The sequence below is a fragment of the Calliphora vicina genome, chromosome 4, assembly GCF_958450345.1.
Source record: "Calliphora vicina chromosome 4, idCalVici1.1, whole genome shotgun sequence".
Taxonomy (NCBI): Eukaryota; Metazoa; Arthropoda; class Insecta; order Diptera; family Calliphoridae; genus Calliphora; species Calliphora vicina.
The window spans coordinates 104,815,112-104,887,200 of NC_088783.1; the positions used below are offsets into that span (position 1 = coordinate 104,815,112).

A 72,089-nucleotide genomic window follows, 5' to 3' on the forward strand; every position below is an offset into this window, starting at 1 on the left:
AGAAACCTACCGAGTGTGGCAATAATTGTGCTGTCTACAATATTTAATGCGATCTTTAAACATGGAGTTTTTCCGACAAATTGGAAAACTTCTCAGATAATAATGATACCAAAGCCAGGTAAGGACTTGACCGTACCATCCTCCTATAGACCAATAAGCTTGCTTCCTTGCTTATCGAAACTGTTCGAAAAAGTGTTCCAAAAGAAAATCATACCATTTTTAAATGAGAAAAATATAATCCCAGTTCATCAATTTGGTTTCCGGGAACGCCACGGAACAATCGAACAAGTTAATCGTATAACCGGAGAGATAAGAAAATCCTTTGAATTAGCTATATTTTTGGATGTCGCTCAAGCCATCGACAAAGTATAGCACAAAGGCCTGGTATATAAAATAAAATGTTTGCTGCCACCATCTACTCATAAACTATTGGAATCTTATCTATCGAACCGTATATTTACAGTTAAGTACAATGATTACGTGACAAGAGAATATAGGATTGGAGCAGGAGTACCACAAGGAAGTGTTCTTGGACCTACCCTCTATTTGATTTACACCTCTGATTTGCCTACGAGCGATGAATTGACTATTTCTACATTTGCTGATGACACCGCAATTATTAGCTCGCATGAAAACAAATATATATCATCTAGTATACTAGATGGCTACTTAAGATGTGTGGAAACATGGTTAAACAAATGGAGAATACGTGTAAATGAGTTAAAAAGCAAACATGTTACGTTCACACTGAGGAGGGGATGCTGTCCACCTGTCACACTTAACAATGTAAATATACCTCAGTCCGATTATGTTACATACCTTGGTATTCACTTAGATAGAAGACTTACATGGCGCCGTCATATAGAAACCAAGAGACTTCACATGAAGTTAAAAGCATCTAGCCTTCACTGGTTAATAAGTGACCAATCAAAGTTAAGCCTGGACTATAAAGTCACCCTGTATAAAATCATTTTAAAACCAATTTGGACATATGGAATCCAATTGTGGGGAACGGCCAGTAATTCCAGTATTGAGCTTATACAGAGGGCCCAGTCGAAAATTCTTAGGACCATGACGGGTGCACCATGGTACATAAGAAATGAAAACATCCACAGGGACTTGGAAGTGCCACTAGTGAAGGATGAGTTTAAGAAAGTCCGCGATAAATATATACTGAAACTGCAATCACACCCAAATCCGCTTGCTCGGCTTCTCGCACAGAGCCAAACCAGATCAAGGCTTTGTAGAGGAGATCTACCACCCCGCTAAGATGAGGTCCATCCATCAAACAATGCTCTCTTTAGAGAGCAATTAGTTTTAATTTTAGTTATAAGATTTAATCACTTATTGTTAGGCCTAATGATATAGGCAGATTCATTAAAAAAACATGTCATATTTTTCGAATAAGTCGCGATAAGTTGCGATTTTCGAGAAAAACTAATTTTTTGACCATATTTTGGCGAATGAGCCCAATTGCCTTACTGTTATTAATTTTAAGTAAAATCTGTTCAGAATATTATAGTCCAGGTAATTTTCAATATAGTCTAAAAGTTTTTCTAAAATCGGAAAACGTTAATCCTTAAATCGTGAAGGTCAAAGGTCAAATTTTTCAATATTTGGAATTTCTCTTGGAAAGATAGCGAAATGTTATATATTTTTGGGCCGATTTTGATGAAACTTAAGAAAAATATAACATGAAGTCTAGTATTTACAATAACAGTACAAAAATGCAAACTAACCTTAATAGCACTTGGGGTCCAAATGACCCTGAACTTTTAAAATCACTAAAAACACAATCATTCTGACCCCAAGTTCTATTAAGGGTTAATTTCCATTTTAGTACCCCAAATATTTAAGTAATGGAAACTTTTGGGTTAATTTTCAAAATGTCTTTGCTGAAATAGATAAATAATGGCACTATTGTAATATTAAATACTCTAAAGTTGTTGACTTTAAAATTCAGAGAAATTTTATACAGAATTTTATAGTCATGGTGAAAATATTGGCTTAAAAATTTTCATTTTATTTCAATTAGCATTTTTACAAAAGTTGTAATTAATATAATTTTTGAAAGTTAATAAGCATTTCAAATAGCTAATTATGACATCATCACGATTTTTACTATCATATCGTTTTTCAGTGCATTACAAATCAGTATTCATATAGTTAATGTTTTAATAATATTAATTAAAATATTAATAGTTCAAATATTATCACATATTATTAGTAAATCAAATCAATATGTATTTAGATATTTATTGAATATTTTATGGATGTTGAGCTACACTAATTGTTATTCAAAGTTAAAATGCATTAAAAATATTAATTTTTTCTGTTTTCAACCATAAATGGGAGTGTGTTTTATTTTTAAATTTAAATTATAACAAATGACTAACAACTGTTTGAGTACTATTCAAAAACAAACCAATTAAACCTTTGCAAAACAATTGTAACAAATTTTGATCATTATCGCTCTCATGCCCGATTAGTTGAGCCAGACATTGAAAATGTATAACTTTACAGTTGTTTATAAATACAGTTATTATGTTGTATGGCCAATAAAATTCCCGTCAACATATTTTGTTTGCTGCAAAAACAAAACCTGACCTTCTTTATGTCTTGCTGTCCAACTAAACTCATTTTCAAATTGAACGTAATAATTACATCATGACTGGTTAATGGATGTTGCCATAAACGTCAGCTCTACTTCTTACATTTACTGTGGCGTATGAGAAAATAAAAAACTTAATAAAAAATAAATAAAAATAAAAAACATTTGTAAATTAAATATTCCAAACCATATGCCTCGATGCCGTTTAAAATATTCATTCATCCATCCATCCACCCAGTCGTGTATTTGCCCATCCATACATTGATTTTAACTTTAATATTTAAAAACAAACTCAATCGTTTGTTATTCGATTAATTCGTCCATCTTATTTTGCAGATAATCGAATAATTTTGCAATAAAAATGTTTTGTCTACTGGTTTGCCGTTGTTACACTTACATTTTCATTAATAATGTAAGAAAATTAGAGTTGGTTGAGGTCGATCGAGATGATACGCTATAATTGTTGCCGCTGGCAATAAGTTCATTGTAAGAAAGTCCAAGACGTCTTGCATGATGTGCCCCAAATCTACAGTTTCCAGCGATCAAGTCACTGAGATGAATGTAGTGTAATCGTGTAGAAGATCCTTCTAACCTGATCAATTTCATAACAGTTTTTTGTGATGACGTGTCCCCTCGCTGATTGCTGACCGACTTGAACTAGCTGTTGGTTGATCTCCTAGTTAAACGGCTGGCTATGAACATATTAGCGAGGGGACAAACAACTACTTCTTTGCCTTTATGGAACACGAGGAAGGAAGTTTGGAAACTGAATTTGTGTTTTAATTGTTGGATCAAAATACGGATTAGAGGGGTTTTGTAATTATAATTTATTTATGTCTCTTGACGGTTGTAAAATACTTCTTCGGTACGGTACCATCTAGCAGTTGTATACAAACTTGTTCGGGAATACTGAATGCTTTTCAACGAGATGGATATAATCGACGATGGACAGTATCGTTATTTAGATCTTGCGGATGATCACTTCCTTGATGAGTGACCCTATATTATGAAGATAATATAATAAAATATGATCTAATGATCATATTCGAGAGTTAGTTCCCTACAAAATCATCGATTCAGACAGAGGCTGACAGAGAAGCCAAAGAAAATATATAAAAAACTACACTACTCCTGTTATAGACCCAACAGGGAAAACACATAGGCCAGTACTAGTTTGTGAAGAAGGGAAGGAGTTTACTAAGACCTCCATTAGTCTGACGTGTATCCGCGCTGTAGTGTTCGTAGCATTCAACTTGTGCAGTGTCCCTTATATCTAATTTGGATATAACTGTGTCACCTAGTGAATGTCAAATGATTATACAAGATAGTAAATTTCCAATTATCAATCGGTCAAGGCCCAGTTCAGACAAAGGTTGGAAGATACAGTCTGGCTCAAAAGTATTGTTACGAAATTGCACTATCAATTTGAATTTAACGGTCTATAACGACTGCTTGTAACATTCATCATGTTTATAAACATTTCCAGTGCTCGAAACTTCTTCTTATCAACAATGTTGATAAAACGCTGTTATTAACATTGTTTGTAAGTATAACAACATTAAATGTTAAAGTTATTAACATACCTGCTAAAAGCTCTAGAAATAGAACATACTAGTTTTGTCCGTTAGATAATTCATGAAACTACTAGAATGGCACTGTGTATATAAATAGTAACAGCAAGTTGAGAGAGTTAATTTTATTGTAGAAGCTGTTAGAATTAACTATAAATTATATTACCAATGTGTTTTTAAAGTGTGTGTATTAAAAGAGATTGACTGTTATCTAATGTTTAAATTTAAATAAATAGTTGTTAAAAATTTTAAACTACTGATCGCTTTTTCTTTGCAATTAAAAGAATACGGTTTATTTAAAGGCAATAAACCATCGTTTTTAAAAGGTAAAAACTTAACAATATTTAATTTATTTTTGAATTCGAATGAAATATTGATTCGTAGATTGATGGAAAAGCGCATTTTCTAAACAAAAGAGTTAATTTTTAGTGGAAGTGGGAGTAAAATTGTCTTCGTTATTTAAAAAAATTGTGATATTTAAACAAACATTTTTAAACTTGAAAAATTGTTTTGTTTAAAAAATGACGAATTTTGCGGGAAGTTTTGCTTGAAAAAACGTGCCGCTGAAGCACATCGATTGCTCACCGTAGCTTATATTGAATGTGTTCCATCATTTTCAACGTGCGAGAGATGGTTTGTGCGGTTCAGAAGTGCTGATTTTGACATGGAAGACAAATTTCTCCCAGGCCAGCCCAAAAAGTTTGAAGACCAAGAATTAAAGGCATTACTCAGTGAAGATTGTTGTAAAACTCAACAATAGCTGCAGGATTCATTCAAAATCAGGGAAATTGGCTACCGTACGAATTGAAGCCAATAGACCTTGAAAGACGATTTTGTATGTCTAAAATGCTGCTTGAACGCTATAAAAGGAATTTTTTTTTTGCACTGAATCATTACTTGTAATGAAAAATGTATGCATTAAGATAACCCGAAGCATAAGAGATCGTATGTGAACCCCGGCCAACCAGCCTAATCGACACCAAAGCCTAATATTCATGGAGCTAATGTAATGCTCTGTATTTGGTGGGACTAAAAGGGTCTTACCATTTAATATCTGTTTAAATCTGTCCAGACCATCACGGGGAACCTGTACCGAATGCAACTGATTCGTTTGAAGAGAGCATTAATCGAAAAATGCACATTATATGCGGCCAGACATGAAACCGTAATATTCCACCATGACAACGCTCGTTGCAAAACCTTTTAAAAACTATGTAGATAGAAGTGGTTGGGAAGTTTTCCCTCCTGCCTTATAGCCCAGACCGAATACTATTTGTTTCGATCGATGCAGAACGATCTCTCTGGGATACGCTTCATTATGGAACAGAGTATCCGAAATTGGCTTGATTCGTTCTTGGCCTCAAAAGATGAGCAGTTCTTTTGGCGTGGAATCCGTATGTTGCCAAAAAGATGGAAAATGGTCATAGCTAAGCTTTAGGATAAAAAATAAGATAGGGCGTATCTATTAGCATATTTTAGACGTTTTCTATTTTAAAGCCACCCTTGTTGAGATACCTTTCAAATAACTATAAAAACATTATAAGTTCCTTAATAAATTTGTTTTCTAAGAAGAAAAGAGTAATAGCGGTTTTTCGTCAAAAAAAAAGAAAAGAAAATTCAATATTTAAGAATTTATAAAAACCTTCGTAAATGAACGAACCACAACAAATGTTTTAGAGTTTACGACAGTTTGCATGACCGAGGTGTCCTATTTTAAGAACGCACAGTGCCGCTCCAAAGATGTCTTTGGGCTCCTCTGCTACTTATATGTCTAATTTCATGCCAATTAGAATATACAGTTTTCTTCCAAAATATTTTGATTCTTACCCCCTGCGCAGGGTTTAATCTATGGTTTGAGATCCTATCACTTCTTACAACTACCATATGACTCTCAGCATTTCATTGCCAAGGGAGCCTAGAGTTCAAAATGTTAACAAAATATTTCGATTCCTTCGGAAGTAGCAGATGAGTACCATTCAATAGTGGTGGTCTAAGTTTTTGTTGGATCAGATCATGAGCACCCAACTTAGACTTTCTTTTACTGAATCCGTTAGTTCCTATTTGAATGGTTATAATGTAGAAAAGCTGTAGTTAAAATTTGAAATGTTTGTCTTAATCCGGTGGACCCTATATAACATTTTTATTGGATTGGATCTTGCGCCCCCAATATAGTAGTCAATGGATATATTATTTTATTGAATCCGTTGGTCTCTATTTCAAAAGTAATAATGGGAAATAGCTTCCTTGTAAAATAGGAAAGCTTGTCTTTTATTCAATTTGTCCCTAATGAAAATGATGTGAAAAAACTGTTGTTTAAATTAGGAAAGCATGCCTTTCAAATAATAAGTATAAGTATAATAGTAGGGAAGTGGGTTTAGCAAAGACAAATATCATATACAAAAGGGTGTAAGTGAAAGGAATCACTTTTGTTTGATAAATAGCAAAGTGGTTGAACTAGTTTGAGGAGATTTCATGCGTACATGTTTTACAAATAACAAAATATTGTGATTAACATATTCTACATAAGACCAGGAAGCATTTAGTCTTGATAAATGATGATGGATGTCATCATCGAACCTCAATAATTGGCTGCCAACAGTAGATTTTCTAAAAATGAAGTAAATTTATGTCATTTTAAATTTCCGCGTAGATACTTTAAAGTTCTAAATATAGCAACTCCGCTCATAAAATGCTATAGAAAAAAAACAGTTCTGTTATTTATATAAGGAATATAGGGAATTCCACTTAATTAAGTCAAAAGCGTGCATGACCAAAATGTTTATATTTTAAAAAGTCTGTCAGTCATAGTGTTCTATTCAATTAATTTGTATAAAAAAGTGATAAATAGGCCTGGTTTTAAGAGCCTAAACAAATTACCATTAAATTTTGTAGCACTGTTATTATAAGTAGGGTACAGAGAATGAAAAACACTTATTGAGGAAGCCAGATTGTTTTGTGGCCAGCTCTTTTTAAGATTCCATAGACAAACAGAAGTTTTTGGACGTTTCTTTCCATTTGTATTTACATTAAGTATTAAAATCTTTTTCATTTTAAAATGTACTCAAACACACTCACATTTATTTATCATATCAAATCCAACGTAAACAGAAACACTTGTTGTCGCCAAAATATCCAAAACGTTTTTAAACTATTTAAAATTCTGAAAACGTATCAAACTACGCGTTCATTTAGTTTTTTTTTACGACTGGGAGTTTAACACACACTTTGGAGCAGAAATTCAAAACAAAAAAAAAACAAAAACACAATTTTAATTAAATTAAAAAACATAAACAATAGTTTAACAATTTAATAAGGGTTTATTGTTGTAGTTTTGTTTGAGTAGACAAAAGCAAACTTGTTTGGACTTTATAAAGGTTACCCTATAGCAGGGTCTAGCAGTTAATTTGAAATAAATTCTCCCGAATTTAAACTGTCCAGTTTTTAAGACTATTATTGTAGTCGTACTTAAATAACGTTACGGTTTATTTTTAGCGGTAGCGATAATATTATCTCCCCAGTTTTTTAAGAATATTTTTATCTTCTTCTTCGGTTGCCTATTCGATTTGGAATGTTGGTTATTATGCAAATGCAATAATTTTATGTTGTTTATCATTTCCTTTAGCTTCTCATAGTAGTTGACCTATGTTGTGAATACCGGTCTAGTGGCGAATATTACGAAGCCCTCGATTTTTCCTTGCAGAATAATTTGGAGTTTCACGTATTTTTCGTTATACATAATATGATGGAAATATGTTGTTTTCCTATTTTGATGATAGAAAGTAGTAGTGATCTACCCATAAGATTTTCATAACGAATAGAATTTTACGAATCAGATTCTTAGATTCAGATTAAATGTGCGATATGTGATAGTATTTTTATATTTCAGGAACGTTGATCTTGCTGCTTCTATTCTCATTCTGATTTATTTTGAGAGATCGCATTGTTCATTGATCCAGCTTCCTAGGTATTTGAAATATTGGACTCTGTCAAATGGTATATTTTCTACAGTAAGTGTGATGTTAGTATATGTATTATTTCTGATTAGTATCATGTATTTAGTCTATTTATACCCACCATCGAAAAATTTGTCGTAGAACCAAAAGAACCGGGGTCCTAATAGGATTCTAAGACGATCTAGCTATGTCCGTCTGTTTGTCTGTTGAAAGCAAGATAGGGCCCAAACGAAACGAGCTAGCTGGAATTTTCCACGAATACTCTCATGATTTCAACTAGCCTCCTACAACCTCTATTTGTAGCCCATCTAGACTGGCTGCTAGTAATGTAGTGTCATCCGCATATCTTATATTATTGATGTAAACGCCATAATTTGAAGCGTATACCAGAATACCGAATAGAGGGTGCCCCGATAGACTAGACGATAGTGTGCTGGACTATCAATCCAAGGGTTGCGGGTTCGATTCCCGCCAGAGACTCTGGGTGTTTCTGCAGACAAGCAAAACGCTTCGCAGTTTGTGTTCGTTTTATAAAAAAAAAAAAAAAGATAGTATTCGATCGAAACAAATAGTAGTCGGACGGGTCACGGTCTGGACTAAAAAGCGGGCGAGGCAAAACTTACCAACCACTTCATTTTAAATATTTTTTAACAGGTATTGCAGCATGTGGCAGAGCATTGTCATAATGTAATATTACGGTTTAATGTCTGGCCGCATATTCTGGTCTCGCTTCAAACGAATCAGTTGTGTTCGGTACAGGTTAACTCTGATGGTCTGGTCAGATTTCAGCAGCTCCTAAATTGATTGGACCACCAAAAACATAGCATTACCTTAGCGCAATGGATATTTTACCCAATTTCCCTGCTTTTGGATTAATCCTGCTGCTCACAAACGTTTTTGAATTGCTGCTTGAGTAGCTTCTTCAATCTTTTTTGGTTGACCTGTCTTCCGTGTCAAAATCACCACTTCTGAACAACACAAAACATCTCTCGCAAGTTAAAACCGATGAAACACATTCACCATAAGCTTTGACGAGCAATCGGTGCCCTTTCATCTTGCCGCATATGAAGATTCGTCAAAAGCATTTTCATTGCTTACAGTTCTCAGAATCTCTAAATCCAAATTGAGATTTCTCATTTACATTTACATCGTTTACATTTTTAGAAGATTTTATTGTGAATTGCTATTAAAAATATATGATCGCAACATTTTTTTTGCCTAATATTTTGGGGAGGTTTGTAAAGGTGGGTTTAAGCCAATCATGGGGATATTGACCATAAAATTAAAAAAATAAAACAATTTTGCACCACATTTTTGAGCATACCCGGTCTTATTCCGTCAATAGTGCGTCGAATGTTAACTTCTAAATCATCAATCGTTGATGGTTTATCAGCATAGATTTGCCGTACCCCCACAAAAAGTAGTTGAAAGGTGTCAAATCACACGAACGACATGGCCAATTCACAGGACCATTTCTTGAGATAACTTGATCACCAAACGTTTTGCTCAACAAAGTGAATGTTTCACGTGCTGTATGGAATGTTGGTACAGTCTTGTTGGTACCATTTCTCCTTCAAATGATTTGCAATGACATGAGGAATAAAAACTGACGAATCATTTGCCTGCAGCGTTCGCCATTCCCGATAATGTTGGCACCGGTTTCGGATTTAAAGACAAATAGACCGATGACGCCTTCGTCGTGTAAACCTTACCAAACAGTGATTTTTTCCTAATGTAATGGAATCTTATGAGGATTGTGCTCTGCTTCAGTTTGTGTACATAACCATTAAGCCGGAAAAAGAGTCTGATCGCTGAAGATGATTTGACTTGACGAAGTGCTCTATAAGTATGGTGAACAGAGCTTGAATTGCCAAAGAAATTTCGACGATTCGCAAATGTTGTTCTGGTGTAAATCTTTACGTGGTGATTTGTCAAAGAATACTGAAAAAAAGTATACTTACATTTATGGTCTGTTTAGGATTGAATGTTAGATAGATAGATTTGGAGGGGTATGTCCTGTAAGAAGTACTCTTCCACTCGGACATCCGTAAGATTCATTGTGCTACCCTTTAGAAATATAACTAAGGGTTAACTAGATGTGAAGAGAAGAACTGAAATCGGAGAGAAAAAGAAAGAAGTCAGGTAAAATAAAGTGAAAAGAATCCTGTCCAAAGAAATGGACAGGATAGAAATATATATTGGAATTCTTAGAGTCCCGTTAACTAATATAGCGAGTCTATTCCCCTGATAAAGCCTTAACGATTTCCTAGATCATATCTAGCTATATCTCACAGTTAATCATTGGACCCTGTAGTCTAGGACAGTTATATTTCTAGTTCCTCAATATCCTCGCACACCAATGAAGGCTCCATTTGGTTGGTTTACGTGGTAATTCACTTCGTGCGAACAATCAAGTAGAGTCGAAGAGACCCCGTTTTTAGGCTCCATTTTAGTAGTGCCCGTTTATCACTCCTACTAAAGACCTGTGACTTTTCCTACTCAACCCAATTAGTATTCTAGTTGTCTTTGCATCCAACTTTTGACAAATAGCCCTGGAGATACTGCAATACATCCAACTACATCAAGATTGATTCGTAGAGTCCCGGAATCTTTCGCAGATCAATCTATAATAGTGGTATATAGGAGATTTAACCTCCCATACCTGAACCCTGTCATCTTTTATCTCATTTCCCTGTATGTTACAGTACCCTAGTGCCCAACACAATCTGTGGCTTTCCAGATCACTAGGATCTCTGCCTGAAAGACGCTGAATTCGTCTGGGAGTCTGAATGACACTTTAATGTCTTTATCTACTATAGTACATAAACTCCGGCTGCCGATCTTACCAAAGTCTAAGATTATGGTCCGATGTTTAGATGTCAGTTTTATAGATATTTTGTCCATTAGGTGGTTGTGGTCGGATGGAACATTTGAAACAGGGTATGTTGATGGATGTATTTTCAGGATGAAGTCAATTTGGTTACGTACGATATTTTGACTGTTGTCTTGTGGAGATCTCTATGTATAGAGGCATTTACCAATTATAACTATAAAATAGTTTCTACCTTGATCTACTTTGGTATTAAAGTCGCCTTAATAAAGTCGTCTAATCGCTATTTCAAGCGGTTTTGTAAACTGCGAAAGATCTTCTAGTTCAACATAAAACTCTTCCACTACGTTATCATCTTTATGGGCTGTACTTGAATAATATTAATAGGTTTTAAGGTTATTTTTAGAGGCATTATCCGATCCGATTTGGGAATGAAACCCACTACAGATTTAGCTATTGCGTTTTTAGTTCAGTACTAACGCCATTTCGATGTTCTATGGTCAGATTTCCCGATTAGAATTTTGTTTTTGTCATCTGTAACCACACATTTGATCATTAACATTATGATCAAAACGTCTCGCAAACTCCCAAACTTCCAATATTAAGATGTTGAATTTTACCTCCGGAGATTCTTAGCACCCTCTTGTTGCCGGCTACTGAGTGTCGTTGGTTGTTTTCATGGAAATATAATGAAGTGATTTTCCATTGGCTTCCTCATCGCAGTATCTTCGCCGCTTCACCAATATGAGCTTCACGCCTCTAACTTATTATATTTTCACTTTAGCTTCCACCTAAAAATATTACGGTGGAAACTGTTGCCTTTATATTGGAGTTCCTGTTAACGTTTTCTCACTTAGTTTTATGAGCTTCATTAGGCCTATTGATTGCCCTCATTAGGAGAAGATGACCATCCGTCGAGGACGAATATTGTTATAGTCATATTTTAGCTGTTATTTCTGTGACGGTATTTTATTCCAAATGAAAATGTATTGTTACGTTTTAACCTTTTTAAAACGTTTGTTTATTTTCTTTAAATAAACCGGATACTTTTGATTGCAAATAAAAGCCGTAAAAATTGTAACAACTCTTTATTTATTTAAAATGTACAACAACAGAATTAAATAGTCACTTAATGTTTTTTTTATACACGTTTATAAATTCGCAGAAATACAGACACACTTTATAATGTACACGAATTCACTTGAAAATTACAACACACTTTAAGGCACTCAGTTGATGTTTATTCGAAAAGCGTCTCTAATAAACTCACTAACGACTGCAAGCTCTGCTACTATTTATAACACTGCCATCTGCACTCTAGATTGCTCTTTAACTGTCTAGAGCTTTCTAATACATACGCCATATGTGGTGTACTTTCTACAATGTTCTTTAACTGAATATTCGAATTCGAATATACGGTCGCTTTTATTCAATGTTAATAATGCCCACAGATATTTTTGGGCACTGCTATTTGAAAGCATTAGGCAACTTTAAATCAGCCGTTAAAATCGTTTTATTTGAATTCAAGTACAATTTCGTAATAGTATTTTAGGAATACCGGTATTTTAGCGGTAACGGTAGAGAAAATAAATATTGTTTTCGAAGACACGACATACATTCTGTTGAGACTTTCAAAATCGATGAAATTTAGCTAAGAGGTTTTATAAAAAACAGTAACTTGAAGTTTTCGAGAATGATTTATTTAAAATTAGAGAATCTTGTTTCTGAAAAGTAAGCATGGGAATTTTGATACCGATTTCCAGTGATATATTAACACAATTTCAAGTCATGTAGTACTATTATCCCGAAAGTACTTAGTACATAACCCAACAGTCGTTCTCTGCCTATCATTTACAATTTTCTTTACATATTAAATATTTCAAATGTTGTCTGCATTACGGTAGATTTTCAATTTTATATTAAAATCGAAAATTTAAATAATTGTAATGAATTTATAATGTGTCAGGCAGTCAGTGAAAGTCTTTTTTTTTTATAAAGTGTTCAATTAAATTCCATATTTGGGGACTAGCAGTGCAAGTATGTATTTGACTCGTTGTCGTAGCTGGTTGGTTCACGCACATATTTGTTAGCTTTTACCAAATTTAAAAGAAAATAATTGTTATGTAATTGCAATTTTGGTAACAATGTTTTGCGGACGTGATACAATTAGATTGAATCATTGAATTAGAAAATATTTACAGATGGCTGGCGGACTTTGCTTGACCTTCATATTGAAGAAATGTTTTTTTTTTTTTTGAAGTAAGTGCTGATGATTTGAGTACAAATTGTTGAAAATATTTACAGGCGTTTAATGGTTTAGGTTTGGTTGTTAGCTGTTTCTAGGGGGAATTTCAATATATTTAGGTAATTTTAAAAGATTTGTGAAAAATCTTCCTCATTGCGTTAGATCAATGATTTTCAACTGTCTTTATTTCCCAATTCTTTTGGAATCGTTACAAAAAATGTACATGAGTTTTGTCACTTGAAGACTGAGAATTTCAGAATATTCTAGGTCTTGCCCCAGACGGTAATAATGTTAGAAGACGAGGTACGAGGAAGTAGAAGGAATCGGTGCAAACATATCCCAGGTCTTTCTGATCTCATTACGTGATAGAGCTGTAGTTTTAGTTATTATTCGGGGAACCAAATAACTAAAACTTAGGATTAAGAAGTATTTATCTTTGTAGAGTATAGATCTGTCGTAGGAGATGTATGTCATCATAAAATCTTCACAGTTATTGGTTTCCAACAGCATTTGACCATCGTATTGCTTTGGACTTGAATTGCTTTGGGCAGACATAGATACTGATTTGTTAGCCGAAACATGATCCTTTTCGGGTTTCATCAAGGGATCAAATTATAGTTCCAAGTGAACTGGCCAGTGGTCAGTTTGCTCTCTGGCTTCTTCCGATATTTCCCTAATAAATTTTTGTTAGCAAGGGTACTTGACTATCTGTAAAAATTCGGGCAGTATCACTGTTATAAAGTCTTATCAAACACATAATATTCTTAACCTCAGTGGCTCTGATGGAAAAATCGTTTCCCAAATGATGTTTCTTTTCGTTCATCATTAAATCGAATCCCGCTACTCTCAGCATTGTTCGAGTTATTAGTGTACAATCTGGTTTCCAAGTTAAACAAGGTATTTGTAACCCTTTCGCACACTGCTCATAATCAATATTAAGTCAGCTTAAGACCCTTCGAGTTCTTTTCGAAAAGATTCTCATTGCTGAATTATTGTTGTATTTTTGAAGAGGTTTAACGTTTAATTTTTTCTCTAAAAATGGATCATAAACAATCTCTATCTCTCCATGTTATTCTTCAAATCTGAGATATGGCAAATTGTGATAATTGGATGCCGGTATCTTTATAATGGCCTTAAAGAACAATCTCTTACATTTTTATACCCTACACCACCATAGTGGGGAGGGTATTATGCGTTTGTGCAGATGTTTGTAACGCCCAAAAATATTAGTCTAACACCCACCTTAAAGTATACCGATCGACTTAGAATCACTTTCTGAGTCGATTAAGCGATGTCCGTCCGTCCGTCCGTCTGGTTGGCTGGCTGGCTGTCCATGTAAACCTTGTGCGCAGAGTACAGGTCGCAATTTTGAAGATCTTTCGATCAAATTTGGTACATATTATTTTTTCGGCTCAAGGACAAAGCCTATTGAAACTGTCTGAAATCGGTCCATTATTTCACCTAGCCCCCATACAAATTGGACTTTATCGGTCATAAATGTTTAATTTATAAATGTATCTCCACAAATTGCGCTCCAAATAAGTTTTATATACACAAAATTTATGTCACCAAATTTTGTTACGATCGGTCCATAATTAGTCATAGCTCCCATATAGACCCGCTTCCGAAAATCACTTTAACGTGCATAAATCGCTTAAAAATGTTGGTAAGCACACAAAATTCAACATAGTTAATTTTAATATAGACATAAATCACACGACCGAATTTCATGGTGATCGGTCCATAATTGGTCATAGCCCCCATATAAGGCCCACTTCCAAAAATCATTCAAAAATATAAATTATTGAAATTTTAAAAGAAAAATCTAAAATCCCAAAGCTGGGATCAGAAAACAAAAAGCAGCTTTTGAAATCTCGATGTATCCCTATTTATCGCCAAAGTATTTTCCCAGCCCCGAAGGAAATGTGGACCCTATAGACAAAATTGTAAAAAATACCATTTTTGGGATTTTCGCTCCAGTTTTTAAGAATTGCGGGATTCCATTTGACCTTTTGACAAGTTTTTTTACACCTTGTTATTTAGAATAAGAAACTTAAAAAACGCTGAAAATTTCATTGAGTTTCGTTAATAAATAAAGATTTTATTACATATTCATTGAGTTTCTAAAACTAAAATTTATATCAAAATTTTAATAGGATTGCAAATATTAGGAACAATTTGATCCATATTTTTTCCGAGCTATATTTTTTTGTTTAGATAAGTTAATTTTTGGTCTTACAAAAAAAATTTCAAGTCAATATCGCAATTAGATTCAAAAATATGCCACTTTAAAACTCCGTCCTTCAAAAATATTGCACTTTTTCATACTAAATTTTTTTTATAAATTTTCTTAATATTTTATTCAACACAAATCATTGGTTCTGACTCAGCCAACTCAAATTGTATCCCGATCGGACCAGCCGTTTAGAAATGCTAGATTTATTTCCTAAAAATTTCGATTCTGCCCCACTGTGCAGTGTCGAAATAATATATGATTTAAAAAGATAGTTGTATTTGGACCACATTGCATACTGGCTGCCTGCAAGCCCTGAAGTTCCCATTAGTTCTTCTTTTGCAAGTTCAGAAAAATATAAATTTTAAATATTCTGTGGATCCTGTTAAGGATGTAACTCTTTGGAATGTCCTTCGGTTCCATTGATTTTTACCATAAGAATTTCTTCAGGGAGATTATATCTTCATCGATTGCGTGTGTACCTCTGTGAAACATTTCTCCGGTGTGCGGTCTAGGAATTGGGCATTGATTAGAAATTTTAATGATTGCTGTGAAGGCCAGCAGTCAATAATCCTTTTTATTGGCGAGTACATGATTCATTAAACGCTTTGGCAATCTGAATTCAGTAGATCCCAATTCCGTCTCAAATATCCATAATATTGTAATTTTATTCTTTGTCAGAACCTCTTAGGAGATGATCTTTAAGTATTTCGTTAAAGGTTGATCTTGTGAATAATAATGTATCTGGATACTTTGGAATTTAACTCTTTCTGTCTGAGAGCGGTTTCATTTTAAACTGACACTCTGTTGAATTGTTGCCTGATATGTTCTGGATACGAAATCATTTCCTGGCCTTGGTAACTCCGGTGCAACTGTATAGCTCATGAATTGGTCAATTGATGGAACTGCTGTTTGCACCATGGGTAAGGGAATGGGATCATATAGGGATGGATACGAGTGGGGTATCTGCTTGAAGGTAATATAAAAGTCTCAGCTAAATTACTATTAAACTAGATCATGATAATTTATTTGGTCTCAATATTTCAAAGTTAATTGCATAGATTGAATGATTTGAAAAAAACCATTAATTTTTCCCATTTTGACTCATTATTACCCAACAGCTAATGCCTGATGATGATAATGATGATCATGACATCTTTATGAGTGTTAACCAACAACACCTCCATCAAAGTGCCGATTTGCAATAAACTCGTAACCATACTTGTAATATTTTATGATTCCATCTAACTATAGTATATCTAATCAAATACAACTTCTCACGATATTCATTGCCAATTATTTGATTTGACATATGGCCAAAATAAAATAAAACACAACCTACCACAAACATAAATAAATTTAACGAATAATTGATATATGAAATACTACATAATTGGAATTATACGCTATAAAATTTTGGTTGAAAATTTAAACATAAAACCAATTAAAAATCATAAAATATTAAACTTGCTAGATGAATATTAATGACGAAGAAGACATAAATTGTGAGGAAAGAAAGAGAGAGAGAAATAGACAACTACAGTGCGTAAGTGAAGCATACAGCCACTAAATAAATACATTTGTTAATAACGTGAGCAGAATTCTAATTAAGGTTTGCTTGTGTTTCTTAAAAATAAAATATAAATATTTTCTGGTATTTAATTATTCAAAGAGAGCGAAACCGAACAAAAATTTTAGTTTCGGTTATTATTTATGCAAAAAAATGCATTTAAACATAAACAGCAGCGGCTTAGTAGTGAATAAATTTGGAATTAAATATGCGCGCCCAATAGCTGGAAAACAAAAAATAATTGCAAAATAGTTGTATCACACAGTTTAACTGTGTCTTAAATGCCAGTGGGGGAGTATTGTTCAAAGAGAATGTGATCAAAAACAGAGAAGGAGAGTCAAAATTTAGCTACTGTTAGGATAGATCATCATAGAGCTGTCAGCAAAAAATTGTTGGTCAAACTGTGGCTTACGAAAGACATCCGCTTTATAAATACACCAGAGACCAAGGAAGTCCATTTCATTGTGCAAACAACAATTGACTGGTTGACATTAAACTCGCTACCCAGTTTTGTCAGCCAACTACGGTTTTGAACTACGATTACATAAGTTGGATTAAATACAAAAAAAAGAAAGAAAAAAGAAAAACTGTTGAAAGAAATACAAAATAACGAAAAATAAAATAAAATGAAAGTGTTTACCTTGACTTTGGTGGCCGTGTTATTGATTGGAGCCTCGAGTGCGGCTAAAATCAGACGTGGCGAAAAACGTGCTGCTGTAGAAGCAACTAAAGCCACTGAAACTGAAGATGCTGCTAAAGCAGAAATAACAGAAGCTGATAGCGACAAAAAGGAGAAAGAAGTGCACAAGAGAGGCATCTTTCATTATGGCGGTGCTTTAGCTTCTCAAGGCAGCTTGTGGCCCAAAACTTATGCCTCTCATTATGGCTATGGTTTACATTTGCCTGCCGCCTCTGGCTTTTCGGTGGCTCCTGTGGCTGCCAGCCACTTGCATGCTCCCTCTGTTTTGAAATACAACAATGGTTTCCACTATAAAACCTTTGCTGGTCCTTCAGTTTTATCGGGTGTTTCCGCTTACGGTGGAGTTTCTGGTTTAAGTGGTGTTTCTGCTTTAAGCGGCGTTTCTGGTTTAAGTGCTGCTTATCCCACTTATGCCAGCCTCAGTCCAGCTGTATCGCATGTTCATCAAGCTGCCGCCGCCCAACCTTTCATCATCAGACCCGGTAATGCCGTTGTACAGTCATACAGTGTTACCTATCCTCACCGTAAACCTGCTGTAGCTCTTAAACCTGTGCATGCCTATGCTTCGGTAGCCCCAGTACAACATTTACATCCAGTTCAAGCTGTACAACCTGTAGCTACTGTACAACCCGTTGCTGCCGTACAACCTGTACAGCCCGTTCACACTTTCCAAACCGTACAACACTTACATCCCGTTCAGCCTGTACAACCCGTCCAACATTTGCAACCCGTACAGCCCGTTCATCATTTGCAGCCTGTTCAGCCCGTCCAACATTTGCAACCCGTACAGCCCGTTCATCATTTGCAGCCAGTTCAGCCCGTCCAACATTTGCAACCCGTACAGCCCGTTCATCATTTGCAGCCAGTTCAGCCCGTGCAACATTTGCACCCGGTACAACCGGTTCAATCTGTTGTTCAAGTACAACACTTTAAACCACCCGTACATTACGATGTCACTCAACAATTTCCTTCATTTTTCCAGACCTCCTTTGCACAATCCGGCCCAGTTCCTGCCATTCCCCAAGCCCCCACATTTTCTTTTAGCCCAGCTCAACCCGCTTTCCCTGCTATTCCTACTTTCCCTAATCCTCCTGCATACCCCACAATTCCCTCAGTGCCTGCGGTACCCGCTCAGCCTTCAGTGCCCGCCGTACCTGCTGTAAATCATCCCAACATTCCCACCATTCCTTCCATACCCAATTTCCCCCAACCCCAGGTGCCTACCAATGGTTTCTTCCCCGTTAGCGTACAGCCTCCATTGCCCCAACAACCACCAGCCTTTGGCAGTGTTAATCCCCAGGCTCAATTCCCTGGTTTTGGTCCAATTGCTGGCAGTAATCCTGATGTTGGCAGTGCCGAAGCTGCTCCCCAAATTCCCGTCCAGCCTGTGCCCAGTCCCGAGCCAGAATTGCCAGCTCCCCAGCCCCAACCCACACAACAGCCCTGGAAGCCAGTTCTGTATCAACCTCCTACTGCTGAAACTAATGTGAATCGTCCTTCGCATACTTTGTTGCCTCCCTATGGTAACTCTCCAGCTGAAGGTAAGAGCCACATTTTCATACCTACAAATATTAAACAGTTATACTCTTCCACACATTATTTACATTGAAACAGATTTAAAGAGCTTTATCTTAAAGCTTTAAAGTTTTATAAAGTCTTTATTTTTTAGGTAAAACATTTAAAGGATTTCAGGGAGTCAGGAAGTCAGTAAATATTGGAAAATCAGATCAAGGAATAAAGCTTTTGAGAAGCTTTTATATAATGTAGTGATTGGCTTAATTGAAGTTCAAAGCTTTATTGTGTGAATTGTTGTTCACATGATTCATTTTAAATCAAAATTTCTAAGAGTTTCTTAAAATTCTGGTTTAAACGCGTTGAAAGCTTTCAGAATTATTCGATTTTCCAAAGTAAGAACTTCAGATTGTTGTTGAAATAGTCTCCTTTATTTATTATATCAATCTTTCCAATATCTTGTTCCAATTTCCTTCATTTGGTTTTAAAAACCATGAAATGAAGGAAATTGGAATTAATTGTAGCTGAAAGCTTTATTGTATCAATATCTCCAACATTTTTGTTTCTATTTTGTTCACATGGTTAATCTTAAGTCAAACTTATAACGACTTCCTTATAATTCCCATTTGAATAAATCGATTGGGCTAAGCACTGGTAGAATTTCCCAAAAAAAAAACTTCAGATCTCTGCAGAAATCTTGAGTTATTCCAATCTGTGAAATTTCATGTTCCTTCATTTATTTCGTTTTAATTTAAACTTATTGACAGTTTCTTAAAAACTCCATTTAAAAACATCGATTGGATCCAATATTGGTGGATTACCCAAACAAACAACTTCAGATTAATGTGAAAATCTCTAGTTCTAATATTCTTTCATTCAAACAAACGATTTATTGTATAAATCCATTAAATTTCCTTCATTTGGTTCTTTTTAAGACGAACTGAATGAAGAGTTTCTTTTAATTCCTATTTGAACTTATCGATTGTTAGATTTTTCAAACAATTAACATCAGATCGTTGTAGAAATCTCCAGTTATAGTATCCGTTCCTTCAACCAAACGATTTATTGTATCAATATCTGCAACTTAATGTTCCAATTTTCTAGTTGTTTTTAGTCAAACTTATAAAGGTTTTCTTAAAATTCCCATTCGAAGATATCGATTGGGCTTAACACTTCTAGATTTCCAAAATCAATTGGTTGTAGAAATCTCCAGTTATCCTTTCCTTCAAACAAACGATTTATTGTATTAATATCTTCAATTTCAAGTTCCAATTTCTTTCAGTCGGTTCTTTTTAGTCAAACTTATGCAGAGTTTTTTAAAACTGGTAGATTTCATAAACAAACAGATTCAGATCGTTCTAGAAATCTCCAGTTCAAAAACGATTATTTAAACGAAAACATGAGAATATGTTAATTTTACGAAGCTTTTGAGTTCTTTATTCCATATATAATGAGGAAATTTCGATATCATCGCTGCATATATCTTTCCAGATTTTTGTTCTCGCATGTTGCTCCTTTAAAGCCATATTTTAACTTCTAAACTTCAATTAAAATTACTTAATTTCCTATAGTATCTCTGTTATGAAATTTTCTTTAAATTTGATTCTAACTTTGAAACTTCAGTTAAAACAGGCGCGGATCCAGGTCAACCATTTGGAAAAATCAAAATTTGTTGTATATTTCATTTTTATTCTTTTTTATATGAAACATTTTCAGATTTGGGGGGGGGGGTGTGTTAATTCCTATTTCACTCCCTCTGGATCCACGCCTGAGTTGAACTAATGGATTTTCCTAACAAACAACTCTAGTTCTTTGTATAGATCACTCCAGTTTCGAGAGACTTTGAAACTTCAAATGTATTTGAATCTATTGAATTTGCCAAAGAATAGTTTGTAAAAATCTCTCCGATTTCGAGAGATCCTATAAAATTTTCTTCCAGCTACTCTTTTGAATCAAGGTACCTGAAAAATTCAATATATTTCAAACTTAGGAACTTTATTCAAGCTCCGGTTTGGATTAATTGGCATCATAGCTCACATGTTCTCGTTGTGAAACCTTTCACTTCAATAAAATTAGGCGCGGATCCAGATCAACCATTTGGTTTGGAAAAATCAAAATTTGGGCGGGGAAATTTTATATTTCACGCACTCTTGATCCACGCCTGAGTTAAACTAATGGATTTTCCAAACAAACAACTCCAGTTCTTTGTATAGAACCCTCCAGTTTCGAGAGACTTTGAAACTTCAAATGTATTTTAAACTATTGAATTTGCAAAAGAAAGAAGTCTAGTACTTCGTAAAAATCTCACCAAATTCGAGAGTTCCTAAAAAATTTTCTTCCAGCAACTCTTTTGAATCAAGGTACCTGAAAAGTTCATTATATTTCAAACTTAGGAACTTCATTGAAGCTCCAGTTTGGATTAATTGGCAGCATAAATCACATGGTTCCCAATATTGTTCTCTTATCGCATCAGTTGTCTTATGCTTCTTGTTCTTCGTAACTTGCCAGTCATCCGTTTCACTTGATGAAGATGTGGTTTCTACCCAAATCACCCGAGTCTTGTTATTAAGTATTTGTGGACTAAGCTTTTTTGGTCTAAAGTCCCAAAGTGCAGGACGCAGAAGTTGTCTCCTCATATTCTTCTTCGTTGAAACTTCTACAAAAATCATTGTAAAGGAGGCGAATTTTATTGAAAATCGCGTCCTCTCTATGTCCGATTAGCCCAGGTTGTTTGGTGTTTGCTATTTCTTTCATTATTCCTATATGCATTTATTGTTAGACGCGTCTTCTCTATATACAGATTAACACAGGTAGATTAGTGTTGGCTCTTTTCCCCATAGTAATGCCCATATCACAACTAAACTCATACAAATCTTGGGTAGTTTCTGCAGTTTCCATCAAAACTGCCATTCCACATATACCCTCCATTCTTGGATATCTTACGATGTATAAAACATTGCTTTGCAACTCAGACTATCTTTATTGTCAAAATATGGGCTTGAATTAGGTTCCCATAATCCGTTAGATGGAAGGATAGTCCCAAAGACAACTGGTTTCTAACATTTGCATGTGATCTTGATCCAGCGGTTAATATTTAGATGATAGTCCCCTGAAGGTGGAGATTAATTATCTTAGTTTGATCCCTCGGTTATATTCTTCATAATACCCGGATGGAAACTGGTTCAGGTATTGCGTAACTATCGAAAATATCTAAAATATTAGGGAAAATATTTGGTGATAACCAGTTAAGGATGCCGAACAGAGCCTTAAATGGAGTAGTCCTAGTCACTAGAGCTTAAAACTCTTTAAACTCCCTAACAATGAACAACGATTTTTTAAGGTTTGGGATTGATAACTGCTTTATTTGAGTCTCCTTGGTTGCCAGGAGTCTATTGGAACTTTGGGGTTTATAGATTTGATCGTGTTTTATTGAAAGCTGCAGTACATTTGGACTAATGTTCTGGAAGAATATAGATAAAAAATGGCCAAAGAAATCGAAAACATTAAAAGCAGTCGATTTTATGTTCAAATCGAGTTTAAAGTCTTCGTCATTTGACATTATATTTATTTGATTAATGGCCTCATTTTATAAAACGAAGCGTTTAGAAACGAAAGCAATTTGTATGAAGAATACTGGGAAAAAGGTTTGAAACTTGAATTTTTTCCATACAAAATTTGTTTAACGTTTGTCGTTTCATTTTACAAAATTAGACCCTAAAAGAAAAGTTTGTATTAGAAACAATGGGCCATATTAATTCTGAAATCTTAAATCTATGATCCTTTTACCTTGTAGACAAAAAATTTAATAGTATCCAAATTGAATTTGGATTGATATTAAGGAGGATATTTCTCAGTTTCCCTATAGTAGATATTCGTACTTATCTACTCAAAGATCGATTAGATATTAACAAAAACTTTACAATTTCACCCTACAAATCATGAAATCTTTACACTAACTTTACTCTTAAACATCCTACAACTCAACTTTCCTACTAGCCTAATAACTCCTTTAAACAAAATCCTTAATTTGCAACAACCTTTCTCTTCCCCAAAACCCATCCCCTCTACTAGGTTACCTGCCACCTGCTTCCTCTTCACACAACGGTAAACTGCAACAGGAATACACCATCGATAGCAGTCTATTCGATAATCTCTCAGATGCTGACATTCAACAGATCTTTGCCCAGGCCAATTTAGCTGCCCAGCGTGATCATCATCATCATACAGTGCACAACTATCACACTCGTTTCTAAGCGAATGCAACGAGAGCGTTGACAGGAGAAAGCAAAACGATTATTTTTTTTTTCATAAACATAAACTCGTACATTTAAGTAGGAAGGCTCTTAGTTTGAGCAAAAAACGAAACTTAAAGGCCAAAGTATTTTAAGTTAGAAATTCAGGAATATTTCTTTTTCGTATTAAAAAAAAGAAGGAAAGAAATCACAATTTGCAGTGTATACTTTAAGGCTTAAATTTTAGGTTAAAAATTAGAATATTGTATTTGTATGTAGATAATATTTATTACATTTTTTTATTGTTTGTTAAATTGTATGAAAGAAACAGAAAATATAATACTGAAAAAATATAATTTCAGAGGTTTTATTTAAACAATGCGGAAGTTGTTAGGTGAAGAAGATATTTTAATGTGAAAAATATTAAAATAAAAAATTATTCTAGAGCGACCTTTGTTAATATTTCTGATGTCTCAGATTGAAAAGTGTCAAAATGCATAAATTCATAATCAAATTTTGAGCAATAAGTACACATCAATATTTGGGGCCTCGGTGTAATTTTTGCAAAAAAGTGATAATTTTCTCACGCTCATATCTTGCAAACAGTTCGGAATTTTTATTTACTCTCTGAGGCAAAGTTGTAGCCCTTGTCATAAAGAATAAAAACTGTGAACATATAAAATCAAAAAAACTTCATCTTCAAGATCAAAATCGCAAAAAAACTTCGAAATAAAAATTAGAAATTATCTTTTTTAAGCTGCCTAAAAGTATGCTTTATTTAATAGTTTATGGCCCAAAACACATAATTCCTTTAGTTTTTCTTACTAACTTAATTTGACGTAGCTAAACGGTGTTAAGAATCATTCTTAGGAAGTTCATATGTTCTAGAAAGTTGTTTATTAAGATCTTAGGTACATTTTTGTATTTGATTGTTTTCTTGAATTTTGAACGGTTTGCTACCTATGAACCTGAACAGGAGAAAAAGTTAAAAAAATCGAATTTTTTAAAGTTTTTTGCGATTTTGATCTTGAAGATGAAGTTTTTTTGATTTAATATGTTTACAATTTTTGTTCTTTATGGCAAGGGCTACAACTTTGCCTCAGAGAGTAAATCAAAATACCAAACTGTTTGCAAGATATGAGCCTGAGAATATGATCACTTTTTTGCAAAAATGCCGTCTTTACTAAAGTTGCTTACTAAGGAAAGTCGATTTTCGTTACAGCTGATGAAAATATTTACCAAGAAAACTTTAATTTTTATAAACAAGATTTTATATTTTTAAAATTTGGGTGTTAAAAACTATTATTTTTCCATCGATTATTCGAATAATTATTTTCAACATAACATTTGTACAAAGTCTGGGTAAAATCATGGACAAAAACATTAGTAAGTATCCATTTATTTCAAATACATTTCGGTACTAATAACAATTTTGTGGTACCAAATATAGTACGTACAAATTTCCCATCACTAGTCTCTAAAGCATAAATAATATTGGCGCAATTAGCATGAAAAGCTTTCACACACAAGAAAGCTTTTCATTCATAAAATTGTGTATAAAAACTTCCGGTTAAACGAAAAATGTTGCTAACAAACATATTCTAAAACAAAACATGTTGACTAAAATCAGGAGGCATCAATGTTGGCAATATTCTGAAGTCTTTGAAATGTTTTTGAGGATTCAACAATCTAAATATTCTCAGTTGCTGGGAAAACGTTGATGGAATCGTAAGCGTTTTAATGGTAAAAAAAGTGGAATAGAGGAAATTCTTATTTAGTAATTATAAATAATAATCAATAAAACTTATTTATTAATAACTAGCTGATCCGACAGACGTTGCACAGTGGTTTAGAAACTTTTTTTTTTTTGGAAATAATTCGGTATCTTGTGAATTATTGGATATATTGTTACGAAATTTCACATGGTTTGAGCTGAGGTGTTTTCGAGTTGATTTACGTCTATTCAGCTTCCTAGCGATAATGGGGACCAGTGCGTAGCCCCCCAAAGTTGGTCACCTCGGGTCTCAAATTTTTTAAAAAAATCGCCAAAAATCCATTTATGATCCGAATGAGCTGACAAATTTGTACGTTTTTTCATTAATGCGTGCAAAAATCTGTTACACTAAAATTTCTGTTAAGTCAGTATGTGTTTGAATTCAAAATTTACATTTGATATGTTAATAACATTTTGTACGCATTATACGAAAAAACGTACAAATTTGTCAAAGGGGGCAAGGTTTGTGGAACTTCTGAGGAGTAAATAAAGGTTTTTTATATAAGTATTTGATACTGTTAAAAACATTATGACCTGAGGATTGATATTTTAGTAAAATTAAATAATTTTATAAAATTTTGGGACATCATTTACCTTGAAAACTAAAAAAATACAATATGGTGATTTTTCACGAATAAAAATATAAAATTTGACTTAATGTAAAATTTTAACAATCAAAGATATCATAACAAAATTTGGAATCAATATAGACTAAAATGTTCTTAAATTAATAGCATTAGAATTTTTGATATTTTTTATTTTCATATAACGAAATTCCTATGACGGCGAAAATGTGTTCCAAAAACTGAGTTTTTTCAGAAAAGTGCATACTGTGACGTTATTTACTGTGTGATAGTAAAAACACTTAGTAAATATTTAAGAAACATATGGAATTATACAAATATGGAGCTTTTTCGTGGATCCGTGCTTTGCCTTTTTAGAATTTTTTACTCAAATCGAAATTTTTTTAAAAAATTGGCCAAGTTTGGATAGTTCTGCGGGGTGATATGTCCGATTAACTGAGCCAAGTTTTTCTTTACACGCTTTTGCATTAAGTTGTCTTTCCGGATCATATAAAAATTCTATATAGTCCCGAAGAACATTTTTTTCTACAAAAGAAAAAGTGTATGTGCTTTTTTGAAAAAAAACGTAAAAAATACGGCCTTTTTTACAAGTTCCAACTTTGGATGCGTATAACTTTTTATAGGGAACAGATAACTGTTAGCAAGTTTCTTTATTTTATTTAGAATTTTATCGTCAATATAGCTGATAAAACTAAATTTCGACCCTCCGTAGGCCCGTCATATCTAAAAAACCATAAAAAGATCGAGCAAAATTAAAAAAAATAAATCAATAAACCTGAATATCTCTTCAACTAATAGAGATAACCTACACTTGTAGGTCCTTCTCAAGGACTATTTATATTTAAAATTTCAGCTCATTCGGATCATAAATGGATTTTTGGCGATTTTTTAAAAAAATTTGAGACCCGAGGTGACCAACTTTGGGGGGCTACGCACTGGCCAACCTTATCGCTAGGAAGCTAAACAGACGTAAATCAACTCGGAAACACCTCAGCTCAAACCATGTGAAATTCGTAACAAAATATATTTCCAAAAAAAAAAGTTTCTAAACCACTGTGCGTTGTCCTGTCCAAATTAAAAAAATGCTTGTGTTCGATTTGTGAGAAGCGGTTTGAAATGGGTAAAAAGAAAAAAATGAGTGATCACAGATCGAGCTACTTTTCCTGATTAAACGCTTATTGGCCAAGTTATTAACGAATTTAGATATTTTGAGTTTTTATATAAAAAGTCGATTTTTGGCCAGAAATATGAGTGATCACAGATCGAGCTGCTTTTCTTACATAAATTCTAAACTAAAATCGATTATTTGTATTTGTAAGGGTTCAATGTACGAGTACGTAATAGTTCCATAGGAAAACATAAAGTAGAAATACATTTTATTGTTTATGAAAGAAATATAAATAATGAAATTAATAAATATTATGATAAAGTAAATTTAATGGTAGAATGAAAATCAAATTTAATTTATTTTCTCTCACAACAATTTTAAAAGTCTGCTCTTTGAACTGACCTTCAACTTTATTTATTTCATTTTGTTTATTTCAATTCATTTAAACTGACTTTTAACTTTTTTTTTTGTTAAAGGGTCGCTTGTTGTCATAAACATTTGTGTTTTTGATGTTAAAACTTGTGTGAATTTTTTGGGTTTGTTTTGTTGCGGAAAAACATACATATTTCAATTTGTGAGAGATTTTTAAATTTTCATACAAAATTTAAATATGAAAATATCATCTATAATTCCAGTTCAAAGATTTAGATTAAATGAAAAAAAATAAGTTTAAAATTGCGGTAATTTTACCATTCATAATAACATGAATATTTCTAAATAAACTGGAAGTTAACATTTCATCACCTAGATTAGATTAAGGAGGATCCATGCATAGTGAGAAAAGTAAATTTTCCTATTCGGTAAGTGATCAAAATTATTGTGCGAAGTAATTAGAGGTCTTCAGAGAATCGTCATACTGAGAGACAAAATCTACCATACATCTACACAATTTGCTCCCAATATTGCTCAAAATATACTTGTTGTTGTTTTAGATCCAAACAAATCTATGAATATAATGGAATCTGTCGATTGGCAAAATATTTGGTCTTCACAATGAACGTGAATATTTTTACTTTAGGAAGAAAATTTATAAACAAATTTCCGAAAATTTTTCCCGATTGGGAACTCAAAGTGAACGACATATGTATATCTCGATCTTTTCAAAAAATTCTCAATTTTTATACCCTTCACCCTTCATGTATAAATATAAGTCTGTCATACCGTTTGTAATTTCAACATTTTTCATTTGTGACCCCATAAAGTATTTATGTTCTGGATCGTTAAAGAGAGCGGATCGATTTAGTACATACTTCTGTTGGTCATTATCATTTTACATGCCAAACAAATTCAAGTTCAATGTAAATCAAGCTAAAATTTATACTGTTTTCCTTAAACAGTTTTCTTTTCTTTCCTTTTCATTATCGATTTATTTTTCAATTTGTTTTATCTTGTGGTAGATGAAAACGAATTTTTGTCTGCCGGGAAATTGATTTTACAAAGGAAATCATTTAAAAATGAACTTAAACGATTTAAATAATTGTATTATTCAAAGAACAGCAGACTATAAATGAAGAAAAAATATATTATAGTGTCCAACTTAGTTTTCGATGTTGTTAAATTCGCTGTACTTGAGTACGCTGAATCCAGTGGTGCTAACCGTTTTTTTATGTTAGCTCTTGTTTTCGAGATATACCGTTATTTCGAAAATGGAGGAGGTTGCACAACATATATTCGCATAACTCAAAAAAGGGTTAAGCATCTATATCTATATATAAAAGAGTGACGTTACTGACTGACTGACCGATTCATCATCGCACAGCCCAAATGTCTGAAGCTAGAATCATGAAATTTTAACTGTGGGTTACTCCCTCCTCAAAACGATCCGATAAGAAGCAATTTCTGGAAATTCGAACGTTTAGGGGTTAAAAAAGGGTAAAAACGGGTAAATTCGGTAACCTTATATCTTAAAAACTAAGAAAGATACAAAAAAACTTAAAATTCCATTTAAAAAAAAGCTGACAGGTGTTTCGTACTTTTTCGAAATTCGAACCTTTTAGGGGAGAAAACGGGTAAAAACTGTATTTTGGTACTTTTTTGGCACCCTATGTATCTTTTAAACCAATAAACATAGAAACAAATTTTAAATCGTATTCTTTACTTATCAAAAAAAAATAAATAAACTTTGGTACTTTTTGGAAATTCGCATCCTTAAGGTATAAAAATTGTGTTTATTTTTGGTACTTTTTTATAAAATATGTTTTTCTATAATTTGACATTTTATTATGAGCTCCCACCACGATACAGAAATTTATTTGAATAAAATTTTACCACCGCAATGGGGATAAAAAAGGTACCAAAAAGGGGATAAAATCGGGAAAATACATTATATTTGAAATTATTAAGCCAATTTTTATAATTTTTTTTAACATTGGTTCCTGGATTCATACAAAAATGAACTAACAGGTACTATTTGGAACTCGAGTGCCAAGGTATATATTGGGCCAAATTCGGGTAAACAGTTTGGTATTTTTTTTTGAAACATATTTTTTCTTGGAGATATGTCTGTAGCATAAACAATTTTGGCAAAATGGAATATTTTTAAATTTCAAATTTGGGGGGTGTTCAAGAAGGAAAAGGGAAATTGGTACTTTTCTCCTAATGGTACTTTTTTGACATTTTAAATTATTTCACTTATCGACATTGAAGTTAGCTGATATGTATCTGAGTGAAGTTAGTATTAGGAATAGGGAATAATATTTAGGTACAAAAATATGAGAACTTACTTTTTTATTGTTCTAATGGTACTTTTTAAATTTTCTATAGCAATGGACTTAGAAACATGAAATTAAGGATATATGGTCCTAAGTGAGTAGGAATTCTAGGGGAACACTTTTTGGTACTTTATCTTTATTCGAATGGTACTTTTTGTAATTTCTTCGCCAATGAGCCTAGAAAAATGAAATTAAGCTTACATGGGCCCGAGTGGGTGGTAATCCGTAAGGAGCTTGTTTTTTGGTACTTTTTCTATATTCTAATGGTACTTTTTGAATTTTCTATAACAGTGAACTTAGAAACATGAAATTAAGGATATATGGTCCTAAGTGAGTGAATATTAAGGGGATACTTCATGGTAATTTTCTTTAATCTGATGGTCCTTTTTTGAAATTTCTATAACAAACATGAAATTAAGCATATATGGTCCTAAGTGGTTGAGAATTCTAGAGGTAGACTTGTTTGTACTTTTTCTTTATTCGAATGATATTTTTTTGTAATTTCTTCACCAATTAACCTAAAAACATAAAATTAAGCTTATATGGACCCGATAGAGTGGGAAACCACAAGTTGGGGCTTTTTGGTACTTTTTGTATATTATAATGGTACTTTTTTAATTTTCTGTAATAATGGACTTAGAAATATGAAATTAAGCGTATATGGTCCCGTGTGAGTGAAAATTCAAGGGCATACTTTTTTGAATTTTCTATAATAATGGACCTAGAGTTTCCAAAAGACCGAAGAATTCCAAAGCCGTGGTTTCGGTTTTAAAAAATTGAAAACCGATCAGTTTCGGTTTTTTTTGGTTTTGTGATAATTTATTAAATATTAAATGTTATAGAAACAAAATTAGTTGATAATAAAGGAAATGCTATACAAATTTAAAATTCAAACTTGACGGGTTATGGTTTAGTGAATGCGAATTCAAAAGTGATAATCAATGGTACTATTTCCTTGTTGCAATTGTACTTTTTTAATATTTTATAATAATAAACCTAAAAATTTAAAATTAGGCAGACATGATTCTGAATGAATTTGAATTCAAACAAGTAAGAAAGTATGTTCGGTCAAGCCCGACCATATAATACCCTACACTAAGTAAAAGAGCAAAAACATTTTTCTTTTAAAATTTCAATAATTTATATTTTTGAGTGATTTTTGGAAGTGGGCCTTATATGGGGGCTATGACCAATTATGGACCGATCACCATGAAATTAGGTCATGTAATTTACGTCTATATGAAAGTTTACTATGTTGAATTTTGTGAGTATACCAACATTTTTTGGTGACATGAATTTTGTATATATAAAACTTATTTGGAGTGCAATTTGTGTAGATACCTATATAAATTAAACATTTATGACCGATAAAGTCCAATTTCGGGAGGACATTTGTATGGGGGCTAGGTGAAATAATGGACCGATTTCAGCCAGTTTCAATAGGCTTGGTCCATGGGCCGAAAAAATAATATGTACCAAATTTCATCGAAATATCTTCACTCTGCGCACAAAGTTTACATGGACAGCCAGCCAGCCAGCCAGCCAACCAGACGGACGGACGGACATCGTTTAATCGACTCAGAAAGTGATTCTAAGTCGATCGGTATACTTTAAGGTTGGTGTTAGACTAATATTTTTGGGCGTTACAAACATCTGCACAAACCCTACACCACTATGGTGGTGTAGGGTATAAAAAGTTGACTTTAGTGGTAACTTTCATTTGCATTTTCTTTAATAATGGATCCAGGAATATGAAATTAGACATTTACAATTAGATTCACAAAGGGAGTACTATTTCTTTAATCTAATTGGATTGGCGAAGCGCACCTGGTCAGCTAGTATTGAATAAACTAAAAAAAAACGAAATTCCACAACAAAATTACCTTTAAGTAAGACTAAAACTTTTTTTTAATTTGCGCAGTCGTTTTTGAAACATAATTTTTTTAGCTGCATTTTCCTAGTTTTTTGCCCTTTTAACAAACAAAAAATTCGAAATTTTCCTTAAAAATATTCTAAAACGACTGCTCAGATTAAATAAACGTTTTATTGCGGAATTTTGGTTTTTTTAGTTTATTCAATAATCTTAACCGTTTTTGAGTTATGCGAATATATGTTGTGCAACCTCCTCCATTTTTGAAATAACGGTTTATCTCGAAAACAAGAGCTAACCTAAAAATAACGGCTAGCACCACTGGATTCAGCGTACTCGGGGTGCCCCGCTTGACAGAAAGAAAAAATGTCAATTTCGTGCACAATGTTATTATTTGCACTATTAAAGCCACTAGTGCATATGATTAATATTTTTTATTTTTCCATTAACTCATATTAATCATACGTAGTGGTGGAATTAATAAATATATTGAATTTGCTTTAAAACTTTTAGACATTTTCTAAATAGTTTAAAATCTATTAATTTTATCAGAATCTTTACTGGCAATCACTCAAATGTAATACATGCATATAAATTAATTTAGTTGGAGGAATTACAGGAGCTGTAGGTTTGATTTTATACTTCTTAATCTAAATTTTTACTCTTTCTGACAGTGATTGGTGATTATGAGATTTACGTGGCTATTGTTTGGAAACATTAAATGCTCCTCTGTTTGAGCCTTTACATATGTTAGAAGTCCTGTAAGTAAACTAATTATAATACTTATTTGCATGTGTCTTTATTTGTTTGTATATTTAAAATTTTTTCCCAAGATGTACTCATTTTTCTTTTAAACAAACTCAATTCCATATCTCAAACAATGTTACAGACAAGATTACATATTTGTTCTGACATTCATCTATGTATATAAAGGGTCTTTCATTAAGTGCTTCCAATTTTTAAATTTAAATCAAAACATAGTGTGTGTGAGATATCATCGACATTTTTTATTTGTTTGAAGGGTCTATCGATGCCATAATGTATAGAATATAACATCGTGTAAATCGCACATCCAAAATGTCCAATTTTTCATGACTCTGGCGCATAAATAAGTCCAATGTGGTTCGTCCTGTCTAAACCACATGTCGTTGGTGTCCGTATCAGTAAATTGAGGTCAAAAGAAGTTGGTAAATACCTCCCTATAGCGATTGCCGTTGACGTTGATGGCCTAGCAAACGTCGCACAGTGGCGCCCATAGAACAAGTGAGGTTGTAAAAATCAAAAATGTCATGTGCCCCTAAAAATATTGAATAAACCTATTTTACAGTAAATTGTCCAACAATATCAAATATGCTACTCTTATTACAATCAGAAGATATAGCCCCTCAAAGTTGACTGATTTTCAGTTTTCAAAAAAACAGACAATTTTTAGGTAATTTGGTCCGCTTTCAGATACAATATAACGGATCGTCATTATTTTTGATTCTATTGATAGACGTATTTATTAAGAAAAGAATAAACAAAAAATGTACTTTTTGCTTTGAATTTGTCCCGGTAAATCGATATTTACCAACTATCCATTTTTTCAATATTTCTCAACTTTGATGGAAAAATAAAAAAAACTATCAATTTCTATATTTGCCATATTTTCAAAATAAGTTGTTTGATTATTCCTTTACCTAATGCAGAAATTTCCAGCTGCCCATTCTAGCCCCATTTTTTGCTAGAGATAAAATTTTGAAAAAAGACATGATTCCAAAAGTGACATACATATGGTTACGTTTTAACCTTTTCAAAACGCTGGTTTATTTCCTTTAAATAAACCGGATACTTTTGATTGCAAATAAAAGACGTTTAGTAGTTCAAAAATTGTAACAACTCTTTATTTATTTAAAATGTACAACAACCACAGAATTAAATAGTCACTCAATGTTTTTTATACACGTTTATAAATTCTCAGAAATACAGACACTTTATAATGTACACGAATTCACTTGAAAAATACAGCACACTTTAAGGCACTCAGTTGATGTTTATTCGAATAGAGTCTCTGATAAACTCACTCACGACTGCAACCTCTGCCACTATTTATAACACTGCATTACCATCTAGAAAGCTCTATTTCTACAATGTTCTTTAACTGAATATTCGAATTCGAATATACGGTCGCAGCAAACAGCGTTGCCAACTTACGAATAATGGTCAACTGAAAGCTTTTATTTAATAATGCTCACAGATATGTTACAGTTTGCTATTACAGCACTGTTATTTGAAAGCATTATGCTACTTTTAAATCAGCCCTTAAAATCGTTATATTTGAATTCAAGTACAATTTCGTAACAATATAACCGTGAAAAACCAAACAAATTTTTTTTTTTAATATTTTCTGGAATAATTTTAAATCATAAAAGCCTGTAAAAAGAATCATAAAAAATTAAAAAAAAAAAATTATTTTACTTCCCATAAAATTGATTTTTCCCCAAATTTCAACTTTGCTAACCCATAAGTAGGCACCTGAAGGGCGTAGAATCACTTTCAAACATGCATTTCATAGGCTGATGCCTTTTAAATTTTTTAATTATCTCATTTGGTTCAAAAGTTATGTTTTTTGCAACAAAAAAACTCAAATGGCGCCACTGTGCATCGTTCTCAAAGAAATATGGACCGATAATATCCTAAAGCCCAATATCTACAACAAAATGTGGACGCTCTTGGATCTCGTATGGATTGGTATCGTCCCAAATTCGACAATTTTGAAGATGATTTTTTGATGAAAAACTAACAGAACATGTCTTTTTTTGAAAACAATTTTATCATTTACACTTATTCTTGAATGCTATATTCATCAGTGGTAATTTGGCGATTTGGATACAAATTGAATAAATGACAGCTAATTCATTAGATGTAGCTTCAACAATAAGGCCTCTATTAACTGTTAAAGTTCGGAAGTCCCTATTGGAAGACCCTTTACTTTAGATTTATCTCTACAGATATCTGTATAGAAATCAAATACAAATATATATTTGTAATCACATTTACAAGTTCTTAAAGGGAATACTGTTTATATTAGATATTCATATAAAGTAATTTCAAGGCTTAGTAAATGATTATTATTTCAATAAAATAGAAGACAATCTAAGCTGATGACATACAAATTAATTCCAAATACACAAATACAAAACAAACAAACAATAATGGCTGAGGTTGGGAAAAATAAAAACCATAAAAGGGAAACGTCGTTTTTATACCCTTCACCTTCGTGAGAAGGGTATATATAAGTTTGTCATTCCGTTTGTAATTTCTACATTTTTCATTTCCGACCATATAAAGTATATATATTCTGGATCCTTATAGATAGCGGAGTCGATTAAGCCATGTCCGTCTGTCTGTCTGTCTGTCTGTCTGTCTGTCTGTCTGTCTGTCTGTCTGTCTGTCTGTCTGTCTGTCTGTCTGTCTGTCTGTCTGTCTGTCTGTCTGTCTGTCTGTCTGTCTGTCTGTCTGTCTGTCTGTCTGTCTGTCTGTCTGTCTGTCTGTCTGTCTGTCTGTCTGTCTGTCTGTCTGTCTGTCTGTCTGTCTGTCTGTCTGTCTGTCTGTCTGTCTGTCTGTCTGTCTGTCTGTCTGTCTGTCTGTCTGTCTGTCTGTCTGTCTGTCTGTCTGTCTGTCTGTCTGTCTGTCTGTCTGTCTGTCTGTCTGTCTGTCTGTCTGTCTGTCTGTCTGTCTGTCTGTCTGTCTGTCTGTCTGTCTGTCTGTCTGTCTGTCTGTCTGTCTGTCTGTCTGTCTGTCTGTCTGTCTGTCTGTCTGTCTGTCTGTCTGTCTGTCTGTCTGTCTGTCTGTCTGTCTGTCTGTCTGTCTGTCTGTCTGTCTGTCTGTCTGTCTGTCTGTCTGTCTGTCTGTCTGTCTGTCTGTCTGTCTGTCTGTCTGTCTGTCTGTCTGTCTGTCTGTCTGTCTGTCTGTCTGTCTGTCTGTCTGTCTGTCTGTCTGTCTGTCTGTCTGTCTGTCTGTCTGTCTGTCTGTCTGTCTGTCTGTCTGTCTGTCTGTCTGTCTGTCTGTCTGTCTGTCTGTCTGTCTGTCTGTCTGTCTGTCTGTCTGTCTGTCTGTCTGTCTGTCTGTCTGTCTGTCTGTCTGTCTGTCTGTCTGTCTGTCTGTCTGTCTGTCTGTCTGTCTGTCTGTCTGTCTGTCTGTCTGTCTGTCTGTCTGTCTGTCTGTCTGTCTGTCTGTCTGTCTGTCTGTCTGTCTGTCTGTCTGTCTGTCTGTCTGTCTGTCTGTCTGTCTGTCTGTCTGTCTGTCTGTCTGTCTGTCTGTCTGTCTGTCTGTCTGTCTGTCTGTCTGTCTGTCTGTCTGTCTGTCTGTCTGTCTGTCTGTCTGTCTGTCTGTCTGTCTGTCTGTCTGTCTGTCTGTCTGTCTGTCTGTCTGTCTGTCTGTCTGTCTGTCTGTCTGTCTGTCTGTCCGTCTGTCTGTCTGTTGAAATCAGTTTTCTGAAGACCCCAGATATCTTCGGGATCCAAATCTTCAATAATTCTGTCAGACATGCTTTCGAGAATTTTGCTATTTAAAATCAGCAAAATCGGTCCACAAATGGCTGAGATATGAGGAAAAAACCAAGACAACCTCGATTTTTGACCTATTTTTTTTACCTATATCTGGATTACTAAGACATTAATATAGACAATATGGATATCTAATGATTGATAGATATTTCAAAGACATTTGCAACGACGTATATAAGACCATAGTAAGTTGGACCTACAATGGGTCAAAATCGGGAAAAAAATTTTTAACCCGAATTTTTTTTTTTAAAAAAAAAATTTAAAAAACAAAAAAAATTTTTTAAAATTTAAAAAAAAAAAATTTTTTAAATTTAAAAAAAAAAAAAATTTTTTAAATTTAAAAAAAAAATTTTTAAATTTAAAAAAAAAAAAATTTAAATAACAATCGAAAAATTTTTTTTTCCAAAAAACTAAAAAAACAACTGGAAAAAAAATTAAATTTTGTTTAACTAAAAATATTTAAAATTTTGAAGTATAATTTGGTGAAGGGTATATAAGATTCGGCACAGCCGAATATAGCACTCTTACTTGTTCTTATCAAACATTGTGTCTTACTTAACATTATAATCAGTCATGTTGATTACCAGGATGAAGAAAAAAAACACTGCTAAATCAATTTAATGCTTCTTGCTCCCATTCCTGTATGACAAAACAATTATTTTGTATAACAATTTGTAAGAAAAAAAAACTTAAGCTTTTAAATTATTTCTATGCTGTTTATAGTAAAATTTTTTAGACGAAGGATTCATTGGCAGCAGAAGAGAGTGAAAAAATTATAAATTTAAATTTATTCTTTAAAAGTTCTTTAAAAAAAATATATAAACAAATTATTTGATAAGCCTGTTGTTATAAAATCAAACTGACTGTACATAACTATAGGTCATGATGGTTGTGTAGTTTTTTCTCTTTATTTCTAATTTACATTTCTATGTAAATTTTTAAACATTCTCCGCCTTAGGTGATATGTGTTGCTGTGACAAAGTTTATTGTACTTGTTATTTAAGATATCATAGGAATTTCATGGACTTTACAACAATTTAATGAAAATTAAGCATTGTACATGATTTCTTCTTAATAAACAGAGAAAAACAAGTAAGAATATATGGTCGGTTAAGCCCGACCATATAATACCCTTTACTAAGTATATAAGCAAAATAATATTTCTTTAAAAATTTCAATAATTTATATTCGTGAGTGATTTTCGGAAGTGGGACTTATATGGAAGCTTTAGTCATAGCTTCCGATCATAATAAAATTTGGTTATATGAATTCTGTATATTTAAAACTTATTTGCAGCAAAATGTATGTAAATACTAGGGTATTCGAATTATTCGATTTTTCTCTTGTTCGAATAAAACGAATAATTCGAATAAGAAATTTTAGCTTGTTCGAATAATTCGATCACACGTTTAAAATTAATCGAATTATTCGATTAACTCCCGAACAGTCTACAAAACAATTGACTAGCAAACCCTTTAGTTTCCGTTTTGGAGCTAAGCTTTAAACAATTTGATCTAGTTGGACATGATCCTGACTTCAAATACAATATAAACGTATTAAGAACTTTTTATGTCGTTCATTAATTCGGGATTTAAAATGAGCAACTAATTCTTTAGTGAATTAATTATTCACAATTTCTAAACTATTTATAACAAATTGTATTATACATCAAGCTCTATCAACGTTGCCGAATCTTTGCTAAATAAAGTGGTCTTGGTGAATTACACAATAAAGGGAATCTGTCCAAAGTGTGATATCATTGTCAGTGAACGTGGCTAATTTGAAGTCAGGCAGTACATTTACGAATACCCAAAAAGTTTGTTACCATGTTAGACAAAGATGTTCAAAATCATGTATAAGACGAACTTCATGCTTTTCTTGCAACAAAACGTTAGTTTGCAATATTTTGTGTTTATCATTCGATTTATTAAATATTTTGCAACACTTACGTATGCGGTTAATACATCACTTATATACACATATTTTAAGATCATGGCCTTCATCTATTTCAATGTAATCATTATAAATGTCATCCTCAATATCACTTTCGACGACCGTTTCAAAATCACATTCTCCATCACATTGAACTCCACTTTAATCTAAGTTAAAATTTTGATTATTAATTGCGATTCTTCTAATATTTCGCCAGCTAAATAACAAATATTTTATTCCGTACCTTTTATTTTCATTGGTTCAAGTCCTACGTTAAAGATTTGTTTTTAGAATTGTAACTTCTTGCAGTAATATTTATATAATTATAGAATTATTTTAATAATTATTCGTAAGAAATTATTCGATTAATCGAATGATCATTGGTGGAATGAATACCCTAGTAAATACCTATCTAAATTAAACATTTATGACCGATAAAGTCCAATTGCGTGAAGACATTTGTATGGGGGCTTGGTGAAATAATATACCGATTTCAGCCACTTTCAACAAACTTTGTCCTTGTGCCGAACAAATAATATGTACCACATTTTATCGAAATATTTTCAAATTTGCGACCTGTACTTACTCGGTCTGGCTGTTTGGGTGGTTGGTCGGACATCGTGTAGTCAACTCAGAAGTTAATACTGAATCGATCCGTGTACTTAATGTTGGGTGTTAGGCTAATATTATTGGGCATTACATACATCTGCACAGAAAAAATTATTGTAAAGTTTTGTTTAATAAACATTTTTTTTGCTTTTGATTTTGTCTACAATTATTTTATTAATTCTATTAATTATTTTTTTTAATTAAATAGTATTATTTTGAAAAATAAAAAATTCTGACAGAAAAAAAAACGAAATAAAAAATATTCGTTTTACAAGATAATACTTTTTCATAAGTCGACATTTATTTTTACGCACAAATGTTATAAAATTAGTGTGTCCAGATATCCGTATATTGTGGATTTCAATTATGTGTATTGCGACATGTAAGTGTTGTGTGTTGTTGGTTGATATAAATTTGATCAAAAATTGTTTTTATTGTTTTTTTCTCAGATGTATTCAAAGGCTCTTTAATTCAAGTAATCTCAATTTCCCGTATTAATGCTGCTTTTGTAGACTGGGCATATATATGTGCGTTCCCATCATTCCAATAAGGAGCATAGGACCTCAACAAACACGTACCAATGTGATTTATAATGGGCAAGTAATTTTATTTCTTCCCAACTTTTATTCATGGCAGCAGCTTCGATGTAAATTTGTCGCCTCCATGTGTATGCTGGTCTTCAAATTCTACGGTTACCCTGACGATTACAGTCAATGGCGTTTCTGGTGATGTCATTAGCTGGCCTACGTAGAAAGTGGCCAATCCAGTTTCACTTGCGTTTCCTCAATTCCGATGCAAGTGGCAGTTGATTAGTTTGGGTCCACAAACTGACATTCGTGATAACATTTGGCCAGAAGATACACATAATTCTGCGAAGCCATTGGTTCACAAACACTTGCAGCTTTAGGATATCTCGAGGTGCAGCATTCTCTGTTTCACAGCCATAGCCATGACGTTGGTGTTGGATATATTAAGCTTCACTCGGTGAGAAAGAATTCGAGAACTCCAGACGGATTTCAGCATACCAAAGGATTGTCTGCCTTCCGTGACGCGGTTTTCAATGTCCTCCTTAGAGTCACCAGTCTTTGTTACCCAAGTAGCTGAAGTAGTCAACATCTTCTAGTCCAAGGTTTTTAATGCAAAATTTGTCATGCCTTGTTTCATTAACACGTAATGTTTTTGTTTTGCTAATATCCGCAGACCAGTTTCTTACGTAATATTTGTTAGTCTTTCAGCTTGGCTGCCATATCGTTAAAGCTGTGTGTCATAATACAAATGTCGTCTGCGTAATCTAGGTCGCTTAAGCATCCATTCAGACCCCATCTTATACCATTGCCATTCTGCATTGGCCAAGCCATGATGGCATCAAGAACAATGTTGAAAAGAAGTGGCGATAAGACACAACCTTGGCGCACTCCAATACCTAAAGAAATTTGTTTGTTTAATTTTATCTCATGCAGGATACCGCAAGTGGCATTATCATACAGGGTCTTAATAAGAGAAATGAGTTTCGTAGACTGAGCATATGTAAGGTAAAATTGTCAAAATCTCATTATTTTGTTGTACATTGTATATTTTTTAAAGATTTAATAAAAAAACAGTACGCTCCCATTTCCTATTTGTATAGAATAACATAAGCTGCTCTATTGGAAGAAACCTGAAGATAAATTTGTATGGAAGACACAAAATCATTGAAGGAGAAATTCGGATCTTTAACATGCATTACATATTGTATAGGGCTTTTCAATACACATAATTTTTAACTTTGTGTTTGTAGTTATAAATGTAAAAACATTTGTAATTTTAAATAAATGTCAAAATTTTGTAAAAATATTCGGGTCGATTTCAATTAATATCTGAATTGTGTTAATTAATATTTTAGTAGATGTTATGCTTAATTTTAATTATAAACTTAATTGATTCAATCAAATATTTAATTAAAATTTGTGCAGAAATTCAATTAATTTATTTAATACTATTTTAATTGGTTTTTCAATACTATTTTTGTCAATTAAACTTTTTAATTTCGATTTTATTAATAGTATCATTTTTTTGATTGGAGCAATATCAAACATTTTTTTAATTAATATAATTAATTTCGTAATTGAAACTGATTTTTATTTTTCTCTGTGTGCACTAACATCTGCACTGTGAATATTGTTACTTTAAGAAAAAAACTTAAAAGAAATTACAGAAAATTTTGCCGAGTAGGAATTAAGAGTAATTAAAGTTTGCTAGATCTTCACAATATATTCAAAAAATTTCACACAGTGCCGGTTAAAACGTTGCAAGCACTCAATATAAACATTAAAAATTCTAATTGTTTTACCCTTCATCAAAAAATATTCACTATTTTGCTACTGACATAACAATGGAAACTTTTAAACTTCTGCAAGAAAGAAGTGTAAAACGAAAATAATATTTAAAAGAACGATGTAAAAAGCATCCTTTACAGTTATTTTATTTTATTTTTAAATTCTGGTAATTTTTCATAATTTCTTTTTCTAAGTTTTTCGCATAATTGCTTTTTTTCAGAGTTAACGAAAATGGCTAAAGTTAAGATTTGTGAAGACTTAAAAAATAAAATAATTAACGATTTTAAAGCTGGCTTAAAACAAAAAAGTATCTGTATATATATATTCAATAAATAAATCAGCAGTTTCAAAAATTATAAAGAAATTTCGTGAGACCGGTTCTGTAAAAACTCAACATTATGGAAGACCTCGTAAGACTACTCCTAGACAAGATAATTTAATAGCGAGAGAGTTCAAGAAATTCCCAAAAATAACTCCTCGAGAGGTTGTTAATAGCCCAAAATTAGAAATTACACCAGGAAGGAAGATTTATCGGAGGCGGTTATAAGGGAATGGCAAAATATTTCAAAGGAGCCCATTGACTCTTTAATTGGTTCAATGCATCGTCGATGTGTAGCAGTTATAAAAAATAAGGGATACCCAACAAAATATTGAGTTATTGCAAAGTTTAGACAATATTTGTTAAAATAATACCTAAGTTTCCATTGTTTTGTCAATGCCGTAATAAAGAAATCTTTTAATTTTGTTTTCTCACTTTTAGAATTTAATTAATTATGTTAATTAATTAATTATTTTTTGGTAAATAAAGTTAATAAAAGTATGCAAATAAAATACTACAAAAATTTTAAAATTTTTTAAAAAATTATTTCAGATTTTAGGCCACTAATGAAATATTTGGAAAAGTTTTCATTGTTTTGTCAACCACTGTATATCCAGAATCGGTACATATATCTGATGAATATATATATGTAGATGAAAACGAAATTGAATGTCTGCCGGGAAATTGATTTGCCAAAGGAAATCATTTAAAAAAGTACTTAAACAACATAAATAATTGTATTATTCAAAGAACAGCAGACTATAAATGAAGATAAATATATTATAGTGTTCAAAATAGTTTTAGAAGTTGTTAAATTATTAGATAAAGAAATTTTCATTAAAAATGCTTTATTTATTACAGCCACTAGTGCGTATGATTAGTTTTTATTTATTTGTTTATTTTTTCCCATTAACTCATATTAATCATACGTAGTGTTGGAATTAATAAATAAATAAATCAGTCGGTTCGTTTGTCTGCTAAAATAATTTGTTTATTTTGTGTACCGAACATTTTTCAAAGTTATCAAGAAAAGTTAAAACTAGCATGCAAACGAACAAACCATATGTTGAATTCGTTTGAATGGTTATTAAAATTTGGATAAAAATTTAAAGTTTCTACTATATATTTGGCTTTAAGTCATTTAGACATTTTCTATGCGTCTATTTAAAATCTTATTTTTTCAAAATTTTATCCGACAAACTCTTAAATTTATTTTTTTTGGAGGAATTACTGGAGCTGTTAGTTTGATCTTAAACTTTTTCATCTAAATTTTTATTTTTTCACTGACAGTGATTGGTGCTTATGAGATTTAGTGGCATTTGTTTGGAAACATTAAATGCTTCCATGTTTGAGCCTTTAAATATTTCAGAAGTTCTCTAAGTAAATTAATTATAATACTTTTTGTATGCGTCTTTATTTGTTTGTACATTTTAAATTTTTCACAAGACATTTTTTGTTTTCAAAACCAACTCAATTCCATATCTCAAACAATGTTATTAAATAAACAAAATGTTACATACATATTTGTTCTCGCATTTATCTATGTACATATGTAAAGGGTCTTTCATTAAGTGCTTCCAATCTTTAAATTTAAATAAAACAAAGTGTATATGTGATATCATCCACTTTTTTTATTTGTTTGAAGGGCCTATCGATGCTATAATGTATAGAATATGACAATGTGGAAATGGCTCATCCAAAATGTCCAATATTCATGACTCTGGCGCATAAATAAGTTTAATGTTGACCTTCCTGTTCAAACAACTTGTTTGAACAGGTGTTCACATCTGTAAACTCAGATCAAAAGAGGTTGGTAATCACCTGCATATCTATAGCGCTTGTCATTGAAATTGATGGCCATGAACCAATGAAATATGAACCAATGACGACGCCAGCCCCAAATCAACAAACAAGTGTGATTTTATCGGAATATATTGTACGCTCTTCGACAATTTTGAAGATGATTTTTTGATGAAAAATGAACAGTACATCCATTTTGATGAAACAATTTTATCATTTGTGGTGATTTGACAATAAAAATTGAATAAATAACAGCCAATTTTATAGATGTAGCTTCAACAATAAGACCTCTATTTAACGGTTAAAGTTCGAAAGTTCCTATTTGAAGACTCTATATATTCAATTTACCTTTACAGATATCTGTATAGAAATCAAATACAAATATGTATTTGAAATCACATTTACAAGTTCTTAAAGGGAATACTGTTTATATTAGACATTCATATAATGTATTTTCATGGCTTAGTAAACGATTATTGTTTTATTATAAAATAAGACAATCTAAGCTGATGAGATAAGAATTAATTCAAAATACAAATACAAAACAAACAAACAATAATGGATAAGGTTGCGAAAATTTAAAACCATTAAAGGGAAATGTCGCTTTTCCTATCAAACATTGTGTCTTCCTTTGCCATTATAATCAGTCATGTTGATTACCAGGATGAAGAAATAATAGAATAGAAAAAACACTGCTAAATCAATTGAATGCTTCTTGCTCCCATTTCTGTATGACACCACAATTATTTGTATAACAATTTGTAAGAAAAAAAACTTAAGCTTTTAAATTACTTCTAAGCTGTGTACAGTAATATTTTTTAGATGAAGGATGATTCATTGGCAGCAGGAGAGATTGAACAAAATTATAAATTTAGATTTATTCTTTTAAAGTTCTTAAAAAAAAATATATAAACAAATTATTTGATAAGCCTGTTGTTATAAAATCAAACTGACTGTTTATAACTATAGGTCATGATGGTTGTGTAGTTTTTTCTCTTTATTTCTAATTTACATTTCTATGTAAATTTTTAAACATTCTTAGCCTTAGGTGATATGTGTTGCTGTGGCAAAGTTCATTGTACTTGTTATTTAAAATATCATAGGAAATTCATGGACTTTACAACAATTTAAAGGAAATTAAGCATTGTACATGATTTCTTGAGAGCTGCCATATATGTGGAGAGAAAAATATAAATAAGCATGTTTACCATAACTATTTCAACATGTTTAAGCGGTTTTTACAATAGTATGGTCACAGTAATTAAGTATTTTTTTTTATTTATTTAATAGATAATAATTAAATGATTACAAACAAATATTAATCATAAGAAATAATAATTATCTACTATATATAGCTTAACTTATTAGTTGTTAGCCAGATTGGCAAATACGAAATTAAGTTTAAATTTAAAATATAGTAGGGGAGATTTATACATAAAACCGTTTAATATTAATATTATCCAAATTCAGTCGTTAACTGTTTTCTATATCTTAAACAAGACTCTAAATAGTTAACAATGTTATTAAAAGAAAAGGAAGTACCGTTAAGAATATTTATAATCTCAGATAAATTAAGTTGGCTTTTATTGAAATATTTTATTCTAATCCATTGCAGAAAAGACAGCATCCGATGAAGTGATGTTGCGGGGGTGTCAAATGACTTGCTAACCTTGCCAGAAGTACAACACAGAAGCAAAAAAAAATTTTGCGTGGGAGGTACTTAGGGTGAAGCGTCGGGAGAGGTCACACATCAACCTCCAGTCCCTCATTTAAGCATTTTTATATTTTGTGTATAGGGAGGGGCAAAATTAGGTAGGGAGCCACCACTCCAGCCCATGTCCCGATGGATTTATATATAATATAGAGGGAGGTGCTAAATTTTGTATGGAGTCACCATCTCCAGCACATGTCCCGGTGGATTTGTATTGTATGTAAGTATAGGGAGGGGCTAAAATTACATATACTTGGAGCCACCATCTCCAGCCCATGTCCCGGTGGGTTTCTTTTAAACTACGTTGCGGGAGGGGCCGATGAAGTTGCAATAGAATGACCAGTTCCTGCCCGAGTCCCAGTCCTAGAGTTGTTTGTTATTGTCCTGAAAAGAAAAAGCAAATAAAAAAGAAAATGTTAAAACTTGTCAATAATTACTTATATTGGAAAGATACTTATTAACCAGGGAATCTCCTTAAATAATCCGTCTGCTTATATTGATAATGTAAAGGAAAAAAGAAAAACATTATTATTAAAAATGAGTTTACTTACCATGTGTGTGTGAAATGTCAATGAATATATATGTAGTTGCATGAATGACCTACACGCAGAGAAAAAATATAGTTGGGCATGGTTACTGTAACCATTTCAATATTGTTACAAGTTTTTTAACTATATTATAGTCACAGTAACCATTTACATGATTGTGGTAACCATAATATGGTTAACTTACGATTCACATGATTGTCTCAACCATATATATGGTTACAGTAAACATATATATGTTTGTGACAACCATTTATATGATGAAGGACTTATCATATTATGGTGCTCTCGGCTTAAGGCTTATCATAATCTGAGAACAACATATTATGATAAAATTATTCATCATAAATATGGTTGCCACAAACATATATATGTTTACTGTAACCATATATATGGTAGATATGAAAATTTTCTAAAAATACAGACATTTTATATATTAATCTTGTGGAGTAAAGATTGAAAACAGTGCGGGAAATAATCAAGAACGTTTTAACAAAGACAATAAATAAACTAAAATTAAACAATACCTCAGCACTTAGGACAAATTAACTGAATTTTAGTTTTTTTTGTTTGAAAAAGGAACAATAGTGAAGCTGCCAGCAACAATTTTATATTAAAATTTATGAGTAAATCAAAAATAACTACGTAAGTAGAATAATAAATATATAGATGAAAAATAAACTAGGCCTAAGAGGATAAATGTTTTCCTATATAGCTGGTGGAACCTGGATATTACAAAGGGCTTGAGAAAGGAACGGACTAGTAAGGATAAGCCAAAGGTGAAGCCAGGTAGGCCTTATATTTGAAAAAGTATTTTTATCGGTGTTCAAAAATCTTGCCGCAACATTATATGTAAAAATCAGTATTAATCTGAAAAAACAAAAAAACAAAAGAGAAGACAAAAATATTAAGTTACAAAATATAAGATCAATTTATTAAATAATAGTCAACAAAATAGTAAAAACGTTATAGAAAAAAAAACTGAAGAAAAGATTATAAATGAAAATTTAATTTAAGTTATATTGTGTTCAGCGTCAATTTTAATGTAAAGTGATCCGTGAGTGTATAGTGTATTTCAAAACCATCCCAGCCAGTGCTTAAATAATTTAAAACTAAAAAGAAAAAGAATATAATTGATTAGAATATTTTAAATATATGAATATATGTATGAGTTTTACCTATAGGGCATAATTTAGTCAGTGAAGATTCGGGTATTCAAAAGAGTAAAGTATATCTTATACGTCCTCAGGGAGCTCCTTTAGGTGTGTAATAGAAATCGGGAAATATTAATATTCAGAAAAATTTTGATTAAATTGCGCTTTTGAATAGGTATTTTAAACTAATATATATTTATATAGATACAAGTTAAAGTAAAGCGAGAAATGATATTTGAAAATAACGGCTGTAAAGGTATTGATGTGATAACTATTCGTAAGTGTTATTTATTAGTGATAAGAAAAAAAGATTAGTGTTATGATTTTTAGTTTTAAGTATTTAGTGTTTTTTATTAATAAATTATTATTTTATGTTGATCTAATTATGAACATGTTGGAGGACATTATTTAATTTTGGGGATTGTTGACAACAGATAGGGCGTTGAAGACGGGTATGGGGCTGTGTAAGAAAATTATTTATGGACATTGTGCAGCCAAGGCTGGGAATAGGGCGATTGGAAGTCGACATCTACTTCCCTATTTGTAAACGTTCTTCGTGTAGAAAAAGGTAAAGTTTGTTTGTTTTTGTTATTTGTCATGAGATGATTTATAAATGTTATTCTGTGCGATCCTTGGTCAACATTAGGGTTGAGAACACACCCCAGAGAAAAACCACTGAGTGTAGTAGGGCCGGTGTGGTGAGACCGTGAAGGGAAACGTAACAGTGAAAGGTATTTTCCGTTTCATCTAGGTTGCATATTGTACAGAGGCCTAGAGTATTACTTCTAAAAGATCTAGCATTTATATCCAAAAGGCCACCTCTAGCTCTTATAATAAGACTTGTAGCACGAGATGACAACTTCGATGAAGAAATCTTTAACAAAAAGTAATTTAACTGCCAGTTTAGGTCATGGAATTGAGAATTTCTTGCATACAGTATGAGGCGTTGATACATTTGTTGGGCAATCATAATATGCTTAGTTTACCATTCTCATGATTGTAACAGATTTATATATGTATGATTTCAAATTAACCGGTTCGCAAAGAAGCACTACATCTAGCATATGCTGGTCCAAAAAATTTTGATAATTCAGTTCAAATGTTTCACAGCGGGGTTGATCGCAAACCGAGACGTGGTAATAAATCTGTCTATTCTAAACTGTTAAGCCGATTGCAAAATGTTGTAAGAAAAAATCATACGATCTTAGAAAAATGTTAATATAAATTCAATATCTACAGAAATATTACATGATTTATCTTCTGACCATTCTCCAATAATAATACCTTATTATGGGAGGATTAAGACTCCAAAATTTCATACTCAAACATTTTATTTTACTTAGATGGTACATGGGCATTAGAGTGCTCCAAAAAAATAAAATTGCGAATTTTGACCGTCCCCCCCCTCTAGAATTGTTCTATGTATTGTAGAAACACATTGTGTAAAATATTAGGATGATAGGATAACGTTAACTGGTGGCGCAACGACGCTGAAGTTTTGAGGTGCATTTACAAGGGGAAAATATGCAATTTTTTCAGTTTTTGTAAAAATTTTGCCATTAAATAATGACTTTTACAATTTAATTTAAAAGAATCGAAATGTGTACGTAATTGTCGTTATAATAAGATATAAAAGACAAAAATTGGTGAAAAAATGTTAAAGTTATTAAAAAATCGACAGGCCATTAACGTGTCTCAGGCCACTAGAACAAGAAATTTATGAACAAAATTAACATATTTTGAGAAATATTAAAATAAAAGCTTATTTTTACTTAAAATATATCCATATTTACTTGTATATGAGTTTTTGTCCTCGTAGGATACCGTTAACCTATTCGCAGGTATGACCAAAAAAATTAAATTTTTTTAAAGGCAGTTTCAAAACTCCAATTTCAAATTTTTAAAAATTTTGTTAAACAAATTTCAGAATTTTTTGATCATCACACGGGGATTTATTGACAACATAATAGGGAATAAAAATGTGAAAAAAGTATGTCAATACCTCCTATATTGGAAAAATTGACCTTTGACCTTCACGATTTAAGGGTTAAAGTTTTCCGATTTTAGTAAAACTTTCAGACTACATTTAAAATTACCTGGACTATATTATTCTGAATAGCTTTTACTTAAAAATCATTACAGTAAGGAAATTCTGGTCATTCCCCAAAATATGGCCAAAAAATTAGTTTTTCTCGAAAATCGAAAAATTTATATCGCAGGTACGGAAAAACTATTGGAGGTATTGACATACTTTTTTCACATTTTTATTCCCTATTATGTTGTCAATAAATCCCCATGTGATGATTAAAAAATTCTGAAATTTGTTTAACAAAATTTTTAAAAATTTGAAATTGGAGTTTTGAAACTGCCTTTAAAAAAATTTAATTTTTTTGGTCATACCTGCGAATAGGTTAACGGTATCCTACGAGGACAAAAACTCATATACAAGTAAATATGGATATATTTTAAGTAAAAATAAGCTTTTATTTTAATATTTCTCAAAATATGTTAATTTTGTTCATAAATTTCTTGTTCTAGTGGCCTGAGACACGTTAATGGCCTGGCGATTTTTTAATAACTTTAACATTTTTTCACCAATTTTTGTCTTTTATATCTTATTATAACGACAATTATGTACAAATTTCGATTCTTTTAAATTAAATTGTAAAAGTCATTATTTAATGGCAAAATTTTTACAAAAACTGAAAAAATTGCATATTTTCCCCTTGTAAATGCACCTCAAAACTTCAGCGTCGTTGCGCCACCAGTTAACGTTATCCTATCATCCTAATATTTTACACAACGTGTTTCTACAATACATAGAACAATTCTAGAGGGGGGGACGGCCTGTACCTAGAAAGTTGTTTTCGTCCATACAATCTTGGAGCACTCTAATGGGCATGCAGCTCAGAGGCTAAAACCGGAATATTTGCTGAAAACATAAGTAAAGAATTTCAACCAAATGATTTTGAACTTGAGTTAAAAGTCTCTATAATTCACTGGATGATCAGTGACCTATCAAAATTAAACATAGAATATAAAGTCATCCTATATAAAAGCGTTTTAAAACCAATTTGGATATATGGTATCAAGCTGTGGTGAAAGGTAAGTAATACCAGTATTGATCTTATACTTAGGACCATGACGGTTACATAAAAAATGAGAACACATACACACGAACTTAGAAGTAACACTAGTGAAGGATGAGTTAAAGAAAGTTCGTGAAAAAATATACTGAAATTACAATGCCAACAGAACCCGCTTGCTAGACTTCTCAACCTAATTTCAGTTATAAGATTTAAATACTTATTGTACCTAAGAAAGTAAGGCAGATTCAATAGATAAATAAACAAGTAAGAAAGTATGATAGATCAAGCTCGACCATATAATATCCTACACTAAGTAAAAGAGCAAAAACATTTTTCTTTTAAAATTTCAATAATTTATATTTTTGAGTGATTTTCGGAAGTGGGCCGTATATGGGGGCTATGACCAATTATAGACCAATCACCATGAAATTAGATCGTGTTATTTATGTCTATATTAAAGTTTACTATGTTGAATTTTGTGTGTATACCAACATTTTTAAGCGATTTATGCACGTTGAAGTGATTTTCGGAAGCGGGTCTATATGGAAGCTATGACTAATTATGGACCGATCGTAACAAAATTTGGTGACATGAATTTTGTATATATAAAACTTATTTGGAGTCGTTTAATCGACTCAGAAAGTGATTCTAAGTCGATCGGTATACCGTAAGGTGGGAGTTAGACTAATATTTTTGGGCGTTACAAACATCTGCACAAACACCACTATGGTGGTGTAGGGTATAAAAATAATAAAAGCATATATTTACATTATTATTAGCCACTAGTGTGTATGATTAATATTTATTTATACAATTAACTCATATTAATCATACGTAGCGTTGGAATTAATAAATATGTTGAATTTAGTTGAATTGTTATTAAAAAAGTGATCAAATTTAAAATAGTTTTCTATACATACACCTTTTATTTACTAAATAGTTTAAAATCTATTAATATTATCAGAATCTTAACTGTAATACATGAATATAACTGAATTTACTTGTAGAAATTACTGAAGCTGTAAGTTTGATCTTATACTTTTTAATTCAAATCGCCAAGCTTATAAGAATTACGAGGCAATTGTATGAACTCATTAAATTCTCCCATGTTTAAGCTGTTACATATGTTAGAAGTCATATAAATAAACTAATTATAATACATATTTGCAAGTGTCTTTAGTTATCTGTGCATTTTAAATTATTTTTCAAGACATTTTCTGTTTTTAGACCAATTCTAATTCAGGTCACAAGAAGTTATCACCCACATATAGCACTTGTCATTGATGGCCTGACCAACGTCGTTCTCATAGAAATATTAACCGATAATGCCGGTAGCCCAATATCCACACCAAAAAGTGGACGCTCTTGGATAGCATATGGTTTGGTATCGTCCTAAATTCAACAATTTTGAAGATGATTTTTTGATGAAAAATGAAGATAAAATAATTTTATTATTTGCACTTGTTGTTGAACTCTATATTCATGATTTGATAAAATAAACAGAGTAAATAACAGCCAATTCGATGGATGTAGCTTCAACAATATAGCCGCTATTAACTGTTAAAGTTCGGAAGTTCCTTTTGCAAGACTCTTTATATACTATTTATCTTTACTGATATCTATATATAAATTAAATTCAAATATCTATTTGAAATCATATTTACAAGTTCTTAAAGGGAATACTGTCTACATTAGACATTCATATAATGTAATTTCATGGCTTAGTAAATGATTATTATTTCAATAAAGTAGAAGACATTTTAAGCTGATGAGATGAAAATTAATTCCAAATACACAAATACAAAACAAACAAACAATAATGCATAAGGTTGAGAAAAATTAAAGGGAAATGTCACTTTTTCTGTCAAACATTGTGTATTCTTTACCACTATAATCAAATATGTTGATTATCAGGATGAATAAAAAAGAAGGAAAAACACTGCTAAATTAATTTAATGCTTCTTGCTCCCAATTCTGTATGACAAAACAACTATTTTTAAAACAATTTGCGAGAAAAATCTTAAGATTTTGAAATATTTCTAAATTGTATACAGTAACATTTTTTAGACGATGGATTCATTGGCAGCAGGAGAAAGTGAACAAAATTGTAAATTTAGATTTATTTTTTAAAATTCTTTAAAAAATATATAAATAAATTATTTGATAATCCTGTTGTTATGAAATCAAACTGACTGTACATAACTATAGGTCATGATGGTTTTGAGTTTTTTCTCTTTATTTCTAATTTACATTTCTATGTAAATTTTTAAACATTTTCCGCCGCTGGTGATATGTGTTTTTGTGGCAAAGGCTCGTAGTAATTTCCACATTTTATCTTTTATAGTTATAAATTGCGGAGGCAATATAGGCATGTTCTCTCAAAATATTAGTCGAACACCCACCTTAAAGTGTTCCAATTGACCATATTGAATTGTAATTATAGTCTTTCTGAGTCGATTTAACAGTGTTCATCTGTCAGTCTGGGTGGCTGGCTGTCCATGTAAATCTGGTTTGCAAAGTACTGGTTGCTTGAATTCAACATGAGGCAGTCATGTTTGAGCACAAGCCAATATAATCGTCTACGAATTGCCGGTCACTGAACATTTTTTGTTTTCTTTAAGTAGTTTTGATTATTTGCAGAAATGTTCTTAATAACCCTCTAAAGCTACGTTTCCGCATACACCGTAATCGGCACCGAAAAAGAAATTCAATACATTTGCACCGAATGAAACGGCACCGATCAGTAAAGAAAAACCTGTCATTTGGTGCTGTAGGAACGAAATTATTTTAATTATTTTTTTATTTAAAATTTAAAGAAAATCAAAATGAATAAAAAAACAAGTAAGAGTGCTATATTCGGCCGTGCCGAATCTTATATACCCTTCACCAAATTATACTTCAAAATTTTAAATATTTTTAGGTAAACAAAATTTAACTTTTTTTCCAGTTGTTTTTTGAATTTTTTGGAAAAAAAAATTTTTCGATTGTTATTTTAAATTTTTTTTTTTTAAATTTTTAATTTTTTTTTTTTTTAAATTTAAAAAATTTTTTTTTTTTAAATTTTAAAATTTTTTTTTTTTTAAATTTTAAAATTTTTTTTTTTTAAATTTTAAAAAATTTTTTTTTTTTAAATTTTAAAATTTTTTTTTTTTTTAAATTTTAAAAAATTTTTTTTTGTTTTTTAAATTTTTTTTTTTAAAAAAAAAAATTCGGGTTCAAAATTTTTTTCCCGATTTTGACCCATTGTAGGTCCAACTTACTATGGTCTTATATACGTCGTTGCAAATGTCTTTGAAATATCTATCATTAGATATCCATATTGTCTATATTAATGTCTTAGTAATCCAGATATAGGTAAAAAAATAGGTCAAAAATCGAGGTTGTCTTGGTTTTTTCCTCATATCTCAGCTATTTGTGGACCGATTTTGCTGATTTTAAATAGCAAAATTCTCGAAAGCATGTCTGACAGAATTATTGAAGATTTGGATCCCGAAGATATCTGGGGTCTTCAGAAAACTGATTTCAACAGACAGACAGACAGACAGACGGACAGACAGACAGACAGACAGACAGACAGACAGACAGACAGACAGACAGACAGACAGACAGACAGACAGACAGACGGACATGGCTTAATCGACTCCGCTATCTATAAGGATCCAGAATATATATACTTTATAGGGTCGGAAATGAAAAATGTAGAAATTACAAACGGAATGACAAACTTATATATACCCTTCTCACGAAGGTGAAGGGTATAACAAGTAAGAGTGCTATATTCGGCTGTGCCGAATCTTATATACCCTTCACCAAATTATACTTCAAAATTGTTTCATATCTCAGCCATTTGTGGACCGATTTTGCTGATTTTAAATATCAAAATTCTCGAAAGCATGTCTGACAGAATTATTGAAGATTTGGATCCCGAAGATATCTGGGGTCTTCAGAAAACTGATTTCAACAGACAGACAGACAGACAGACAGACAGACGGACATGGCTTAATCGAATCCGCTATCTATAAGGATCCAGAATATATATACTTTATAGGGTCGGAAATGAAAAATGTAGAAATTACAAACGGAATGACAAACTTATATATACCCTTCTCACGAAGGTGAAGGGTATAATAAATACAACATAAAAACAATAAGCTATGAGAAGGCCTCGAGAGATATTTTTTTGATGATATTTTATATAAATATAAGTCACTTCTATTATTGCAATAAATTACAAAATATTGACTTAAATTTTCAAATAAAAATCGTTGTCTACTGGATCTGAAAACATTTTTATACATAGAAAATGTTCTTTCGACATCAACTGATATTATAGGAGCAAATTTAAAAGACAATATTTCTTTAACTCATTTCGCTCCGACATAAAATTTTTATTTATTTTTTAAACAAAAAAAACTTTTTTAGGCTAATTATAAAACATGATTGCAAATATCTTGTGAAAAAAATTTTGCGATTTTTCGTTTTCCCAGAAAAGTCTGTTCAAAATTTCGAACAGTTAAGTTTACACATATCGCACACCCAGTTCAAAAGTGACACAACTCAAAATTAATTTGTCGCGTTATATAAATCCGAAAAATAAATTTTACGCTTAAACTATGCACAATATACTTGTTTATCTATACAAAAGATATCAGTGTATGCTGTTGTTTTTAACTGTGGCTAAAAAAAAACACTAATGTCTTTCATTATGTTTTAATTGGTATGTATTTATTTTCGATTTCTGAAAAATTTAACTTTTGAGTTGCGTCACTTTTGAACTGGGTGTAACCATGTAAATCATGGTTTTTATGAAACAGTTACATATGCTGGCAATAATTCCTCATGTTTATTATTTTAATTTTAGTTTTTTTTACTATTTTGACTTAACATTCATACTAAATTTTTTCCGAAATTCAACCTTTTTCAAATATAAACATTTTTTTGAAAAATTTTGTTTCGAAGAATCGAACAGCGGAGCAAAATTAGTTAACACTTAGAACGGTTAAGTTTGAATTAGAACTAAAATTTGATATTTAGATGGCGCTATTATTAAAATAGTGCTTATTTTATATTAAAAACAAGTAAGAAAGTATGGTCGGTCAAGCCCGACCATATAATACCCTACATCAAGTAAATGAGCAAGAAGAATTTTCTTTTAAAATATCAATAATTTATATTCGTGAGTGATTTTCGAAATGGGCCTTATACTTGAGCTATGACCAATTATGGACCGATCACCATGAAGTTAGGTCGTGTGATTTATGTCTGTATGAAAGTTATTTATATTGAATTTGGTGTATATACCGACATTTTTAAGAAATTTATGCACGTTAAAGTGATTTTCCGAAGCAGGTCTATATGGGAGCTAATTAAACTAATTATGGACCGATCGTAAAAAAAATTGGTGACGTGAATTTTGTATATATAAAACTTAGTTGGAGCGCAATTTGTGGAGATACATATATAAGTTAAACATTTATGACCGATAAAGTCCAATTTCGGAAGGTCATTTGTATGGGGTCTAGGTGAAATAATGGACGGATTTCAGCCAGTTTCAATAGGCTTGGTCCTTGGGCCGAAAAAATTATATGTACCAAATTTTATCGAAATATCTTCAAAATTGCGACCTGTACTCTGTGCACAAGGTATACATGGACAGCCAGCCAGTCAACCAGACGGACGGACGGACATCGTTTAATCTACTCAGAAAGTGATTCTAAGTCGATCGGTATACTTTAAGGTGGGTGTTAGACTAATATTTTTGGGCGTTACAAACATCTACACAAACGCATAACACCCTCCCCACTATGGTGGTCTGCTGTTCACAGACGAGAGAACATTTAACATATTTGGCTATAATGGCTAATGAGGAGCTCTTACCAAAACATGTTAAATCTACTGTAAAGCATGGTGGTGGATCGGTGATGGTTTAAGAGTCTTTCTTGGCAGCTGGTCCAGGTCCTCTTCATTTCATCGAAAACATGATGTACCAAAAAATGTCTTTTAGAAATTTTAAAACTGATATTGCCATTATCAAAGCCAAAACTGACTTTATCAAACACTTGCTATTTCTACCAGGATAACGATCCTCAGAATAAAGCTTAAAATGTCAGTGGTTATTGTACAATTGTTCTCATGTAATGGATACATCTGCCCAGAGCCCTGACATCAACCCCATCGAGAATTTCTGGAGCTACCTTGATAATAAAGTGAGACAACACCAAATTTCTTTTAAATAGGAGTTGAGAAGAGTTCTTACTGAGGAATGGGAAAATATTGATCCCACCGTTTGCCGCAAACTAGTGGAAAGTATGTCTAAGAGACCATAAATGCTTACTCAAGCAAAAGGATACCATACAAATTAATGATTTTTATGGTATTGTTATCTTTTCAGCATACCATTTTAAATGTACGAATTTGGCTTTTAGCGTTTTTTTTGTTAATTCTTATTTACAGTGTTATTTAAATGGTTTTACTTTTATTTTACATATGAATTGAATAAAGAATTATATAGGCTACAATCCTCCCAAACACACTTTTTATCTAACTTTAAGAGGTAAGCTGAAATTAGGAGATATATAAACAATTTCCTAGTGTACAAGTTTGGCTTTGAGCCACTGTATAAATAGCGGAGGGGATATAGCCATTTCCTCTCAAAATATTAGACCTTAAAGTGTTCCCATTGACCATATTTAATTGTAATTACAGTCTTTTTGAGTCGATTTAACAATGTACAACTGCCAGCCTGGCTAGCTGTCCATGTATAGTAAATCTGGTGCCCAAAGTACAGGTTGCTTGAATCCAATATGAGGCATTCATGTATGAGCAAAAGCCTTGTTTTTAATAAGTAGTTTTGATTATTTACCCAAATTTTCTTATTTTTTGTAATAGCAAAGTGTTGTTTCTTTTGTATATATTTGAAACAATTTGTTTGAAACCCAAAAAAGTTTACTGTTAAAAAAAATACAATTTTATTACTTCAGCAACGCTATTATTTTAAATCCACAACAAATCGAAATCATAAATGAAATTACTTTTCTGAAGAAATTGTAAATAAAACCAAATTTTCCTAAAATTATTTATTTTTTTTTTTACTTTGAGCAGAATGAAAAGAGCAGAATTCGTCTTTTAAGGATTCTGTTGTCTATTGATATTTTCAAGTGTGTGGCGACCTTGTATGGCTACAATGAATTCAACTTTTAAGGATTCTATTGACGCAGTTCTTTTCGAGGTAATAAAATGTATAGATTTTCAATGGAAATAACAATCTTAATGTTACTTTACTAAATGTGGAAACTTTTTATGGTCACTGGGAAATTAAGTAAGAAAATCGAGAGATAAATTTAATCATAAATGATATTTACTATTTATGGACAAAATTATTTTTTGTTTATTGATAAAATTATTTTATGAGAAAATATGTAATGTTGACATAAACAAATCACAAATACAGTGTTTGCATTTATATTTAAAGGTTCTCTAATGTATACAAAATAAACATTTTTTATAAATTATGTTTTCTCACACAATTCATATCCTGAGGCTTAGAGGTTGAATATTTAATTTATTACTTTATTTTTTATTTATTTAAGACAACAAATTAGTAAATATCACTAATATATCAAAATAACTGACAGTTTTTTTTTACAATTCTCACAAAACTATAAAATAAACTCATTTAATTAACAAATAAAAGCCAATAAAATCCAATAAAGGTCTACGTGACGTATGATTAATATTGATTATTAAGAATTAAGTAAAACTAAAAAAACACTCATACGCCACAATGATTTGATGTAGAACAAATAAATAGAAATAACTAAAATATTGGGGTTAAATAAATATTTGTTTTAATTAACTGTCGTCAGCCTTTCCAACAAATATTTAAGGCAATTAATGGGAATAAAAAACTTAATATAAATAACCAATATTAATTTGATATTAAGGATTAATGTAAATATGTTTAAGCATCAAATATGTATATGTTGCTGTGTATTCCCCTAAGAATAAAGAATTTTGTTAATACTCAATTAAATTTCAATATTATTAGATGTCTTCATTAAGACTTTCAAGTTTTATTTAGTGATGAATATACTATGTTATCTATAAAATTAATATATCTTCATTTACACTCATGATATTGTGACGAAAGAGGGTAACTTATTTTTGCTACTAGAAAAAATCTTTACGAAAATTTAAATTTCTTTTATTTATCAAATTTAAATTTCTTTTCTTTCTAGTCCTTTTAAATATGATTCACATCTCATTTTAATTATGTTATTTATCATTCTTATCATTTAGTAATCTCAAAAACTACACGTTCTTTGCAGTTTAACCCTCTAACCCGCAAGAGTGCCTCAAGACATGCATTACAAAACACCAATTATCTCAAAAAGTAATCATTATTTTTTTTTTAAATTTAACTGTGTGTTTAGTTACAGATTTGTTAACATTTCTCTCGAAGGTCGAAATGCATTCTGACTAGGGTTTGGGGTTTCCCGGACAATTCAATTTCCCGGGAAACGGGAATGAAAAATTTCATTTCCCGGGAATCCCGGGAATGCTGTTTTAACTAGAAAAATAAGTAAAAAAGAAAATTATTTTATAAAATTGTGTCATTTTATTAAAAAAAAAGAAAAATATTCATTACAATTCAATTGTACCGACATCAAACCAAAAAAAGTTTGTTGAAATATTTGGAGATCACTTGTTACTATAAAATTAAATATTAGCGGTATTCATGATATAGTAGAGTATAAGACCAATTAAGTATCACAAAATTTTATAAATTGTGAACGTATCTTTATAATTCGATGTAGATTAATATGTTAATGGGATTTTTAATGCACTTTTTAGATTATTTCTTTTGATTTTTATGTTTTTTCATAGAACTATTTTTTAAAAAATTGATTTGTCAAAATTACTAATGCATTCAATAAGTCATTCGATGAGAAAACTTAAACATGTGTTGGCTTTATCGTTATTAAAGCATTATAAAGACAATCAAAATGTATTCTCCGATTGCTACTTGCTTCAAATAAATCTAATTAACGCTTAAAACTTTCAGCATTTGATTTTAAATGTTTAGGGCTTTCCTTTTCAATATTGATTGAATATTCTAATGGGTTTTTAAAATTTTGCTCCATTTGTATTTCGAAAACCTCATCATCAACGCTGTGAACAGATGAGGGAACATTGTGGTCAAATAGACGTTCATACATTTGCTGTCCATAAAATTTTTAACATTGTGTTTTTATATTATAAATTAATTGAATTGAAATTTAATTGAATGAACCGTTTTTTGAGAAATCGTAGAATTTTTAGATAACTGTTATTCATAAAGTGTGTTCATTATAGCATCACCTATCAGAAACATGGTTTCATTTCGGCTTAATGCTTCTACTGTATCCTTAATGGTGTTTAAAACCTCCACTAATATTCCAAACCATTCATCAAGCAGAGATGTGATATTTAAATATATTAAAGTATTTTTTATTAATTTTAAATTTCTCGTTTTTCCCGGGAAAAAAATTAAATTTCCCGGGAAAAATTTAAAAACAAAATTTTTTTTTAAATTTAAAAAAAAATTTAAATTTAAAAAAAAATTTAAAATAACAATTCGAAAAAAAAAATTCCAAAAAATTAAAAAAAACAACTTTTGAAAAAAAAATTTTTGTTGTTCATAAAAATATTTTAAACTAGCTGACCCGACAGACGTTGTCCTGTCCAAGTTATTAGCGATTTTAGATATTGTGAGTTTTTATATAAAAAATCGAATTTTGTTCAGAAATATGATTGATCGAGCTTTTTTCTTGATTAAACGCTTGTTGGATTATTTTTATATAAAGAAACGAATTTTGGTCAGAAATTTGGGTGAACACAGATCGAGCTCATTTTCTTGATTAAACGCTTATTGGCCAAGTTATTATCGATTTAAGCTATTGTTATTTTTATATAAGTAATAGAATTTTGGTCTGAAATATGATTGATCACAGACCGATGTATTTTGCAGATGTAGTAAGTGGTCATATTAGTGGATGTGGACAGTTTTTATTTATGTAAAAACTTTTGCGGACTATGTATTGCGAACATTAAAAAAAAAATTAGTTAAATTGGTCCAGGCGTCCTGCGATTTTAAATATATCGAAAAAAAATTGGTGTGGTCAATTATTCTTTCAGTAAAAACTAAAATTGGATTACAATGATCATTTAAACAAAAAAATAGCCAAATCGTAGCCGTTTTCCGATTTTAGATAAATCGAAAAAAAGTGGCCGAAAAAGTAGGAGTGGTCAATTTTTAATTCCGTAAAAACCAAAGTGATGTCATAATTTTAGCATGTGAAATTTAGTGTCTCATTTTTTTTTTTTTTTAAATCAAAGTTTTACTAACTTTTAGTTGCCCGATCTTTTCGAAATGTCTTTTTTTATTAGTTCTTTTTAAGTAGTTTTTCAATATAATCGTATCATAACACTGTGCTCGAAGTTGACACTTTTTTCTGTCAAGTGGGTTATACTAATTCGAGTACGCTGAATTCAATGGTGCTAACCGTTTTTTTAGGTTACCTCGAATTTTCGAGATATGCCGTTATTTCGAAAATGGAGGAGGTTGCACAACATATATTCGCGTAATTCAGAAACGGTTTAGTTTCTTGTATAAACTGAAAAAACCGAAATTCCGCAATAAAATTAAATTTAAACAAGGTTTAACATGTTTTAGAACATCGCAGTCGTTTTAGAAATATAATTTTTTTTTGTAAAAAAATATATTTTTTAGAAAAATTTTTGGTTTTTAAAACGGCATTAAAAATTGGAAAATTCATATACACTCTTAATTTTTTTCACACATATAGAGAATATAAGTTCCAAATAAAACAAGCCCTGAATGATTAAAATCTCTCCACAACTTTTAATTTTATTCACAAAAGATAAGATACATAACTCGTAGTAATTTGCTATATCGTGCAGTGTTCTTCTATGTTTAGTACTGCAATAGTCGGCAATGCAGTGCCGGTTTAACAAAACTGCAAGATTCTGTAAGTTTTCTGTTAGTTGTTGATTTTGAATCCATAAATTTGACTAGTGGAAAAGAAAAGATATATATATTATATATCAGCGTATAGGAAATTGTGTCTTCTTTTCAAAAATGTATACAATTTTTAAAAATTAAAAAATTTATAGAAGAGTTTTTGTAAAAATGTGGGAAAAAATGTTAAAATGTTATTAGGGGATATTTGCTTGATCTTTTGTTTATATAATCAAAAGTTGTAAACAGATTTTAATTATTCAGAGCTTGTTTTGTTTGGAACTCTATTTTCTATACGCTTAGGAAATATTAACAGCGTAGCTTCATTTTTCCAATTTTTCATGCCGTTTTAAAAAACAAAAATTTCGAAATTTTGCTAAAAAATAATTTTTTGTTTGCCATTTATATTTCTTAAACGACTGCGAAGATTAATAACATATTAAGTTTTTCTTAAAGGTTAATTTTATTGCGGTATTTCAATGGTTAGCAGCACTAGTTTAACCCACCGGGTGCCCCGCTTTACAGTTTTTTCAACTAGCACAGTGTAATTATTATTGTTTACACCTAAACCGGCAACAATGCCCTGAGGCACACTTCCTGTTTTTGCACCTGGTTACTAAACTTAATTTGCAAATTAGTTTCTGATGGCTGTTTTGAGTTTATTGGGTCATAAATACCCTAAAAACAAGAACTTTTTTTAGCCTTTTAAAGTTTGCGGGTTAGAGATTCTATGTAATAATCTAACATTATTTTTTTTATTAATATGTATATACTTTGAATACTTCATACAAACATCTGCTTAGTTTTTCGTTTAAACTTATCTTTGCTGGTATTTTTACTGAGAAATAAATACATTTTTGAATTGAAAAGCTCAAACCATTAACAATGAACTCTATGAACTGGCAACATCTCTTTAAACCAACTGATGCTTAAAATTATTTTGCTTTGGATTTTTTTTCACTGTTTTCTTTAACTGCATAATGAAAATAACTTAACTGGTGTTTGTTACTGGAACTTAAACTAACAATTTGAATAAATTTATTAGCATTTTAGCAGCATTGATGTCTGTTCATTGGACTTGTTTTGGTGCAACTTCTATATATTTTTGTCTCATTTTCTAACATACAGTAGTAGGATATTCTCATTGTCTTTTGGAAAACATTGTATTTCAAGTGAAATATTGAATTAAGACTGTTTAAACGCTTAAAAATGCATGCACTTCTGTTAGGAATTGCTTAATAAAATTGAATAGGACAATACAATTGAATTTTATGTTAGAAAATTTAGTAGTTTAGCTTAGTTTTTTTAGAGCTTTTTTGTGGACACTTTCTAATACTAGTATTGCAGTAGGATTTTATGCAATAACATTTGCATATTTTGGTTATAACTTAATACTTTGTTTAGATTGAAAGTATGTAAATAGAAAGTTAATAAGACAATGTTTGTAGACAGTCCTATTCTAAGAAAGGGTTTTTCATTAAGCGCTTCCTATCTTTAAATTAAATAAAACAAAGTAAGTGTGAGATATCATGGAGATATCGCTTCATGTTGGCGATTTGTAGGCCTATTGTGCCCAGTATCATACCCATAGCCAATATAATGCTCTTTTATCTTCAGCTTGGAGGCCGATTTTGGGTCAATTGCAAATATAATTTCAGCAATGCTACCCTTGATTCAGGACCTTCCAGTACTCTACCTTTAGGTCATCATTCTGTCCTTCAATAAGAGATACTATCCTGCTGGTGGTTGATTCGGGAATATGTTCTACAAATCCTTGGTAATTTATCTTCCGCTACAAGATTTATCACAGTTTCCTTTCATAATTCCATTGTGTGAACATATTCTTGGATCCATTGAGCTGAATAGTTGGCCTTGCAGTTAAAACCATGACAGACAGGCTAAAAAGAGCAGTCTGCAAATTGTGGTTTTATAGAGCCCTTTTTCAGCTCCACAATTTTGACCAGGACTGCTGATTTTATAAGCTTTAGCTTGTCATTAGACCATATTATCCTCGAAAAGTCTGATGGGATTACCACTAGCCTTACAATTTGATTCACATCCTTGTATGAAGGTAGTGTAGATCTGCAGTTGCACTAGCTACTCTTTTAGGGGTATTCGGTTTTTCAGGAGTTCATACGTCTGACCAACCTCTCTTCCAAAGGATTTTAAGGTCATGCAGCTCGCTTCGCTCTTCGCTCTTGCCTCCTCGATGTTCGTGCCTTGCTCCATATAGAGCTTTAGACATTTTCGTGCAGCTTCACATAATTTTGGTCTATTGTTCACAAGTTTAGTCTGGTGCATGGTGGCATCGGTATTGGCACATGTAGAGGGTTGCGTGTTAGGCGTTGAGTCCAGTAACGCATCTTCTTCATCCGTTGATTTCCCAGTTGATTTGGGACAAAAGTCCCTCAACTCCAAGGCATCATCCATTACTTCAATTTGAGAGTTAGGATCAACAAGTCCATAGCAATCTGTTTTCATTTATTATCATTATTTATTCTGTTTAATATGTTTTCCATCTGTAAAGAGTTATACATATATGAATGGGAATAAAACAGAACATTATACAACAGAGCCCATTGTTGCCGATGGGCAATAATACAACCGGACAATGCCCTTGTCCGGAAGCGACTGTTACGAGACACATTAACGTAGTGCCATTCATTGCGTGTGCGGATTACCGAAAATACGGGCTTTGATCTAGCAACCGCTCTAAATACGCCATGTTCTGCTTAAAAAACGGAGACACCTCGAGTGGGGTTCGGCTCTACACCGCACATAGACGGTTGATTTGGATTAGTATCGTCTCATTCATCCAGAAATGGACGTCACTGAACAGAAAGAACTCTCATTTTGGCAAAACAATTTTACCTATGATTATGTTTTGGCAAAACAACACCCAATTCGACAGATTTAGCATCAAAAATATGGCAGCTATCAGCTGTAAAAGTCCCTATTACATAACTCTTTGTTTTTATCTTAAAAAAATTTGCGTAAGTAATTCTAAAATAAATGGCGACATATATGTAAAAATATTAGGTTTGGTTACATAGATTATCCGAATTTAGCGAGTACATATTGTTATGAAATTGGATTACCAATTTTGATTTAACGGTCTGTAATGGCTGCTTGAATTTCCATCATTTATCAACAATGTTGATAACACGCTGTTATTAACATTGTTTATAAGTATAACATTAACTGTGAAGCAGCTTTAAAATCTGGAAAATAGAGCATTCTAGTATTTCCGTTAGAATATTCATGAAACTTCTAGAAGATGGTGCTTTGTATATGAATAGCAAGTGCGAGTTGTGATTGAGTCAGTATGTAGTAGGCACTGTTATAGTTAACATCAGCTGATATTACCAGTGTATTCTTGTAAATTATAAAGTGTGTGTATTAAAAGATGTAAATTTAAATAAATAAACTACAGAAATGTAGTTTATTTAAACCTTAAAACCTTAAATAAACATTATTAAAAAAGAAAAACAAGTTTACTGGTGGCCACTGATTAATAAGCAAATGTTAGTTTTAGTGGAATCCATCTACCGGCTAAAATATATGAAAATTTTTTCGTTATGGGCTTGCATTTAGCCATTTGGCATGTGATTTTATTTTGATTAACTTATTTCTATACTTTAATACTTGGTGGTGTAACAAACAAAAAGCTAAGTAGATTTTTGGTCGTGACCATCGGAAATTCCTGAATTTTCCATTGGCTTATCAATACAGTTGTCGATTTGGTAACGTAGTTTTTCTATTTGAATATTATATGAACTTTAAACCATTATTTTTGTACAAAAAAAAAAAACTATCAACCATTGTATTTCCAAAAAGCAAATTTTAAATTGCTTTCAACTAAAACTTCAACTGAGTTCTAGTTTTAAAATGATGAAATTGTAAATGTACAAGTCCTGAGGTAACAGCTTAAGCTAAAAATGGACACAAAACTAAAATACCAGCAGTTTCCTGGCATGAAAACATAGTTTGTAGCAAAATGTCATTTTATATATTATTTTAGTAGTGGTTAAAATTGTTTTGCTTGTCAACATTTTGCTTAAAACCTCAACATGTTTTCACTCATTTTGTTGGCAAGTAAATATTGTTGTGCGGAAAATTTACAAAAATATTTACTTCCTTTTTTTGACACAAACAATTTGAAAATGAAAAATGGAATTTATTGGAAAACATTTACCCACATACATATTCATAAAAAAAATTTAAATTTAAACGATGTTTTAAAGCAAAATTTCCATACAAAATTTGATTTTAAAACGTTATTTATATTTAAAAATTGTTTACGGCCTTTAAATTTTAGTACAGCTGTGATTTAAAAATTTCTTTTTATAAATTTTAGTTTTCATACATGTGCTTGTTTATGAAAATTATCAGCAATTTTAACGATAAATTGTTTCCCATTCACATTAGTCTTATACAGCTACATTATAGTGATATTTTCATAAGCCAATTTATGCATCTGCCACCAAACTATCGACATATCGAGCCCTTAGCTCCAAATTATTGTAAGCGACAAAACACAAATTTTACAAAAGAAGGTTTTTTTGAAATTTAAACATAGAATTAAAAATATTATGATGCGATATAACACCTTCCGACAAATAGAGAAAAAATACGAGCCGGATGATATACGTCTGAAATTATAAATATAATGGAGAAAAACGGTGTTTTCAGTTTTTCATTCCGTGATCCTGTCTCATTTTTTAAGGACTTCAAGAAGTACATTTTTCAAAAAATATTTAAAAATATTCCTGATATTCCAACAATGACAAATTGTATGTCAAATGAACAAGAAGAGTTGTAAAATATTTCGTATTATCTTTATTTTATCCTGTAAGGATCAAACGATTTCAGAAATGTCCTTTAAAATGTTTATCCTTTAATATCCTTTAAGATTGCCAATAAATTCCTTTTAAAAAAATAATGCGTTAAACACCCAAATATTCTATACTAAATGTCAAAATTAAAATATAAAAAAAAATTTATTACAAAAAAGTTTTATTAAGAAAAGTGCATGTTTATAAACTACAACACCATAGTGGGGGAGGTATAATAGATTAGGGCTGTTGTTTGCAACATACAAAAATATTGCCCCAACACCCACCTTAAAGTATACCAATCTGCTCTGGATCACTTTCTGAGTCGACTAAGCGATATCCGTCCGTCTGTCCGTCCATCCATGTAAACAAACTACAGGTCGCAGGTTTAAAGATAATTCGACAAAATTTGGCACAAACCTTTATATTGCCCCAAGGACAAAGGCTATTGAATTTGGTTAGAATCAGCCCATTATTTATCCTAGCCCCCATACAATTGGCCTATTTATATATAGTTAAGCTCTCATAATTATCTTAATTATAAACATATTCAAACCAAATTCAGCACAATTAAGTTTTATGTAAGCTGAACTCTCACGACCAAATTTCGTGACGATCGGTCAACAATATTCCATAGCTCCCATATAAGCAACATTCTCGAAAATGTCATTAATATACATAAGTCTATTTTTTTTAAAAAAAATTATTGGAAATCTAAAAGGATATTTAAGGATAAAAATTTGAAAGGATAAAATAAAAATAATACAAAATATTTTACAACTCTTCTTGATCATTTGACATAGTAGGGTGATCAGAAGTATTTTGAAACATTTTTTTAAAAATGTAATCCTCTGAAAATTTGAAGTCCTTTTAAAAGGAAACAGGATCACGAAATGAAAAACTGAAAACGCAGTTTTTCTCCATTTAATTTATTGTTTCAGACGTATATCATCCGGTTTGTGTCTAATATTGATTGTCGTACGGTGTAATATAATTTCGTTCAAGCTATTTTTCAATTTTTCAAAAATATTTATAATCATAGAGAAACATAGAGCGGATTTGACAGGAGAGTTTCCACTCTATGTATATTCTCTATGTTTATAACCATAGAATAATATATCCATAGAAGCGTTACTGAGAGGGAAAAAACCTAAGTCGTAAGAATGTATTAGTACAAAGTTTTGAGATTGTGTTTTTTAATTTTCACCAGACACACTGAGTTATATAAAAATGTTAAAATTTAAATTTATGTAAATTTTCTTCTATTTTCAATACCAAAAATTTAAACTCTGTTCAATAAATTAAATTCCACCACAAATAAAATTAAGTGTCAAAAATTAATAAAAAATATTATTTTTCGTTTGAGCAAAATTAACGTGTTTCGGAAATAAAATGTGCTGTAAATTGTTAAAAAAAAATCATAAAATAGTGTATAGACAGGGAACGAAAATAATAATTATTCTTGAAATTTCTAAGGAAAAAAGCCATCACAGGATAATATCGGAGAGTCAAGTCAAGTCTTGATTTTTATTTTTTTTTGTCAGGAATATTTGTCAGACTTTGAGTTTTATTTTTTTTGTCAGGAATAATTGTTATTTTTTGATTTTTATTTTTTTTTGTCAGATATATTTGTCAGACTTTGATTTTTATTTTTATGCCCCTCACCACGAGTAGCAAGGGTATATATAAGTTTGCCATTCCATTTGTAATTTCTACATTTTTCATTTGCGACCCCACAAAGTATATATATTCTGGATCGTTATAGATAGCGAAGTCGATTAAGCCATGTCCGTCTGTCCGTCTATTCGGCTGTATGTTGAAATCAACTTTCCGTAGCCCCCAAATAACTTACAAACATGATTGACACATCAATATATCGGGAATTCTTCCGGCTCGGTTGCCATTTAAAATCTAGAAAATCGGCCCACAAATTGCTGAGATAACGGGACAACCTCGATCTTTGGCCAATTTTTGATCTATATCTGGATAACTAAGTCATTAATATAGGCATTATGGATATCTAATGATAGATATTTCAAAGTCCATTGCAACGATGTATGTATATAAGGCTTTGACCTACAATGGGAAAAAATGAAACTCAAAGTCTGACAAATATTCCTGACATAAAAATAAATCTCAGAAAATAACAATTATGTTATGATTTTTATTATAAATGTCATAATTGTTACGGTCCCTGTGTATGTGGAGAAAATCGGGAAATATTGGGATACGCTGTTATCAAAAAACAGCAGTAGGGTGGGTAAAAATTTTTAAAATTTTATTTTCAAATGCAAATATCTCCTAAGCCATAAGAGAGAGATAATTGATAGCTTTGTATTGCTCGATGAGAAGATTCAATATGTGTAATTTTTTGAAATCGATTCACAAACGAAGAAATAGCATCGTTTTAAAAATGTAATATACCCGAGGTGTCCCACTTTGAGGACCCTTGGTCGCTCCCCTGGTAGGCCCATGTGGTCCAAGTTCAAAAACTTAAAGTCGACAACACTTCTTCATGTGAAATTCAAACCAATCTAATCATTTAGAAGTTACAGATTTATTTTCCTCTTTTTTTTCTATACTACTGTGTGTCGCTTACGACAAAATTCGTTTACTGTAAAATGTAAACAATGACTTACGATAAAATCTTACACTCTATAATTTTCAAGTTATTAACAATTTTGATATTCTGAGAACGCTAAAACATCAGTCGGTCCATAAAATTTTAATTTTTACAATAAAAAAATATTTGAAAATGTCGTTTACGATAATTTGGCGCTAAGGGCTCGATATAGTCGTTGAATGATGACCAAAGTGTACAATTTGTTGCAGTTCTCCAATCAATTTTATATTTTTGTTTTATGTGAAAAATTTAAAACGCGTAAGGCAAGTGTGTAAGAATATTTTATTACAGCATGATTTGTACATTTTGGCCATCACTTTGATGCTTATGGTCTTGCGAAAGTGTAAATGCAAAATACTGCTTTTGTTTGCAATCCAACAACAAAATAGCGGAGTTCAGTATTAAGTGCGAATGGTATTGCATCATTGCAAATGCAAAATTGTAAATGTTTTTGTGTGTATTTTGTTATTGGATTACGGTAAAATTTTGCATTTGCAATGATGCTAGACCATTCGCACTTAACAGTGAATACCGCTAATATGTACACAGAATTGCAATTGTCACATCATTGCTTTTGCGCAATACTAAAACTTTATAGCTTTTTTAGCTACGTGCATTGCGAAGCAAAACAAAGAAAAACAGCTGACATTTGTAAACAATAATTTAAAATCGTCAAACAAAATTCAACAAAAATGGGGGAATTGAAAACAAAAAGTGGAAATAAATCTGTAACTTTTAAACGAATAGCCCGATTTTTATAAAATTGTCCATGGCTATAGAAGAGGTGTTGATAAGTTTAAGTTTTAAATTTGGGCTTATACCACCAAGAAGAGGCCGAGCCACAATGCCCCAAATTGGGCCACCTCGGCAAGATCAAAAATTAAAAATGATGCCAAATTTGTATACATATACATATGTATGTATATGGAATCTACTAGACGAGATCTACAAAAAACATTGTTAGTTTACGAGTTATTCGCATTTGAAAAGTAAAATTTTATTTTATTTACCTATCTTGGTCTGCTTTTTTTGCTAATAACGGATCCAATTCTTTCCCGATTTTCTTTAAATATGGGGGATTTCATGTCAAGTGAACCAACTTTTGAAATCGATGTCTTCCGATCGGGATGAAATTTGCACCAAGGTTAGCTCTATTGGATAGTAACTCAGACACAATTTTTCAACAACATCGGTCGAGAACTCTCTGAGTTATAGGGGGTAAAATTTTGACAATTTGGTCAAACAGGGGTTTTTTCTTATCCATGTAACTTATTACCTATTGTTCTTAGCAAAATGTGTTCCAAATAGTATAGATAGCTATTTCTTCGATCTTTCGAAAAAAAATATTTAAAAAAAAAAATAAAAAATTTTTAATATTTTTTTTCCAAAATCAAAAACTTTTTTGACTTTTTTTTAAAATACGCTATTTTTTTTTATTTTTTTTTTTTCTTAAAATAAAGTTTAGATATTTTCCTTGAACACCTACTTGGTCGCTTAGTGGGATGCGAGTGGGATATCTATCAAAATAAATATTTTGTAACTCAAAACATAAAATTTTTGACTTTTTTTGCAAAATCAAAAACTTTGTTGACTTTTTTTTTTCAAAATGGACCCTTTTTTAATCTTTTTTTTTAGGTCAAACAAAAGCTTAGATATTATCCTTGAAGACCCTTTTGGTCGCTTAGTGGGATGCGAGTGGGATATCTATCAAAATAAATATTTTGTAACGCAAGACATACAATTTTTTAATTTTTTTTTGCAAAATCGAAATTTTTTTCCAATATGGGACTTTTTTTTAAAATTTTTTTTTGCTCAAAAGAAAGCTTAGGTCTTTTCCTTTAAGACCTATTTTGTCACTTAGGAAGATGTGAGTAGGATATCTATTAAAATAAAAATGTTGTAACTCAAGACATTCAATTATTGACTTTTTTTTTGCAAATTCGAATTTTTTTTCAAAATGGGCCCTTTTTTAAAAATTTTTTTTTAGTCAAAAGAAAGCTTAGGTCCATTCCTTTAAGATATTTTAGGTCCCTTAGTGGGATACGAGTGGGATATCTATCAAAATAAATATTTTGTAACTCAAGATATACAATTTTTGATTTTTTGGCAAAATCAAAAACTTTTTTGACTTTTTTTTAAAATGGGCCCTTTTTGTAATTTTTTTTTTGCTATAAAGAAAGCTTAGGCCTATTCCTTTAAGATGGTTTTGATCGCTTAGTGGGATGCGAGTGGGATATATATCAAAATAAATGTTTTGTAACTCAAGACATACAATTTTTGTGTTAAAACATTTATTTTGATAGATATCCCACTCGCATCCCACTAAGGGACTAAAAATATCTTAAAGGAATGGACCTAGGCTTTCTTTTGAGCAAAAAAAAAAAATTAAAAAAGGTCCCATATTGGAAAAAAATTTTGATTTTGCAAAAAAAAATTAAAAAATTGTATGTCTTGCGTTACAAAATATTTATTTTGATAGATATCCTACTCGCATCCCACTAAGGGACTAAAAATATCTTAAAGGAATGGACCTAAGCTTTCTTTTGACTACAAAAAAAATTTTAAAAAAAGGGCCCATTTGGAAAAAAAATCGTATTTGCAAAAAAAAAAGTCAAAAATTGTAAGTCTTGAGTTAAAAAATATTTATTTTGATAGATATCCCACTCGCATCCCACTAAGCGACCAAAAGGGTCTTCAAGGATAATATCTAAGCTTTTGTTTGACCTAAAAAAAAAGATTAAAAAAGGGTCCATTTTGAAAAAAAAAGTCAACAAAGTTTTTGATTTTGCAAAAAAAGTCAAAAATTTTATGTTTTGAGTTACAAAATATTTATTTTGATAGATATCCCACTCGCATCCCACTAAGCGACCAAGTAGGTGTTCAAGGAAAATATCTAAACTTTATTTTAAGAAAAAATAAAAATAAAAAAAATAGCGTATTTTAAAAAAAAGTCAAAAAAGTTTTTGATTTCGGAAAAAAAATATTAAAATTTTTTTATTTTTTTTTTTAAATATTTTTTTTCGAAAGATCGAAGAAATAGCTATCTATACTATTTGGAACACATTTTGCTAAGAACAATAGGTAATAAGTTACATGGATAAGAAAAAACCCCTGTTTGACCAAATTGTCAAAATTTTACCCCCTATAACTCAGAGAGTTCTCGACCGATGTTGTTGAAAAATTGTGTCTGAGTTACTATCCAATAGAGCTAACCTTGGTGCAAATTTCATCCCGATCGGAAGACATCGATTTCAAAAGTTGGTTCACTTGACATGAAATCCCCCATATATTTATTAATAATAGTAAGAAAGAATTGTTTAAAATCATTTATTGAGTCAAAAGTAATGTTCATTCAAACGCCTATTTAAAATGTTTTTGAAATATGTGTTATGTACTCGAATAAAGTCCATTTTTCATTTTCAAATTATTTGTGTCAACAAAAGAAAGTAAATTTTTTGTAAATTTTCGAACCACAATATTTACTTGCCAACAAGCAGAGTGAAAATATGTTGGGATTTTAAGCAAAATGTTGAAAACCAATTTTAACCACAACTAAGATGAGTAAAAGAGTCCGTGGCTTTTTGAATGTAAATACATTTTTGTTTAGGTCATCAAAAAATATGTATTTTTTTAGAGATGATTTCATCGTTGGAGTCAAATAGATTTTCGCCGAGACGTTTTTTCAGGTTGGAAAACAAGGTAGAGGACAGAAGAGGGAACATTTTTTTCTCAACTGAACCATGTGAGATGTCTATGGCTTCCAGTGTTGCCAGTTTAGCCTTTTTGAGGCTAGATTTAGCCTTTTTATTTACACTTTAGCCTCGAAATTTTGGTTTTAGCTTCGTGGCTTTTTTCTAGCCTTTTTTTAATTTCAAAATAGCCTTTTTTGAAATTAAAAAAGGCGGAAAAATTTCGAGACTAAAGAGTAAATAAAAAGGCTGAATTTATATTTGTAAGCCATTTTCATTTTAATTTATTACTGTTTTTCATTTATCTTTTCAACTTACTCAAGAATTGTGCAGTATTAAAAGAAGAAATAACAATTACCAATATCAAGTGCTTCAAAATGAAATAGAGTATTTTATA

General features: G+C 31.5%; 1 protein-coding gene across 1 annotated transcript; it reads left to right on the forward strand.

The window, feature by feature from the left end:
* The first annotated feature begins 17,639 nt into the window (after positions 1-17,639).
* LOC135958638 (uncharacterized) lies at positions 17,640-23,478 on the forward strand. The gene is made up of 4 exons (XM_065509531.1): positions 17,640-18,018; positions 18,058-18,350; positions 18,414-19,254; positions 23,297-23,478. The coding sequence occupies exons 1-4, from the start codon at positions 17,640-17,642 to the stop codon at positions 23,476-23,478; spliced, it is 1,695 nt and encodes a 564-aa protein (XP_065365603.1).
* The last annotated feature ends 48,611 nt before the right edge of the window (positions 23,479-72,089 follow it).

Bases quoted from the DNA above. Each gene is read 5' to 3' on its own strand.
- LOC135958638 (XM_065509531.1), top strand. From the start codon at position 17,640: ATGAAAGTGTTTACCTTGACTTTGGTGGCCGTGTTATTGATTGGAGCC. The intron at 18,019-18,057 runs GTCCTTCAGTTT...CTTACGGTGGAG, and splicing joins CCACTATAAAACCTTTGCTG to TTTCTGGTTTAAGTGGTGTT. The intron at 19,255-23,296 runs GTAAGAGCCACA...CCCCTCTACTAG, and splicing joins TGGTAACTCTCCAGCTGAAG to GTTACCTGCCACCTGCTTCC.